Raw genomic sequence first — 72,089 nt, 5'->3', positions numbered from 1 at the left:
TTCCATAGAGTACTCCTACATATGTGCGGTGTCTAGTTTTTATGTAGATTTTTTATTTGCCAAAATCTTTCGAAACAGTTATTGAAATATATGCACTTAAATAGCTGTTCTCTTTCCAATAATAAAACTTGTTTTTTCAAATCTTAAACTGGATTATAACTTTCAATTTAAATTTTTTATTCTGTGAGTTATTTGGACTGATGATTGGTATAAATCTTAAAATTCAACCGAGTTTGGAAACAATATTCAAAATATGATTTTTTGAATTAGGTTTATCAGATGGCATTATGAAATTCGAATTTAAAACTAATACACACTGTGTGTAACACACATATACATCTATTACATTACACGAAACATAAACAAACCAAACTCACAAACACTCCAACACAATAGAAAAACAGATCAGAATTAACTACAAGATCTATAACAACAGTTAATGAAAATAATAGTTATCAAGAAGTGATCGCTAGGAGACAGACATTTCAAAAAAGACACAAAAACAGGTTAGATTTTATTAACCCAGTGTTTAAATTATTATTCATTCTGGTATGTACGCAAAAAACAACAACACAAAATCAAATTAAAACGTCCTAAATTATACAAGTATTTCACTAGCTACTTGCTTTCTCAGTGGGTTATCGATCTCTTTCTTGTTAAAAATGGATAAGATCGATCTATTAGAGGTCGATCCTCAAGCTTCGATTTTAAGGTGAATCGATCCTACGACTGCCCATCTGAATCAATCTTGGGGATTTATCTTTTTCTAAATATCGAATTTATCTAGATAAACAGCTCCCATTCCAGGTGACCACTCAGCATTTTGGCAGTTCTTGTTTTTCAGTTTTTTTCTTTGAAAAGTAATTATTCAAAAATAACTTTCAATCATAAGAAGGAAATGTAAAAATTTAAAACATATGTAAAATAGGCATGTTGTGACGTACGTGAAACGATTTCATTTACTATTTTATCGAAAAATATATTTTTAATATCAAAATGTAATGCTTTAATTTCTGAATCAATTGATATACCATTAAGATTGGTACGCTATCTAGATTATCTTTTATTCACGTTTTACTGCAACATTGCTTGAACAAATTTTTGATGAAATTTGTTAAAAGGTAATCAAAAAAAAAACACAAATTAATACCTTTTCTTCCCTTTTTAATTTTCTATTCAAATCAAATTGTTGCCTTTCTTTGTTTTATACATCTGTTTTCGATTTGTAACTTAATGAAAAAAAATCTTAACATGAATTTTATTAACCCTCTAAACTCGCTTATACACGGAGTTTACTACAATCGTCATAAAAGCCAAGTCTATACTTATTTTAATTTACTTTTTGCGCAAAATGATTCAAAATGTGTTAATCTAGCAATGCATACTAATGGCAACTGTATGACAAACAGTTGTCAAAAGCTACATATAAGAAACCTTCACTGGAAATGGACCTTAAAATAAGAAATATACCACACGTCTTAAGGCGGGGTTCAAATAAAAAAAGACATTAAATCAACAAATATGTTAAATGGTTGCTACCGAAAAAGTGGATACTGGAATTAAGTAGCTCATGTAGCTATGCAATTTTTAGAGAAAAATTTAAAATTGTTTCCTGAACGATAAATCTATTCGTAGGACAAAAGTGGTACGGAATCATAACTAAACTTCTTTAATTGTGGTTAAGAATTTTAACATTAACTAATAGTTACAATGTTTTAAGAAAGATATGAAAGCAAGGCTGTCGGTAGAGTTTCTACGCTTCTGAAAATTGATCTTCCCAATGAAAAACTTGACTATAATTTGTTTAAGAAACGCTCCCACGGAGTGGAAAATATTTAAAATTCAAAGGTATACCAACTAGAAAAAATTCTGAATTTTTATGAAGTTCGAGCATTTTCGTATATTTTTAACGGGTTTTGAGGGGGAGGCGGAGGAGGGGATGAAGGGTTATCACCCCGATTACCACCCCCCATAGGACCGCACCTGGCCCAACCAGACAGCCAGCCAGTCAGGAAAAAGTACCTCAATGCACTTTTCGTGACTTAGTGTATCGCGTTTTGAGCACATTTGTGCCCTTTTAGTGACTTGAGTCCCTTACAACGTTCATATAAATCACTTTTGCAACTTTCAAGTTCATTAATTACTACATGTAGTAATCACTCATGGGAATTGAGCAGTCTCTATAATAAAAAAAATGAGAATTCAGCAAAAGGATTCATATACAACGTACATATTAGTCACTTTTCCAACTTTCATTAATGAGTACATAAAGTTCCATCAAGGGAATTGGGCAGTTTATTCTCTCGGTCAGCCAATATGTGACTCCCAAAGCCTTCATTCAAGTAAATATGTAACTTTTGATTGCTTGGGATGGCTCTTGGAATTTTTTTAAAATTGATCTCTGTTGTGTTTCTGAGCCTACTTGGTTGAATGATTCAACTAAATCAAAGCAATCGAAAGATTCCTTTTAATTCAATCACGGAAAATGAAAAGTTCATATACTAGTATTTCGATAGCAACTTACTACCTTCTTCAGTGAATCGAAAACGTTCACTGAAGAAGGTAGTAAGTTGCTATCTAGATACTGGTATATGAACTTTTCATTTACGGTGGTTGAATTAAAAGGAATCTTTCGATTGCTTTGATTCAGTAAAATTGATCATTTTTCAGAAGTATCGATCTTAGATCACTGATTAACTTATAAACTTACGTGAAAATTAATAACAGTTTTTTTTATTTTATTCAATAAAGCATTCAGGCATGCTTAGCTAAGCTTGATCGATTACTCACATCCACCTTAGATCTTTGAGCCCGGATTGTTGCATACAATTTTTTGAGTTATAAAAAATCGATGTTTCTAAAACTTTTGTTAAATAATCTTATTTTGATAAAAGTTAATACATTTCGAATTCCATGATCGCTCATCGCGAATGGTTGCCTGGGATTAACAGTACATACAGAAGGCCAAAACTGATGCTTTCATTTTGATAATCAATAACGACGCCCGGCCACGTCCTAGTAGTCGATAGATTGTTTGAAAAAGAGAGGAAGGAATGAAAGAACAATGTTGTGCTTTAGGACCGAGGTCACCTCTGCATTCTAGCAACAAATTGTTGTTGGAAATATGGATGAAGGATATGATCAGGAGGTATTTTTGACAAGTGCGGTCATCCAAAGCATGGGTGGCCAACATTTTCAACAGGCGGGCCAAATTTTGCAAATTAAATTTGCTCGCGGGCCAAACAAGTTATTTTTTTAGTATTCAAGGAAAAAAAGCTTCAAAAATTAATAATTTCTGCATATACCTGCCTCAAGTATATTTTCTTCTAAGTAAGAAATTTTTGTTCCATTTTATGTTTTCAAATTCTTTCCAGCGATTTGAAACCTTCAATATTAATTCCATTTATAGCAAATTGCCACCTCTTTCAAAGTTTTTAAGTTTATTGGTTTCCCTGAAAAAAATGTGTAGCTGTTTTGAAATAAAATAAAAAAAAAACAATACATTGAAATGAATTGTCGAACAATAGTACCGTTCATGAGCTCTTGGTATTTATTTATTTACTAAATGTATTTATAAGCACGGTCCTCTTGAACTCTTTCGAGTTGAATCTGAAAATTGACTCCTTTAAATTTGCAAACTGAAAATAATACCATATTTCTTTTTAATAATTTTTTTTGTGAAAAAAAAATTCATTCAAATATGTCGTCCTTCTGACAGATTTGCCAAAATCAAAAAGGATCTGCGTTGAAATCTTGACTAATGTTACCACACTAAGTTATTTAAATTTGGTTTCATTTACTTACTATAAATTTAATTATTTAAGTCAAGCAAAACAAAATACAAAATTTAAATACTTACGTACCACAGTTTCTTTTGAACTCTAAGCAAATGTTGTAAAATTTTAATGGGTATTCGATGTATTTATAACAAATTTTCCTTGACGAATGGCAAAAGAAACTTTTTAAATATAATTTTGATTATGATGTGAATGTGGTTCAGACAATTTTTAAAGTTTGATCTGATTTGTTTTTCTGAGGCTTCCCGGGCTCCCCAAAATTAGAGGTAGAGTCCGCTTGAAAACTCACAACGCTCAAACAACTGGGGAGACCACTTAAAAACCAACAATGGTAGGAAATAATCAAAAACAATCGGAAAAATTGTCGAAAATGTGATGAAAAGTACAAAAAACAGCTAAATTTATTATTTTCGAGAAGTAAGGACTTTAAGAGATAATTAAGACTAATATGGAAGCTCGGGTTTTCGAGATAAATCTTGAATATAGGTAAAAGCTCATTAAATACTTTGTGCAATTTTCAGGCAAACTAAAGAACATTTTAAAGATTTAAAAACCAAGTATCTTCAATGTTAAATTTAAATTTAAATTTAAATTTTACTTTTTTACGCTGAATCCGAAAATAAAATTGAAAAAAAATCTCAGTAGAACAGTTTTTAGTTATGCTCCAAACATGAAATTTTGGAAAATTAAAAACGTACTTGTAATTAGATTCAAAAACCTCGAAATGCGTTACATTAATTTGAAATCTCTTAAAATTAAGAAAATAAAAGTGAAATCTCTTTTTGCATATTGTAGGAGAAAAAATTTGCTATCAATCATCTGAACTTCGTTAAGATGACACATGAGGTACACCGGGGCAAGTGCAAACGGTTTTCACCATAGTTCGACTTTTACATGTCCTAAAAAAATATGTATATGTTCAAAAATTATCAATTATCGTTCGTTGCATTACTACAATAGTTCTCAACAAATTCCCGTTGAAAGTGAAAAATAAAAAAATGTTGATAAAAAGTAACGGTGCTTTTGTGAAAAAAATTCAAAATTTGCACTTGCCCCGTTTATGGGGGCAAGTGCAAACGCAATACTTTTTATAACCTAATTCACAGATGAATCAGTGTATCGGTCCTAAAATGAATTGAATACATGTTCCGGTACGTTTTATCAACTTTTATTAATATATTTGCTGTTTTCTTGCAATATTGATAACTTTTTGGAACTTAATTTTTGGTGACTGGTGTTTTAAGCAAAAGACCATTATTTACTAATGCATTACGAAACATTGAACATCCGCTTCAGATAAAACAATTTGGATACCCCTTCTGACCATTTTAATATAATGCTGAACCATTTAGGTGATGAATTTTCTTAAACGGCTGATGTTACATGGCTTAAAGGTGCGTTTGCACTTACCCCACAGTGTGGGTTAACAAGAGCGAATATTATTTTCACAACTTTCGGGGTGTACTGAAAATTTATCATAAATTTTCTGCTTTCACTTGAATATCGGTCTCAAATACTCACCTTTTAACGAAAATTCGGATTTGAATGCCCTTTTTTGTAGCCAAAATATGCGAAACAAAAACACACTGTTCATGTCTAGTACGTACTTGAATTCGTGTGTGATCAAACAGTGCCGTGTTTTTAGTGAAAAATTTAAAGAAAGTTTAGTTTATCTATGTCAGATTGTTTGTTTGGTTCTTAATAACAATTTCTAGAAGAAGAAATATTTTTTACTTTTTTTGTAACAGAGAAAAGTTGAACGTTTGCACTTGCCCCGGTGTACCTTAAGTATTTACCTTAAATGGCAACTCAAAACGAAGATTTCAAAAGGTTTTTTGCATTTATGAATAGTTTTACGAACTGTGATTTATTTATCATAGTATAAAAAGAATCAAAGATGGTAAATCTCACTCACTCCAAGTCAATATTACCAATACTACATGCCTAATTTCAGAAAGATCTGTCTATAAGGAGGGGTTGCTGGACTCTCAAAAATGAATAGGATTTTATGGTATGTTGCTTGGGAGGAACAAAAAAATACTGTTTTTTTTAATAAAAAATTTTTTTCGTACTGAAAAATAAAATTTGAAACAGAATTTGAAACAGAGAAACTTTCTCTGGGTAAGGTGGAAAACGCGTGCTTTTGGTTTATTAAAAATTACTAAGAAACTTATATTTTTCCTGACTACGTTTATGTGATGTCTCATCAACCTTAAAACTTCTGTTGCTCAAGTCGTATGATTATCAGCTCATAAGAAAATAAAGGCTCAGGGAACTGTATTATTTTTTTGAACACATACTGGAAAAATTGTCTCAACTTTTTGAATCAGTCCATACCGTTTGCTGCATGCTATTATTGCATTGAAAAAAAAATCAACACGAACTTACTTTTGTAATAATTTAACCATTATCATTCTTAAGATTGCTCAAAAAAAAATTTATGAATCTTATTTCGATCAAATATAAATAAAATATTTTTTCTTTTTGATTTTATTTCAGAAACTCCGAGTTTTCGTCTACCTTTTGAATGCTTCAAAAAGAAACAGCAAACATCCTCTGCTAACAAGCAGACGAGCCCGTTTTGTCTGATTAATGAGTAAGCTTACTCCCGCCGGGAAGGGGTTGAAAAATCTATTCATTTGCCAGTCAAATCAGATAACAAACCCTTTTTGTTGATGCGGTTTGTCGGTCGGGTGTTTCCGTTGCTGTGTGGCCATATGGCAGGATGCCATCCGCTAAAATTTGGAGGGATTTATTTCTCTGGCACCAAGGGGTTCGGGTCCAATCCTTTCCGCTCTAATTTTCTACAGTACCTACTAGTACAATTATTGCTGACCGTACGAACCGGAAGCTGGAGTTGCCGTTTCCGGAACAACCATTCGCCTGAGTGCCCTAGTCTAGGGAAAAAGTACCGATTTTTTATTTAAGTTTATTTAATTGGTTTCTAGAATGGGAACAACACTGACCAAAAGGGTGTGGGAAAAAGTTGCCACTTTGCTTTCAGCTTTTTTTCGTTTCCCGGGGCAAAAAGGATAATCAAGAAAGGGGAAGTTTGTAGGCGAGCATTCTGTTAAAGGACTGGGGGAGAAACTCCCGAAGCGTAAAAACATATTAGCACCAGTATAAATCATGTTAAGCAAATGAATAAATCAAAAAGCTAAACGCTTGAAGGCAGGGATTGGTGCTAGAGCTTTAATTTTTTAAACAGATGAGATGTTTTGCTTCAAATTAAACTTCCGAATAAGCTTTTTTTTTCTTTGAACTATTTCAATTCAGAATATTCAATTCTACATTTTGAATACATCCAATCCTATCGATCTGGTGTTTGTACATAGAACATAAATGGTAAGAATTCTTAATTTTTAGAAAATTTGGATCCTTAATTTTTGCACCATTAAAAATCTGAGACTTTCCCCTTTCATTTCAGATCAAAATCTACAGGGTATTGGAAGTATTGGAATTTTTGAAGATTTATTAGCTTTTTCAATGGAAAATTGATACTTATCACTGTTTAAATAATTTTTTAACATTCCATATTCCAATAACATGATATTGTATGAAAGTTCCCTGACTACAACGCTGTCCAAAACATTACAATTAACAAATTATTATTGGAAATTATTTCACGATAAAAAAAAATTTCAGCACTTCTCTTTGCTGATCGTACTTAGAACAGACATAGCATTGAAACAATATAAATATACGCATTTTCACTGATAAAGATCAGGACCCCATAGGTTGGTTTCAACAAAAAATTATTATGATTTTCTAGAAGCATGACCCCCTCCATGAGGGTCCAGAAAATGCAAACGAGGTGTTCTATGCTTATATTTTACAAATGTTCAATCAAATTTTTAAATACGATTGAGTAAGATTATCCAAGAGAAACAACCTTGACTCAGAACTTATAATATAGCCTCAAAAACTAATCTTAAGCTTAGATTCCTGCTACGGTTTTACAAAATCTGCGCAAGTGTTGCTTTAAATTCAATCCCAAATTTTTAATTTTTTATGAGATTAAACTTAATTCGAAAATTCTGGTTGTATATAATTGAAATGCAAATTGTATTTTTGTTCTCAGATTTTGGATTCTGTATCCACTTTTCATTCTTGAATAACTTGATTTACAATTCGGTAAACATCAAACAGTTTTTTCAGTTTTACATTATTGATAGTCTTATCCGGTACCACAGTGTTCGAGTTCACTTTTGGGCTTAAACTCGAGGACATCGGCTCAGGAGAGCATAGAATATATATTTTTTTAAACTGAACCCTTTAAAAAAACTCATTTTATGCTGAAGTCAAATAAGTTTAATCAACCAGACTCTTGAGCAAATCCCAGATTCTTAAAATCAATGAAACTAGTTTCACTATTTTGTTACCTAAGGTTTTATATTTTCATTCGTGATTTTACACATTTAGCTTTACATTTAAAAGAATCTAAGAACTTTTTTAAAAGTTACGATTTAACATGAACAATTACTTTTTTAAAAGAACGTAAAAAGAAATAATCGAACATTAGGGAAAAGTGGGGTATCGTGAGCAACAGGTTTTTTTTTTGCTCCAAAACTTCTTCATTAAGTTATCAAGATAAATTGAAAAAGATAAATGGTATGGTTTTCAACATTCATAACGTATATATTGGCAATAAAATTTATTTTTTATTAAGTTTATTTCACCATTAAAAAATGTATTTTTTTTTTGGGATTTTGAAGAATTGTGAGTCACCAAATCGTACATGACCCAATAACATACAAAGTTTAGGCTAGAGCAAACATTAATACTTTATTTTTTCAACCACAAACCCCTCCCCCCTGCGCTTCCCCAATCGATTTTCTCGAAATAAATATATTTTAAAGTATTTTATTGAAAAATTTGACAAATTTTCCACATCTTGTATTCTTTTTTTGTATTTTCGATCTAAAATAACTCGAACTTTCAATTTTGTGCAATATAGATGTTTTTTTAGTTCTCCACGTTAAAATTATCAAACCACAGCAGTAAAAATGTAAAAACCGAGTTTTTTATATGATTTTGCAAATACTTAGATTAAACCTGAGCAAATCCGGAAAGTTTTGAAGAATATCTGAGCATTCCGGCCAGATTTGACTTATCTCAAATTCTATATTCGATTTATGGGCAAGCCTGGATACATTGAGAAAATCTATAATTATTGATGTTTAAAGAATGAACTATCTACAGGGAAAGATACACGGATACTGATTAATAAAACTACTGAATCCATAGGTTTTTTAAGATTGTGTAGCATTTTTTATCAAAACTTTTGTATATTTTTTTTAAATTTTGCAAAAATCATTTGAAAAATTTGACAGTTGTGTAAATGTACAAATTTCAGAAATTAACTATTCGGTGAGCTGAATATTCCGCCTGACAGTTTTTGATTGGTATTCGGCGCCGGAAATTCGGTACATCTCTTGAAGAAAATTTAATATGCATTCTTAATGCATTTTAAACTTTCGTTTTAACTAGGGTGGTCATTTTATTCTCCATAAGGGTCGTACTGTAACAAAATGGAACATTGATCAAAAGATAATTTAAAGAAATGACGAAATTATTCAAACATTGAAAAATTGCCAAAATTTTAAAAATTTAAAAGACTGTAGTGACTAAAATTATGAAATAATTGATTTTTTTTTAAATTTTCGTCATGTCTTTTAACTTTCTATTCATTAATGAAGTTTTACAGTGCTTTTTTATTATTCTGTTTAAAATTTTATGTTAACGTCCATCTATATATGAAAGGCTTGTAATAAAAACTTGGATAATTCTTGGAAAAGTTTTAAGTAAATAAATTTAGTAAGCATCAATACCAAACTGAATCAATTTGAGGTCTTTTTCGAATTTTTCAAACCTGAGTTCTTGAAAGCTTCGTTTTGGTTAAATTTTCATGCATGATTCCAATTGAGTAAGATTTTCAGGATAGTCTGGAAAGCGTTTACAATTTGTTCCAAAAAAAAAAGATTTCTCTCCCAACTCTGGAACCGAGAGAGATTTTTATGTAAAATTATCTTCAACATAAGACGAACACTGTAAGGTTAATGAATAAAAATTGGTTCATTTGAAGTACAAGAGGGTCAATAACATTTGCTTTACAAGTCTAGCATATGTATGTGGCATAAAATGTCCTCATCCTGATGTTTTGAAATAAAAAAAAATCAATCAGTTTTATATTCAAAGTTTGTAGTGGAACGATGTTTATAAATCGAAAAAATATTGGAATATTTATTCATGATATTCATGTTAAAAATCATGAATGTCGGAAAAAATTCAACTCACATCTTATAACTCTGAGTAGTTCAAATTAAAATAACCTCAAAATGAATTTTTTTTTTAAATATTTTTAATGATTTTTATTGTATTTTTTTAACCATTTCTCCACATTTTATGGTACATTAACACAGTCTGGGTAAGAAACGTGCCTTATTCTAAATTGTTGGTATCAGGTATAAATATGATTGCAAAATAAGCCGATTCCAAAACGAAGATCTCATAATGAAAATTCTCCTTCAACATGGAACAAAAATTTGCATAAAAAACCCTATTTTTAAAAGTGGGAGTCTCCGGTTCAGGAAAAATAAAGCTTATGCTTTAAAAACTTTAAATTACTTTTTTGCTTAATTAGACGAGAATGTACGATCTTCGACAAAGTTGTTCAGCGGAAAATTTTCTTCGAAGAATTTATAAATTGACACTAAAATACAGGCTCAGGACCACATATAGAACAAAAATGATGTTGATTTTTCATTTTGAATCTTGTGTTTAAATTTTCTTATACAAACCTTAAAGTTCAAGTTTACTCATGTAAACGTTACTTAAAAATTCTTCTAAAAAGCATGGACGAGTTTGGAACCAAAACGAAGCTATTGAGACACCAGAGCGTGAGAAATTCAAAAACTACCCCAAATCTACTCAGTCTAATGCTGTATCGATTTTGGTGACATGATTTTATTAAAAAAAACAGACAAAAAGTAAAAAAAAAGATTAATTGAAATATTTACATTTTGATTTAAAGCTTAACTCAAAATCCATTATTTTTGCAGCTTAACTCAAATTCCATCATTTTGCATTTTTGCATGGGGTCTGAAGGTTCTTATGATACATTCCACAAGTGATTTTTTTCTGTTCGCATATAAATAATTCTCAATTTGGTCGATAGATTTGATAATTGAAGTCATATTTACAAAACCAACGGAAAAATTGGAAATCATTTTTTAACATGTTTTATATAACTTTGAAAATAAATTTTTTAGTTGAAAAAAGTGTAAATGTTGAAAACTTAAAAAAAAAAATTTATTTATAAATCCATAAACGATTGATTTGTTTTAAATTTTTTTAAATACGTTTTGAAGCCAACAAATACTGCTTCATTGTGTTCAATAAAAATTAATTAATATCAAATGGAGTCTTTTTTTTTCAGTGTACAACTTTTAATTTTACGAGTAAACTTTGACATTTCATAACAAAAAAATTAAAGATCTGCTTTGAAAATAATGAGACAATTCTGAAACACAAAACTTTTTAGAATTCGGTTGGAATCCAGCTGAGTTACAATTGAACGAATGAATTCACGTTACAAAATTTGACTTTTTGTAAAATTTTTTTAGGGAAATATGCTCTGAGAGCTGCTCTCACACTCCAGATTTTTACAAATCGAATTGAATTTAATTGATTTTTTTTAATTAGTCCGTTATATTCAGTAAAAAACAAAAAATTGAAGTTTAAATTTTTTTCTGAATCGTCAAATAAAGACAGTGAGAAACATTTTAAACGTATGATTCCTCAATATGTTGCTATTCAAGTGCCATCCAAAATAATAAAAATGTTAGAGTAAAATACTGAAAAGTTATGATTGTATCAATTTTAAAAGTTTACATAAAATTTGAAGGCTCTATTTTGAAGTTCAGAATAACTTGAAATTTCGTGACGTGAATTCAGTACACTACCCTGTTCTGTTAAAACTTAAAGAATTTACGTCACAACTTTAAAGAGGCATAATTTTCGTTGTTGTTCAATCGAGAAGCTAAGTGCATCACATTATGGGTAATTGTTTCCTCTTAAATTTATTTCAAGACACCTGTTTCCACAAAAAGAACAGGAAATCAAAGTAGTATGTACTGAAGTCAAAAATGTTCAATTCTAGCGTGAATTCACGTCACAAAAGTAATCGACCATAACACAAACAATCTTTAAATAATCAAATTATATTAATTTTGAAGGAAATCAATTTGCTACCGTTTGCTTCTATTTTTTTCATTTTTGAGGAAATTGAATGATATCATTTCCGAATAGCCCGGAAAAACGATTTCACGTCAGCGTGGAATGTATGTACACATTTTGCTCGTTTAAAAAAACGCCTCTTCCTTGGCTGCACCCAAACTATATGTGACTTCTTGAGTTATGCCAACAAAAATGGTTCATTTGTTTGGAAGCCTCCTGTCCCCTTTACTTTTCACATAAGTAGGTAGATGATAAAACTTAACCAATAAATATAATTTCAAAAGTCTCGTATTTCTGAAAAAAATACACATCATGAGCTCAATTTTCATTAATTGGCAGTATTGAATCGTTATAACGCCAAAATTTTTTAAATCGTATATATATATACACGGTGTCTCTGAGAGAAAACTTTATTATTCGAAAATTAGCATCGCTAATTTTTGCACCATTCAAAAGATGGGACTTTCCCCTTTCATTTGAGCCCAAATTTGAAATGATCCACCGGGGGGTCTAGAACATTTTATTTTTTTTTTGAAGATTTTTTAACCTTTTTAACGGTTTTTTCAAAGACAAAATCATACCTATCACTGTGAAAACGCTCGTCTTACCATTAGCGTAAATCTAACATCACATGTCGATAACATGATTTGATAGGAAATTTCCCTGGCTACAATTTTGTAGAAGATATCAAAGTGATACAAATTTATAGAAAAGAGTTGGAATGCCACAAACAGAGTGATTATTATTTTATTAGAAAAATCTAATAAAGCTTCTCACCACTGATTGAACTGAGGCCAGAAAAAGTATCCAACGAGCTTAGTTATTGATTGTAGTGTGTATAAATGTTCAAAACAGTTCATTTACATGAAAAAATCAATCTTTTACATAAAATTTATCAGGATTATCTGAAGTTATGAGCATTTGTAGGGTTTTATTCTGGAAAAAATGTCTCCCGCCTTTCTTGAAAATTTAGTCATTTATATTTTGAGCTAAGTTTGTGTGAATACTTTATGAACAAACATTTGGGACTAGGAAACAAACTAGACTTACTTCTAACATTCAAGCCCAAATTTTAAATGATGCATCTGGATTTCAAAATCAAACATCTTTGTAGAAAATCTTTCATCCTTTTTCATGATTTCTGAAGGTATTCATACTTTTCACTTTTGATTGATTATAAAACCTTAGACACGGGTATCTTAAGCATGATAAAGTGTCATATATAAAATAAAATAAAAAACAACAACCTACTGCTTATGTTTTATTGCATATATTAGTGTTTTTGGAGGCACTCATGTATGTAAAAATTTGGTCGAATTTAAGTTTTCAAGCAAAAATTCCTGATTGTTCATTTTTGTCAACAGTACACTACAGAACCTTCTGGCTTTTATTGATGTTTTTTCGATAAAAAGGAAAAAGAAGATTACAAAATGAACTCAACATCAACTTTGTTTTCAACAATTTTAAGAGGTTGATTTGATGTAATACTATTATCTGAAAATATTCTCTCAATTCACATCTGAAGTCCTCAGATTTTTTGCCAATTTTCTACTTCGATTCTACTTCTTAGATAAAATAAAAAAATGTGTGTTTTTTTCTGATAGTATGGAACACTGCAAATCTTCGTTTGTGGATTTCTGCATTTTTGGCTTCCCCCTTGAATGTTATTTTCTTACTTCTATGAAAAAGAAAATAGAATTTGAATTTGAAATTCGTTTATTTGAAAGGGAGCCGTGCAGTATTCCGATTAATCACCCTACAAACATCGTGTCATGAACAGTATTTAAAGCAGTGGCTTGAAATGCTTAAATAATTTTTCTACATTTATTTTCTCAGATAAGGCACATATTTAAAATCAAACATTGCTCAATGTATGAAATGAGTAACATAATTTTCAAATCAAGCAGGTGCCATCCTTTTATTACGGCCGGAACAAATTATAAAGGAATTTTTTTTCAGTTGGAGTTGAAACATCAGCGGGGAGCCGGGAGGGTGGTTAGGGGATTTAAAATAAAAATTAATTCAAATTTTCAATACATTGGAAAAAAAAAATTGAACCAAAGCTGGCTTGCAACAAACTTGTATACAATGTACATTGCACAAAATCCAACGACCGAGAAAATTAAGATTTTAAGATAAACATTTGAAAAAAAAAATCCTAAACAATAGGTAATATTACTCCAATCTTCTACAGTTTGGCTTTCGCTTATTCAACAGCTTGAATTTTCGAAGAATGTTTAAAATTTGTGATTAATATACCTTAAACTTTGTTTATTCCCGACTTCGGGATTTTTGAAAAATCGGAGTGACAAAAAAAGGATTTGATATTTGTTCCGCAATAATAAAACCCCAAAAATGCTCATAACTTCAGATAATCCTGATAAATTTTATGTAATAGATTGAATTTGTAATGCAAATAAACCGTTTTGAACATTTATACACTCTACAATCAATAACTAAGCTCGTTGGATACTTTTTCTGGTCTCAGTTCAATCAGTGGTGAGAAGCTTTATTAGATTTTTCAAATGAAATAATAATCACACTGTTCGTGGCATTTTAACTCTTTTCTATAAATTTATATCACTTTGATATCTTCTACAAAGTTGTAGCCAGGAAAATTTCCTATTAAATCATGTTATTGACATGTGATGTTGGATTTACGCTAAAGGTAAGACGAGCGTTTTCACAGTGATTAGTATGATTTTGTCTTTGAAAAAAACCGTTAAAAAGGTTAAAAAATCTTCAAAAAAATAAAATGTTCTAGACCCCCCGGTGGATCATTTCAAATTTGGGCTCAAATGAAAGAGGAAAGTCCCGTCTTTTGAATGGTGCAAAAATTAGCGATGCTAATTTTCGATAAATAAAATCGTTCCATCAGAGACACCGTGATATAGATTTGAACTGAAAGAGTTAGTCATCGCTGACTTAAAAATTATACAAAAATCATAATTTACAAGCAAATGTTTTTCAACTTTAACAAAAATTGTCAGTCAAAACTGACATACAATGCTAGTAGGTAGGCACTTCTTCATGACAAGGTTCTATCCAGGTGCCTTTTGCATGGGCAGAGCCTACACACTCGGCGGCGAATGAGCTTGCTACCGTTGTCCGTCGCCTCATGTTGGCCCTAATCTGTTATAGTCTCGGGAAGAAGCTTTCTGACAGGCGGCAATCATAGTCGCACCCTTACCCTTTTGCTACAGGACTCCTTCCCGAGCAATCGCCTCAAATGCACAATGGTCAAAATTTAGTCTACAATTTATGAAATTTCTAGCAAAATGTAAAATTTAATGATTCATGTCTTCAAACACAACAATTACTTTTTAAACATAATGTGAAGAAAACGAGTTTAAATGTTTTCCAAATTTTCACCACTATGCCGACCAGAGAAAGTCCCTTACAAATCGTTGCCGGATTGATGGAAGGATGCCTTTTTCGCGGAGTTCTGCGGAAGTCAAAGTCTAGGCAATTCTCCACCCTCAACGTTGACGTCGGCTCGATTCCGACCGGTTCGGGCTCGGAGCATCGTCGAAGAAAGCCAAAAGGTGTATGATTTATTCAGGTCGACATAAAGGCTTATGTCGGTTCATAAATTTCCCCCCACGGCGACAAGCTCTCTCGCAAGTCTGCTGACTGAATACCTGATACCGTCATCGTCTGCGATTCCCTCCGATATGCGTCCCAGAAGATGAAACGAACGGAAGAAGGAGGGCGGATCGTTAGCCTTTGGAGTTCCTATGAGACTTCGTTCCGCGTGTAGATTTACTGGCGAGGGAACCCGGGTCAGCCCCAGAGGAAAGAGGAAACGGAACTCCTGGAGCTTCCACTCGTCATCGTCGACGAACGTCAGAGTCAACGCTGCCTGGATGGAGGCAATCAGTTCCCGCCAAATCGAAGTTTTCGCCTCTTCCGCGCCCGGGAGAGTGGGTTGGGTTTGTTTTTCTGCGACAGGTTTGATTGGTGTGCGATTTCCCATTCGACACGCGGAAGCATTTAGGAGGACTGAGCGAGACTTTGCCGGGGTTAGAATTGATGGATTATGGCGGCTTCAGTAGGAATTTGTAATCAGAGGCGCGGGTTTAAATGTGCTTCCGTGAATACGAATCGGAACAATCGAGAATCGCGCACGAAAATGTGTATCAGCACAGAAAAGGGAATAAATTTATCACTGCTAACCCATTGAATAAAAGAATTGTTAAGAACAAGCTTGTAAACAGCGCAATTCCGACGTGATCGAGACTCGAGCTATTGAAGATAGTTGGATTTTCCTAGCTGTAATGAAAGAAGTCAATTGATAAATGTGGAAAATAATTTAAGAAAGATGTTTGAACATATTCCTGTTTCGATTAAGATATCACTTATTTAACCATCATCCGCACTAGGTTTCATTACCCTTATCAGACTTAGGAGTGTCAATTTGACACTCCAAGCTAAAATCGTTATAACTCTTTTCACATCTTACTGATTACAACAAAACTTATATCACTAGAATCCTTGTAATGTCAGTAAAATATGTTTGGAACGTAATATACATCTAAAGCTACTTGTTTTCTTGTCATTCAGCGGGAACTAAAAAAAATCCATAAAATCATGCCTCAGAAAAATTATTGCAGCTCAGCTAAATGCACAAAACAATGATGCGTATCGTGCGTTTTTTTTTTTTGGTTGGAAATATTCTATTTATTGTAGTTCGCGTTTGCTAGTCACGACACGCATTATTATTTCGTCCAATTTGCTTGACTCTCTGCCTAAGCCACCTCCCACCGTAGGACAGCAAACAGCACGTTCTGCAGGACGTGTTCTGCTTGTGGTTCTAGACATTCAGGAATGATTTTACGTTTATAATTTTCATATTTTTGTGAAATCTCACAGCGTTAATTGATGCACCTCATGGGAATGTAAGTTAAATTCCCTTTCCAACGGATATAGTTTCAATTGCTTTAAACGGCGAAAAAGCACTGAAAATCCGGGTGCGACGTAAAGCTGAACTAAAAAAAAAGAGATGAAATTTCAATATGTAAAAAATTTGCGTAAAGTAGTCAACTATGAAAAATTGTAGTTAATTCATTTTTCAATGTTTTTAAAATCTAAGTACAACAAAATGTTAGCATTAGAATAAATTTTGGAACCATTTTTTTTTTGATTTTACCTCCCATCAAACAGTCTTTACTAGCAATCGAATGAAAAGTAGGTTTTTCTGACCACTTTTTTTAACTTTATGTGACCCTTTCATTAAAAAAAAATCTAAAATTTATTTCTTGACTATATTATGAAGACCATAGCTTAAGCTTCCATATGCAAAAGATAGACATTTTTCTGAGTATTTATTGCATGAGCTGCAATAATTTTTCTGATGCATGTTTTTTCGAATTTTTTCCTTTTCCGCTGAATAAAAAAAAAAGGCATACACCGTCTTAGCCGATTTAAGCTTTACAGACTGAATAAATGACGTGGACAACTTAAGATTAACGAAAAAACAAGTAGCTTTAGCTGTATATAATGTTCAAAACATATTTTACTGACATTACAAGGTTTCTCTTATTTTCAAGCGGATTTGTGCCAACGTAAGAACTTAACTACACAATTAACACACGACGTATTACAGGACACGACACTTAACGTTCTTACAAACGGAAAAAAGGATTAAAAATTACCTTTTTTTTTGTTTTTTTTGTCGACCGGTTTCGGGCTCGATGTTGCCCATCTACAGGACGATGTCCGACTGATCACACGAAGAAATTACTGGCAGGATCGTACTACGAGTGTCATAGTATTCGTCGAAGGATGGTTCCTTTTCAAATTTTTCTTTTGGTGAAGGTGAAAAGCGGCGACATAATTGGTGGGTCATCTTCATTCATTAGCAGTTTCTCTGAAGTGCTAATGAACATCGACTCCCATGCGTTCAAATGTGAGGCTTTTCTTACACATTTCTTATAGGTCACTTTTTCCCAGTTAATGGAGTGACCCATTTCCGTTGCGTGGGTAGCTACGCTAGATTCATTGGCCCTGTTGTTGTCTACAGCGTTTCTGTGTTCTTTAAGTCGAACTTTAAATTTACGACGAGTTTGGCCAATGTAAACAGCTGAGCAACTCTCACAGGGAATTTCATAAATTCCGGATCTCTCATCTTGCGGGATCTTATCCTTCAAGGAGACCAACCGATCCTTAAGGTTGTTGCCGTTCTTGTATGCTGTTTTCAGACCATGTTGAGAAAGGATTTTTGCTATCCCATTAGTTAGTTTAGGGTGGAACGGCAGGCTAACTCTATTGGGCTCTTCTTTCTCTGGCCTAAAGGTGGTGGCATCACTTCGGTACTTTTTTCTGGCATGTTTCCGGATTATTTTGAGCACAAATTCGTCGTCAAAACCGTTTAAAAAACCCGCCTCAAGGATTTTATGCTTTTCCTCTTCGAAATCTGCCTTTTCCATTGGGATATTGTACAGGCGGTGCGCCATAGAATGGAAAGCGGCTTGTTTTTGCGCACCAAAGTGGTTGGTATCGGCTGTTATGTATCGGTCGGTTGAGGTTGGTTTCCGATATATGGGTGATGTCAAACTTGAAAGAAAATTTCTTGTTCCGAACCCGAAAGTCGCTTCCCTCTATTGCTTGCCGAAAATCCACAAAAACCCGATATCTATGCGACCCATCTCTTCAAATATTAATACACCAACGGAAAAAATGGCAGCATGGCTAGTCGAAGAAATGAAAAAGTACCCTGTAAAGCATGGCAAGAGTGTAAAAAATTCTGTGGAACTGGTTGAGCGTCTAAAAGGGTTCAAAGTGCGTCGTGGCGAAATATTAGTTTCATTCGACGTCTCCGCACTTTTTCCTAGTGTACCAACCTCGGACGCCCTCAACAGCTTACGGGGGCACTTGGAACGTCGCCGGGTGTCTCCCAACGAAATAGAAGCGTACCTTGCAGTTGCAGAAGTATGCATGAAGCAGAATTTCTTCATTTTCCGGGGTAAGTTTTTTAAACAAACCTTTGGCCTTAGCATGGGCAGCAAATTATCCCCACTATTGGCTGAAGTTTTCATGAGCGACTTGGAAGCAGATTTGGAGAAAAGAGAAAGACTTTTCCCACGTGTCTGGTGGCGCTACGTCGATGACATCCTTGCCTCGGTAAAGGAGCGTTCTCTCACGCAGACTTCAGAGCTTCCAAACTCCAAACACAGTTCGATAAAATTTACTGTAGAGAAAGAAATTGATGGAAAACTCCCTTTCCTTGACCTTTTAATCTCAAGGAAAGAGGACAACACCATAAAATTCGGAATATATCGGAAACCAACCTCAACCGACCGATATATAAAAGCCGATTCCAACCACTTTGGTGCGCAAAAACAAGCCGCTTTCCATTCTATGGCGCACCGCCTGTACAATATCCCAATGGAAAAGGCAGAATTCGAAGAGGAAAAGCATAAAATCCTTGAGGCGGGTTTTTTAAACGGTTTTGACGACGAATTTGTCCTCAAAATTCCCCGGAAACATGCCAGAAAAAAAGTACCGAAGTGATGCCACCACCTTTAGGCCAGAGAAAGAAGAGCCCTATAGAGTTAGCCTGCCGTTCCACCCTAAACTAACTAATGGGATAGCAAAAATCCTTTCTCAACATGGTCTGAAAACAGCATACAAGAGCGGCAACACCCTTAAGGATCGGTTGGTCTCCTTGAAGGATAAGATCCCGCAAGATGAGAGATCCGGAATTTATGAAATTCCCTGTGAGAGTTGCTCAGCTGTTTACATTGGCCAAACTCGTCGTAAATTTAAAGTTCGACTTAAAGAACACAGAAACGCTGTAGACAACAACAGGGCCAATGAATCTAGCGTAGCTACCCACGCAACGGAAATGGGTCACTCCATTAACTGGGAAAAAGTGACCTATAAGAAATGTGTAAGAAAAGCCTCACATTTGAACGCATGGGAGTCGATGTTCATTAGCACTTCAGAGAAACTGCTAATGAATGAAGATGACCCACCAATTATGTCGCCGCTTTTCACCTTCACCAAAAGAAAAAATTAAAAAGGAACCATCCTTCGACGAATACTATGACACTCGTAGTACGATCCTGCCAGTAATTTCTTCGTGTGATCAGTCGGACATCGTCCTGTAGATGGGCAACATCGAGCCCGAAACCGGTCGACAAAAAAAAACAAAAAAAAAGGTAATTTTGAATCCTTTTTTCCGTTTGTAAGAACGTTAAGTGTCGTGTCCTGTAATACGTCGTGTGTTAATTGTGTACAAGGTTTCTAGTGATAGAAATTTCATATGAAATTCATAATAATTCTAACGACGCCTGCGTCTCAGAGCCCGTTCAGGATTGGCAGAATCTTGGATATCATCATCATCATCATCATCATCATCATCGTCGTCATCGCTACCCTTGAAGTCGCTCTCGTCTCCCACCATACGCTGACGGGCACCATACTCGCGAATCTTTCGTTATCTTTGGTGGTTGATAACCACAGCATGTGATCGTACATCATATCTTGAGTGTTGTGTTCTAGTAACCCCACACAGAAAAAAATATTTTCTGTAAAATTACAGTAAATATCCTGTAACAAAAAGGAGCAGGACATTTACCGCAATTTTACAGGACGGAATAAAATAACGTGTTGTATGTTTTTAAAGTGACTAAATTTTTTACAGGCTTCTTTAAAATTACAGGACTAATAATTTGGAAAAAGATTCCTATTGGAATTTGTTTTGTTTATTTTTTTCTTATTCAATGTTGATTTTTCTTTTCTAAATAAACACAATCTTTTTGTGATACCTATTATTTATTATTATTTAACCGCATTCTGTGGATTTTCCTCTTACATACTACAGGATTACGCTTGGGTGGGATCCAACTTTGAATAGAACTCATCTCCATACAGGTGGACAACTAAAATCCGCTTGAATTTAACCAGGTCAGTTGTCGGTGGTCAGTCTTTTTCCAACGTGCAAATAATTCTATGCATCAAACCGAGTGTAGAAAACGTATGAGAAAGACTCTTGAAAATGCCAACCGTAAACCACTTTTCCGATTCATCTTTCATCAGGTTTATTTTGAGCTGGAGAAAAAAGTTTAAAAGTTAACAGCCTATTATGAACGTTAATTAAAAAAAAAGGTCACCTTTTAACCAATTGATCTAACTGCTGTTTTCGGAATAATTGTCACTTTCGCTTTGCTGATTTCTGTGGTTTCCTGGATAGTTGATACTACAGTTGCGACTAATGTGTTTCTTTTGCTATCGTGGAAAATGTTGGCCTAGGGTGGATGGACGGGCGATTGCAAGGGAAAATCTTCAATTGCTTGCAATTTGCATCAAAATATATAGGTGGTTGATAACTCAACGTGTACTATGTTGTGCTCATCATATCGAATATTACAGATGAGGCTGACCCAGATGCTTCCGCGAAAGCTTCTTGGTGACCTCCAGCGAAGTTGTTGGAGTGTGAAATGAAATTATCTGATTTCACTATTCAGGTCGATGCTGATCCGCTGTCAATTAGATGAGAACTAGATTGTAATAGGAAATTAAGAAATTTACAGACAAAACACATACCAGTATGGCCCACCTTGTGAAGCTGATGATTGATTGTTGAAATGATGATGATGGTGTTGGTAGTTATAATTCGGCATAACAGAAGAGCTCGTTCAAGCAAGACCGGCATCTCTAGCTGCATCATTCTGGATTCACCAGTTACACAATCCAGTTTGCTGTAGTTAAACTTTAGTATTTTGTCAATGAAAAAACCAAACGATTTTCACAAACTGGATTCCAGTTCGTTTGCCTAAGGAAATAGCAAAAATCAGGGCTAGTTCAACTAAGAATGAGTTTGCATATGATGCATATAATGGTTATGCGATATAAATGGAACTGAACCCATACTTTCGGTGGTGTGTTGAGAAGAAAATACAGATAGCGGAATCATGGACGTGTTTGGAGGTATCGCAATCACTTCTCAACACCCGAAAATGAAGAGCAGCAATATTTTTAGGTCCAGTTCAACTGTGTCCATATTCTCCGCCAGTACTAAATCCTCGATCGTACTGGGTAAAGCTAAAATTGATTAACATTTTGAAATTCAATTAATAGAACAAAATTGAGGCTAGAAGCTACTTACTCACGGTCAACTTTAAAAGCACTTCTTCACTACCGTACGCCTTGATATAAAGGGAGCATTGGAATTCCTCCCGGTTAACTTAGAGAGGGAATCCCAACCGATGCGGTTCCAGTGCTTCTGGGAGTCGACAATCGAGGACCGGATAACGTCACACCGCATGCTCCTATGCCCGAGGGCAAACTCCAGAGGCCCACGGACGAAGCCAGCGAAATAAGTATTGTTTGGCCTTTGTCGGACATCGCGTTTAGTTAGTTTAGTCCCGGGTAATACATGATACTTCCGCTTAGCTATTTGTACACGTCACGAATGCTAAACAATAATAGGAATAATATCTGATTATTTCTGGACAAGGGTGGAGTATGAACTTGTTATGACTTGGCTCGCAGCGAATATTTTACTTACGCTAAGTTCATCCAGGCCAGAAAACGAGGAAAAGGGAGCGCTCAGGAGTATTCTGTCGAATTTAGTTGGCCACTTATTATTGATGTTGTCGTTTTTGATGGCTTGCGCTTGCGGAGCAAGACTATTTTTGCTAGTAGCTGTTTTTTTTGTCAAGATGACGGCTGTGTAACGTATTATCGCTACGCATACGCGTAGCTTATCCACCGGATGTCATTCCGGTTTATCTCCAAAGCACTTCCACTTAACGGAACAAATAGTTGCAAACACAGAGGATTTTTTTGTTTTGATTAACAATCTGATAAATTTCACAGACCTGTAATTTGAAACTAACCTGCACATAATCTGCTCACTTAAAAATAATGGACTGTGACCTGTAAAACTATGGCAAATGTCATGCTCCTTTTTGTTACAGGACATTTGCTTTAATTACAAATGACTTTTCATTTGATTTTAAACAAATCAGCTTAAAATTACACGTTCTTTTGATTACAGGATGTTTTATTTTACAGGTAACCATTTTCAATGACACGTAATTGTCATTATTTTTTTCTGTGCAGGAAAGCATCCTCTATTAGCTAACAAAGCTTTTTCTCGATGGCTCCGAGAATTAGCCAGACTTCGATTGGCAGCACTCGTGTAAAATGCGGTATAAATCAAGAAGTGGTTGAATCACTGGCAACTAACCATCGCTTGAATCACCTCCTTCGCAGCATTTGGAACAGCTTCCAAATATTGAAGACAAGCTCGCCCATGCTAACCGCAGCGCAGCTCTAAAGCACGACTTTCTGCTTCATCGTGATTTGTCCTGTTGCTCTAACGCTTTGGGCGGTCCTAAAAGCCGGAAGGCAACGTTTAGAAACAAATGTTAAATCTAGATGTGAGTTACTGAAGTTGCTGGAAACTTCCGTCTCGCCCGAAATACTTCTCCAAAATTGAAAAAAAAAAACCATACTGCAACCTTGGATGATCTCACGCGTGCTGACTACAGCGCAGCTCAATATCTCGAGGGTAACCCTCTCGCCAAGCAGCTTTTCCCATCCTTCGATACGATGCTAACCGCAGCGTTTCTCGTGACGGCATCGAGAGTAACTTTCTCGAAATCCGACTTCTCGGCCTCGAACTGCGCCCTCTGGCTGACCTGGAGCATCTGGCGAGCCTCTGTGCTGGTGATCCTCTGCGCTGGTGGTCCTCTGCGCTTGAATCAACTCACAACTGCTGACCACAGTGAACGAGAGTAGCCCTCTCGGCTATTAGCACCACCCAATTAAACCGGGTTGTTGCTCCAGCTGGACGTGTTCATATCTGCGCAGTCCGGTTGCGGATCCTGAGGCTCCTCACGGACGTCAAACGTGAGCTTACGCTTGCTAAACACAGTGTGGCTCGTGACGGCACCGAGAGTAACCCTATCAGTCCACGAGTCCCTCCGGACTTGACCTTTGGTGGAACCACCTAGCTGGCCTGGGACATCTCGGTGGCTGGTCTCTGCGCTGGCGGTCCTCCATCAGCTGGCTGGCCCTCTGCGGTGATCCTCTGGCTGGTGGCTGGCCCCTTGACCCGAGCTGATCCTTCTGTCAGTCTATTACCCAAGTAACAATTTTAGCTTTATTATGGTCAGCAAAATGTCGTTTGGACCATAGCATTAATCTTCATAAAAAGCACACTCTATAACACCACCTGGACTCTAATAAAGCCAAAATTAGGCTATTTGGCCCTATCCTAGGAACGTCATCATGACCAATTATTGTTGGTCATCAATATTGGTCACCAAAGCTTTTAAAAAGCTATTATAAAACATGCTAGGAATTTTTGTTTTTTTTTTCGATTCTGTGAGTTCTCGGAGTTTTATTTTTATTTTTTCCAGCAACCATAATGGTTGATGAATGATGATTGCATTATTGAGATATGATCTGGAAAAATGAATAACCAAAATATCAATGTTTTAACCATATTATGAGCCTTTTTTGTACTGCCAGTCAAGATTTTAGGTAAAATGTGTATGAAATAGTATCTTAAAATAAATGCGCCTCGTCAAATCTGATGGTCAATCATGATGGAATTGATGGAAAATGGGCCTGAAAAATATTTTCCAATGCTTGCATTGTGAATCCATCAACATGGCGTCATATTTGTGCCCTTCGATTTTGCAGCCAACATGGCGTTAGCCTATTTACGGTTTAATGATAGCACCAGAAAAAGCTAAAATTCTGACATTTCACCTTGTTATTGAAAACGATTACACGCTCGGTATGGTGCTACTATCTGGTATACCAATAATGGTTAGAATTGTTTTGAAATTGAACAAATTTCTAAATTAATTATAAGCAAGTTACTTAAATTTGTACCATTTTTACCATCTCGTACTCGTACTTTATGCCACACACTTAAGTTAAGTGAAATCAGAAATTATCTAGTATATTTTATTCTTCGATTTCCTTCAGTGCAAGAGCTTCGACATTTGCGCTTCTTCCATCTTTGCTTATACCCCACTGCTGCCAGGTTTTTAGATACAGATAGATCATTGTACTTCCAGTAAAAATCCGTATCTTCGAATCGAACGTTAAATCATCTGTATTTTACAGGCTTTCAAACAACGAGTGCCATTCAAAATGGTTAAATTTCAATTCAAAATACAGAATTATCAGTCAGTTTCTTTTTTCGCAAGGAAAATATCACGTCAATTCAATTATGATCTGCCAAGTAAAAAAAAATCATCATACTATAACTGTAAAAAAATAGATTCGAACGAGTTTTTCTAATATGAATTGTTGCAATTTAAATATTCAGTACACTTGGCATCACTGCAAACCGCTGTCAAGGCATTGCAATAAAAAGAAACAGAAACGCCGTTGCTCGCCTGATTAATTTTATAAACATCACTCGAATTACTGAAAAAATTTAAACACCGGATTTACGAACCAACAGATCCTGTTTCGGACCAGCTTTGGTTGCAACACTTGACTAGGAAGCAGAATACTTCTACCAGGATTACGAGGCGCTCTTATCGGTCTCTGTAGGTGAGAGCTTTTGGAAAATATATTATGTTTTACAATTTATGAAAGTGTTCATTCAATTATTCCAGCGTTGGATGTTTTCGAAAACCATTGGCAAATTTTTCGCCAGTCAAGCAGAGCATTGGATTCCAAACGGTCGTCGTTCGGTGCAGATTGTCAAGAAAAGGATGCAGATTGGGCGATCAGGAAGTCTCCAGGATAAAAAAAAAAGTTCACAGAAAACGTCCTCCAGCACGGATGCTGTATGTTTAATATTGTGTAATAATGAAATAATTACGAAGACGCAGATATAGTGGGCAATATTTGTGTGGATAGATGCATGAGTAATAAATATGATAAATAAAGAAGTTTTTTTTAAGAAATTGATGAAATTATGAGTCCTAACCTTAATTTTTGAGTGATACCTGAAATTATATCAATGAAGATGATTTTTAAGTTTTTGATAAAGATGAGATTTTAATTGCAATGTTTGACAACCATTAAATAACTGAAGATTTGTATAGTTTATTTTACTGTTCTGGGAAAACGATTGCAGCAGTATCTTTCTTTATTCCAACTAAAGCAATATAGCTAGTCCGACGTTGCAGCTTTTTTAAAGTGTTGGGAAAAATCGATGACATCCACATTTTACCCGATTTCACAAGACTGCTTAATATATGATTGGATTTACAATAAATGAAAAGGAATAAAATATATATAATACATGAAAGTATCCCTGTTCATATTTATTCGTTGAATTTTTTTTTCAATATTCTGTGAAGACATCTAAAGCAATAAGACTTAAACATACGAATGATATTGAACACCAAATGAATTGATTATTCCTATTTCAAAAAGTTTACATTAATTTAAATGACATTTTGGCCTAATTGGGAACAATCAAAACGAGCTTTCAAAACGTTGTATTCTATTGTAAAAAGCTAATTGAATAAAAATTATCACCATTAAACATATTTTTCAATAATTCTTTAAGTTCATTGCTTGATTAACTTAAAATTTGATTCCAGTTGCAGTAAAATGTAATTTGTTTGCCAGTATTATTCCTTCACCAATATTATTTCGTTACCATTTTTTGGTCTTTCATCAAACTCAAAAACAGCTTCCAAAACCTCTCAAAAATGTGTAAAATTGGGCGATCTAAACTAAAAGATGTAGAAACTAACTTGAACGTGTCCTGTTTTGACGTCTTGATCGAGAACTGGCAAAACAGGCACTGAGTGCTACTATAGAACATGTTGAAAAAAGCTTGAGGCCGAATGAAAAGTATAAGTTTAATCGAAGTTTTATTAAAGCATACTGGACTATTTTAGAACATCACAAATACGGTGTTTAATTAAAGCTTTATTAGCACTTTCAGAACTCTAATAATATCCCTAATTTTAAGCATTTCTTAGTGCTCCAATAAAACAGTGATAAAACCAGCTGCACAGAAAAATGCTTTCAAAAAACCATAATAAAACTTAAGAATGCTAGTTGGCTAAATCTGTGGTACTTGGGTATCGTCTGAAGCTGAGATAGGAGCCCTTTGCCATGCAGTCTAGGAAGGTTTGTGATTAACAAACTTCCTTGGTAAATTAGTTGTGGTTAGCACTTCTTTCACGTAAAGGGAGGACAACATTCCTTGCATCCAGTATCTGCAATATGCGCGGATCCATCAGCGGATGAAGCATCTGCACGTGAAGTATGCATTCATCAGGGAGATCTTGAGAAGCGTCAACTTTCTCTGAGACACATCTCTACTGAGGATCAGCCAGCTGATGCGTTCACGAAGGCGTTATCAAGGGCAAGGCACGCGAAGCTGTTCAGCATTTTCAATTTACGAATTGAGGGAAGCTGTTGAAACTTATGGTTTCCTCCGGCATTCGGAACAGCAGATGACGACTTCTGCTGCCACGAGCAGATCCAAAACATTGTTGCTGATTATTATAATTTTCAATTTATATGTTTTGTTTTTGAATTTCACCTTCTCATCGAAATTCTATATTTAATTATGTTGAAAACGCAGGTTTCAGTGGTGGAATAGAGTTATCTTTATTCACGTTTCGTCTGTTAGGTCATTAGAATACAACTATATTATTTAGCGATAGCTAATTGTCACTTTCCACTTCTTATAATCCCTAACCGGGAAAGTACTCATTTCTCAATGAGTACTTTGGTATTCCTACCCAGAATATCTGGCAACACTGTTGTGTTACCACAAACCTATGTTGAGTTGTTTGGCTTCACAGTGTGATGATGTAAACATTTGTACCGTGTTTACCATTATCAGCTGTCATCATCAATCATCAACGCTATTGTTTCAATTGCGAATTGACTCAAAGCATGCGGAACCAAAACAAACTGTTTTGGTTTCGCCGACGGAGCGGCAGATTTCCCCTGCCGAAACAAATCAACAAATTATTATTATCATACTTGGCCTTCCCATCGAAGTGAAATACATTCAACTTAGAACTTCACCTTCTCATCGGAATAAAAAAAAATTTTCGTTTTCGTTTTTTAAGTACATGGATCTATTTTTTTTTTTTCTCTGGGTAACTCCGCCATCGCAGGTATCATTTATTTTTGTATACAATAAATCATTCAATGGAGATAGGTGCATTCTCATCGAAGTCCTTGTTTTTTTAATAATCCTTTAAATTTCAAGTTTCTCTTATTCCTTTACAGCATTTACTTTTTTTATTTTTATTTTCACCTTCATCCATAATAATTTCACTCTACTAGAGATTACTAAGCTAGTCCGAGGGAGTTACGACGACGTCAATGTCGTATCCTTCGAATTAATCTTCCGGGCAACACGGATTTATTCCTAAACTCGCGTCCGTTACCGCCAAAATTCGCTTATAGATTGACTCTGAACGTTTTATCATTTTTTCTTCGTTCCTTCAAAACGATACTTACATTCTTTTTTTTTAAAAGACATACACCGTCTTAGCCGATTTAGGCTCTACAGACTGAATAAATGACGTGGACAACTTAAGATTAGCATTTAACACCCAGTACCGAGATGGGAATCGAACCCATGCCATCAGTGGACCAGCGCTTACCGTGTAACCACGCTGACCACTCGACCACCGAGACGTAGCGTGCCAAGAATACTCATTTCAAAGGAAATCTCACTCAAACCAAACTTAGTGCATTGATTTTGAGATATTTAATTTATTATCCATCTGTAATCTACAAATATAACCTATTTAGATTTTTTCTAAACCATCGATGAAAACAGTGCAAAGCTTCTACTTCATTGTTATAAGCGAGATTCTCTTCATTCGAAAAAAGATCTAGAGAACTATCATAGACATAAGACATAAGACAGATATTTGGGTTTAGGAACGCACGTTTAGTCACAAATTTTTCATAAAAAAAACACAGGGGTGCGTTTAGTCCACAAGTTTTGCGAAAAGTTTGTCAAAAACTATGAAGCACATTAAATTATCATGTCTTGTTAAGACACGTTAATCATTCATCATTCTGAAACTGTGAGTCAGCACAGTATTCCAAACATCGGAAATTTTTCATCTTTATCAATAAAAAATATCCGTTTAAATAAAAGTTTTATTATTTGAAAGCAACAGATCTTCATGAACCCCATCAAATTTTATATGGTACTAGCTGATCCCGTACGAACTTCGTTTCGTTTTTAATCTTTAAAGCTTATAATTATGGTTTTGGTTGGTAATTAGGACGCAACACCCGTGTACGAATTTTTGTCTTTTTCGGATGCATAACAACGAAATTATGTTTAAAATATTTTAAAGTTAATATTAACAACCCCTTTTCTGTCGTCTGATTTAAAATTTTAATTCATAAATCTATTGCCCATTTTGTAAAACATTCGTGAAAGAATTTTTGTCTGGATCTTATGCATAATAAAACAATTATTGTAAAAACATTAAAAAGTAAATGTGGACGAACCCTTTTTCTGTCGTCTAATAGAAAGTTTGTTATCAGGAATCGATTCCTCGTCCTGCAAAACTCTCGTGTTTTAATTTTTGCCTCGATATGATGCTTTACAACGTAATTATTGCAAAAAGAAATCGAAAATATTAAGACGAACCCTTTTACCGATTCCTTGTCAAAATTTGACACGTGAAATCAATTACATGTGCTGTAAAACTCCCATGTGCAAATTTTCATAATAATCCGATGTATAATCAAGACAATGGGGCTTATTCTGAGAGTCACGTGACGTGATGTGCAAAATTTCACATCGTTGTGCCTACTCCAGAAACCACTTTAGGCTAGAAGTTTCAGCTCAAATGTCCTGTGATCGATTTTTCATACTGACGTTTCTTCTCTGAAACATTTCCTAGAGTCAGGATAAAGAAGTGAAATTTTGTGAGTCACGTCACTCGACTCGCAGAATAACCTTCAATGTAGCAAAAACAGTGAACAGATAATATGGACGACCATTTTTGCCGACACCTGACTCGAGATTTGAAACCTGAAACTATTGAGCGTCTCGCAAAACTTCTGTGTGGAAATTTTCATCTCAATCCAATGCACAATAACATGAATACCGCATAAACATTGAACAGTTTATATGGACGACCCCCTTCGCACACCTCTTAATTAAAATTCGACTCCTGAAATCAATTACTCGTTCCTTGAAACTCCCACCTACCAAGTTTCCATCTTAATCCAATGTATTTAAGTATTAGTTTCGCAAAAAACAGTGATAATATGGACGACCCCTTTGGCGGACCTTTGACTCTGAATTTGAATCCTGGAATCGATTGATCATTCCTCAAATTACTCTGATACAAATTTTCATCAAAAACAAATCTATAATAACGCATATATCGCAAAAACATTGAACAGTTGATATGGACGACCCCTTTTGCCGACCCCTTCTACAAAAAGTGATAACTGGAATCTATTGTCCGTTCCTTAAAATCCCCGTCTGCAAATTTTCATCAAATTACAATGCATAATAACGCCAATATCGTAAAAACATTAAAAAGTTTATATGGACGACCCCTTTTGCCGACCCCTGACCCTGAATTTAATACCTAAAATCGATTGCTCGTCCCTCAAAACACTCATGTGCAAATTTTCATATCAATCCAACGCACAAAAACGTCAATAAAATACAAACACTGAATAGTTCATATGGACGACCCTTTTTGCCGACCCCTAATCCAAAATTCAATACCTGGAATCGATTTCTAATCTCTCAAAACCCTTATGTGTAAATTTTCATCCCAATCCGACGAAAAATAACGTCAATATCGCGAAATTAATATTTGTCTTGTATGGACGACCCCCTTCAGAAGGGGTCATCCGAAAATCTAAAAACATTTTTCATCATTCCTGGTCCTAATGAGCATCCATGCCAAATTGCAGCTCTCTAGCTCTTAAGACGGCTGAGTCTATAGAGGACAAACAAACAAACAAACAAACAAACAAACAAACCCACAGAAATTGCTTTATATATATATATAGATTTATCATTGCATTTTATTCGTTTTCAAAAACTTATTATCGTATGCGTTTTTGTCTCTTATAGGTATTTTTATGTTTCTATGTGCTCTGCATTGCAAACTTAGAAATTTAGCTTTGTCTTAATCCAAAGTTACATATTACACTAAACTGAATTTAATAAACATCAAATTCAATTAAGTATAACATGTTTCGTTGAAATCAGTTGAAACTAAATTCCCAAATTTGCAATGAAGTACGTAACCTTCAATTCCTTGAAAAAAAAAGTTCAATTGAGAACCGTTCCAAATTGATTTAACTCAATGGTAAATTCCATTAGAGAAATTGAAACCAGCCAGACTGCGATCTTTCTTCCTTTCTGTAACTTTTATTGTGCTCCTGGCATTCGTTTCCAACCGGACCGAATCGGAAGCGGCCAAGTTTTTGGTACGATGATATCGAGGCGCCAAACATCATCACATGACGCTCTCAAGTCGGTGAATTGTGTCCGGTCAAACTCTTTCGAAGGAAGGAGTAAATGGATGGGTTGAAAACTACTACTCGCTGTGTCCAACGGAACTAATTTCGCTTGTAATCAGTGTTTTGCCAATAATTAATTTATCAAACCAAGCATAACAGACACGCTCAACACGAGGAGGAAGTTAGGAGTTTCCCAAATTAGTTGATGTTAAGCCTTTGGATACTAATTACTTACGCTTGAGTTGGTACATATTAAAGCATTTAAGATGATAAACGAGCAACTTGCGTAAACATTTTTGAGAACCACTGGACCAAGTATCACAAAGTAATGCAATGTAAGGAGCTGACCGGTGAAGATTTTGATTTACCACCAGTTGTGATGGTTGCGGTATGAGATAGTTATCGGCTTCGAGTAGGTATGAAGCAAGGAGCGAGACCCCAGAAACCATCCTCTGGTTGAGGTTCAACCGACTGGACGTCGTCGTCGTCCAGCTCGAGGAAGCCCTCCGTCTGTCCGTCGGTCCGTCCAGCTATGATTGAAATGTTCATTCATTCATTCATCCATTCCGTTCTCTATCAACGGCAACGATCCGTCATCGTTTGGAACGGACAGGCAATCAATCTAATCCTAGATAGAAGATGACACATCCTGCTGCGGGCCAGGGCAAGCAAGATACCAAGCTGTAGCTCGTAGAATGATGGACTGGTCTCAAACGTGCGTTTATCAATCGTGTGCCAATCGTTAGCATACAGAGTGAAGCTTCATTGTAATATGGGTATATTGGGAAATAATTTCTATGATCATGCGAAGAGTTTATTGGAGTTTAGCTTCAGATATGCAGTTTTGTGTAGAAGTTTACGGGAAAATACTAGGTATTATACATATTCTAAATAAAAGCAATTTCAAAATTAAACACCTGTATTGACGATTTCTGTCATAACAAAAAAAATGTTTAAATTGAATAGAATTCAAAAATACATAAAAAAAACTTATTTTCTAATTATTGAATTTTAAACAGACCTGCAACGAAAACTAATTAATTAAGTTCTTGGCTCAGCTAGTGAGCTGTAAGTTATTAAAAACAGAGAGTTCATTGTTATTTGCCCTTGGAAAGATCACTCGAATTTTCAAAATGGATTCATTTGAATAGGATTAACTGGTTGAAAAATGACTTGATCAGGAAACATTTAAAAATCTGATTAAAAGCACAAAAGAGGAATTTTTTACTTTATCAATATTGAATGCAACTATTTTTTTTAAAAAGAATACTAGATGCCGCGGTGTGCTTTGTTACTCCTTTTATCCTTCATTTTTGAAAATAATTTGAGTTTTGATCGATTTTTACATAATTAAATTACAATTTTTACATGATTCAGAAGCAACCTCTGTAGAGTTGCTATTTGAGTCTCATATCGCATCACAAAGATATATAATTCTAATATTTGAAATGATTTTTTTAAATTTTAACCCTCATCCGTCCCAGAAATTTTTACCCGTTACAGTCCCTGGAGTGTCAACTAATACCAACATATTTCTCTTGTTTTCCATCCGATTTTCACAAACTTGTAATTACAACACTATGATTGGTATAGATTGGCTTTCTGGTGAGTAAAAATTGATAGCGGAAAACTTGCGCAAAGCAGTATTTTAGTGCAAGAAAATCTGAAAAAGTAACGATTTGTCTCTATTATGTGTTGTGAGCCTACTGGATTGAATAATTCTACTGAATCAAAGCAATCGATAGCAACTTAATATCTTCTTCAGTGAGCGTTTTCGATTGAAATTGACAAAAAGTTAAAAAAAAAATGGCAATCTTTCAAAATTCGTCAAAAATTCTGTGTTTCGTATTTTGACAATCAAAAAATGCAAATAGGTGCTTAATTACGTCAACTTTTTAACCCATTTTTTTAATTTATCTAGTGGAAATTAAACAATTTGGATGGTTCATTGGTTGAAAAGAACGGTTTTGTCACAACATTTTACATTTTTTGTGGCCATGAAAAAAATGTATACTTATGTGCAACATAATGCTTCTAACTTCACCTTTTTGGGACATTAAGTAATTTTTTTTTTGAATTCGTTATGTGATCTACGGTCTTTTCCCGAGGCATGTTTTTTTCGTATTGTTTTTTTCTTAGGCTTTGAACAACAAAAAGTTCGAGCCCAAGAGTAAACATCGATCACAGTTGTACCGGATAAGTTTTTCAATGACTTTGTCCGCCAAATTCATCGTTAATATAAGTCGTGAATGACATAAAGATATTGAAACGACTATTAAAAAAAAGCTTAAGTGTTTTAGGTGAATAATGTTTGAAAACATATTTTAGTTACACTACGAGGTTTCCAAAACTATACATTTATTAAAGGTCGGTTGAGAAACAAGAGAGATATTGCGATTTTAAGCAAATTGACACTCAAGGATTGCGATTTTTTTTTTCATGGGCTTTCAGGGTTCGTCCATAAAAAGAAAGATTGATGCAAAATTGAAGATTTCAAGAATTCATTTTGGTTCCTGGAAGAAAATGTTTAATTTGCATGCACCCGAATAAAATTAGGCGCCAAACTTCCAATAGCGTCATATTGATGCACAAGATCGGATGAAGGTTAATGCGAAGCTTGATCTAAAACTTTATAGGGTAAGAACACTATATATTGAACATCATCTTTGGGATTCAGCGAATTTTCAGTATTTTAACGATATCTTTTCAGGCCGATCTTATTCAAGCAAGATATGTTTGAAAGAGTTTTGAGTCACTTAAAATCGAACTTAACAAAAATATTCAAACTGAAACGAGTTAGGTTGGAAAAACTAAGAAAAAATAGCTGTTTTTGAACACCTGTATCTTTCTAGTTCGGTTGAGTTCGGTTCTTTTTTTGGTTGCATTCGAATCAGGCAGGTTTCAACGTTATTAAAACAAGGAGTTTATAACGTTAAGTTGTTTATTTTGAAGCTTTAAAAATGATTAAAGTTAGTTATTTTAAAGGAATCTAGAGTACAAATTCCAAGTTTATTTAAACTGACAATTAGCAACCGTTTTAATTTTGGTGAAACTTTAGCCAAATCATTCTCTCGCTCGCATGGGCTTGTGATATAGCTCAGTTGGCAAGTCGAACTAGAAAGATACAGGTGTTCAAAAACAGCTATGTTTTCTTAGTTTTTCCGATCTAACTCGTTTCAGTTTGAATATTTTCATTAAGTGTGTTCCACAAAATTGTTCGATTTTAAGTGACTCAAAACTCTTTCAAACATATCTTGCTTGAATAAGCTCGGCCTGAAAATATATCGTTAAAATACTGAAAATTTTGATAAACGAATATTTTTTTATTTTGAACGCTTCTAACTTTTTTGGGTTAGCTTCTACAATGTTGACGTCTTCAACAAAATTGCTACATTTTTTACAATCTAAAAACTTGTCCAAGACTTAAGTGCTCTAAAATGAAAAATTAAAAAAATAATTTTTCTGTCTCACTGGTAGGTGATTTAATCATTTTTATCAAAAGCTCATTTTAAAGTTCTTTAAATGTAGGTAAAATGTCCCGAAGACACTATGGGTCTAAAAGACTCCGTTTTGGCGAAAACAATTTTGATCACCTTTTTACATCGTTTTCCCCTGTGTGAGTGTTTCAATTATTGAACACGTTAACATTGGAAATCATTGTATACATTTAGGGGTATTTTAATCAATAGAATACCTTGCAGGGGCAATTTGAGTTGAGCTAGCAACCAAGAAACAGTTTACATTTCCAATGTTTGTTCAATAATTGGTACATGCATTTCTTTTCGAAAAATGTATGGCACGTTCAATAATTGAAACATTGGCGTTTTCGGTGATCCAATGATTGAACACTTTTGTTCGTAAAATTTTAAGAAAATACAGATAATAAAGGTTGCCACTCTTCCAGAAATTATTTAACGAAGACTTGTTGGGAAAAAGTCAGGATATTACTACCGAGATTTATTTGAATTTTATCCAAATTTTCACCCAACCGAAAAAGGGCTGTTTTCTTCATCCAGTCAAAAAATCATGTCTAAATTTGAACAAATACTAAAGTTTCGCAGATTGTGGCTTTTAGAATCCAAAATTCTTGCTAAAAATTCGAACCGAGGTAAAAAATGCTTCAACAGTTACACTACGATTTTTATTTGATTTTTCTACCGTTAATAATCGTTTTAATTGGTTTATGTTTGACTAGTGTTCAATATCTGGTACCTGTTCAATAACTAGTGCTTCTACCCTATTTCAATTACTGTTAAAAAACTGAAATCTCAAATTTTCCTAAATTTGCTCCTTATGCTAAAATTCATGTTAAGCTGGAATTTCTTTTCTTTTTTCAGGAAAAAGGCCTCCAAATCGACTCAAAATTGAACTCTAATACTCTTATTATCATACCCTCTGATATATTTAAAAAGTGACAAATTTTTCTATAAAATTTTTACTTGAAAAATGCATACATAAAGAAAAGTAAAAAAAAAAGTTATTCTAAGAGGATCTCATTATTATTAGCTCTTTTAAATTGAACGTTTCTCATTTAAAATCATTGTTTTCGTAAATAATTATTCGGTTTGTTTCAAGCTTTAAAAAATAAATAATTGATCTCGAAACCTTCATTTGAAAGAAAAATTTGTTTGGGGTTTAATATAAATAATCTTAATCAACAAACTTGTCACATTTATTTCCACCTGAATAATCTTGAACCTGAAGATCAAATACAAATTATTTTATCAACAATTAATTATTATTAAAAATTTATTTCATTATTAAAATCCTGTGAAAAAATAAATAAACTAAAAGAGGTCAGATCTTATTTAATAATAGTGGTTTATGAACCACAAAGGGCATTTAATAACAGCATCTTTAACCAAAAATCCCTTGTTTGAATTTTGAATGTTTGATTTTCGATACGAATTTTTCTTCAATTTTTTTATTCGTAGTTCAACTAGTGAATCTGAATAAAAATTTCGAATGATGAAGCTCTTTTATCCTAGATTTTAATTCTGGACCACCATTATGGAACTTTTTAAAGTTTCAATTCTGCTTGAGAATTTTTTGTGAAAATTTCAAAGCAAAATCGTTAAAATGGTTTGTTATTTCAAATATTTTCTTTCAACATTCCAGAATGATGAGTTTCAAACATGGGAATAGTTCCGGACGCAAAATACGAATAAAGTAATAACATTCGGGCAAAATCCAACAACTTGGTAACGTTAGTGAGTTTTATGTAACTGAAAATTTGATATTCGGGAATCTTAGTTAGAGTCCCAGGGTTTCAGCTCAATCGAATTTTATTAAGGGGTGCATCAAAGCGCTGAAAGGTTTAGTTTTTTAACCTTCAAAAATCACCAAAGAAGAATCAAAGGAAATTTTAAATTTGATTCAAGACTACTTGGAAATACAGAAAACGTCGAAATCTTGTGTTTTTCCGTAAAAATATTTTTGTCAAAAATCGACTATATAATTTAAAAATATTAAACATAAGTCCTGCCTTAGCAAATCTGGAAAATCTAAATTTTAATTTTGATGCCGCATGACTAAGAAGTTCATTGAACGGCGTGATCTGGAATTATTTCAAAATCCAATATTTGGCAAAAGTTAAGTATCTGGAACTTAACCGTTTTTCGGAAAATAGACTTAGTTGCAATTAGTCGATTTTTGTCCAAAAATATTTTTCCGAGATAAAGATTGAGCTGACAATTTCTGTCAATTTAAATAAATAAGATAACAACTATTTCTGACATCGTTCAAGAAAAGCTTTTCGTATTTGTTATTGTTGATTTTTTCTTATTCAATAATTTTGTTGGAGGCTGCAAAACGCTATGAACCATGCTCTGAGCAATATCAAAGATTTTTTTGCTTAGAATCTACTCTAATTTATTCAATATTTTTTTATTTTACAGGATTTGAATTAATCAAAAAAAAAAATTATAATACGTATTTTCAGAATTTAAAATTACACGTGGTCTTCGAAAAAAATGACTATTGAGTTGAAGAATTCAATGATATTCAATAGATTTTTCAACCTAGCAACAATGATATGTTGATCAATGAAAACAACATAACATAACATAACATAACATAACATAACATAACATAACATAACATATCATAGTTCTAATTTCTCTGAATGATGTATTAGACTGAGTCGATTTCTAAAACCCTGGGGTCTTAAAAGCTTCCATGATTTTTTACAAAATTTTCAAGTAACGTTTACATGAGTAAATCTTTTGATAAGACCCGAATGAACACTAAGCGTTTAAAAGGTCATTAATAAAATAAAAAAAAAAAATTTATTTTTGGATGAAAAACTTTGTCGAAACCCGCAGCTTCTTATCTTATCAGACAAAAAAGTTATTTGTAGTTCAGTAGGGGTATGTTTTTTGGCTTTGAAAATAAATCGATTCAACTGACGTCACTGCTTGTGGTTAGCGAGATATTGCATGACCTCTTACATGGCCGTAGGAACGGGGGGGGGGGGGGGGGGGGGGTTTAAGGGGTTACACCCCCCCCATGAGTGTCCAAAGCAAGCGAGCTATTCTACTCTACACTCCAAATTTCAAATTCATAATAAAATTATGATACCTAGTAGAGCAAAGATATTCAAGAGTAAAACGCCCTTAACTATCTGGACGAAAAACTAACACAAAAACCTTAAAAACCCATTTCAAGTTCAAAATTCTGCTATAGTTTTTCAAAATTTTCTTACTTGTTCATAGAATAAGGTTGTCCGATTTTTTCCCGCACGTATCCTTGCCGGACAAATGTTTTATATAAAAATCTGGCAAAATCCGTGTATTTGATTTAAAAACTGTTGACCAAATACAGGCAAAACCGGGCAATTTTGGTCAAAACCTAGGAATTGTTCATCAAAAATCTAAAAAATTTTGAAACTTGCTGCCAAAATTTTGGGCGGATTAAAAAAATAACAACACTATTTGATTTTTTAAAAGTTTGATTTAAAAATGGGAATGAGAACAAATCCGGGCAAAATCCGGGCTATTCCAATGAAATCTGGGCAACCGGGTCGGACCGGACTTTTCCCAAATTCAATATTAAATATTCGAGCCAATCTGGTTAAAACCAGGCAATTTGGCAACTATTTCATAGAAATTCGGGTGTGAATATTAAATTTTAAATTAAACCCTGGTTCTGATTCAATATTCCTATAACCAAAATTGTATTCCTACATATTTTCGTATTTCTTATTTTGTATCAATTTTAGGATTCTTGATTTTCAGTTCGAATAATCATGAGAAACTAGGAATGAAAAGCTGCTTTGAAATCCTTGTTCGAATTCGGTTTTGCATTTCATATGAAATTTGAATCATGTTTTTCGAAGATCAAATGCATTTTCAATAAAAAGTTTTCCGAATATGAAAAAAGAAGAAATTTGTTTTATATTCTAATTCAAAGTTCTTAATTTTTTTTCTAACACAAAATTTCAACATTAAAAGCTTCTAAGTGGCGATGCAAAATTGAAAACCAGATTTAGATTCATCATTCGAAATTCATATTTTAAATCAGATTAATAAAACAAATTAAAATAAATAATTGAAAAAAATTAATTTAGATTAAAGCAGCACTTCATAATTCGAATAATAGATTCATGAATGAGGGCTCTAAGTTTTGGCTCATGAAATTCTGATCTGGAATTAAGATTCGGAAATTGTATTTTTTGTACATTTTGGAAATCGTCTAGAAATTCGGAAACAGATTCAAAGTTCAATTTTTTTATTCAGGTTTAAATTCATATTTAAAATTCAGAAAAAGATTTAGCTTGAAAAACTATTCAACATAAAATTGTTGTCAATTAAATTTCCAGACTTCGGAGTTTTTAATCAGAATGAGTATGTGATGAAAACTTGCTTACAGAAATGATCCTCCCAAGTAACAATTTTAGCTTTATTATGGTCAGCAAAATATCGTTTGGACTATCGCATTAATCTTCATAAAAAGCTAAAGCGCATTCTATAACATCACCTGGACTCTAATAAAGCCAAAATCAGGCTATTTGGCCCTACCCTAGAAACGTCATCAAGACATATAATTGTTGGTCATAAATTTTGGTCACCAAAGCTTTTAAAAAGCTATTATAAAACATGTTAGAATTTTTTGTTTTTTTTCGGTTCTGTCAGTTCTCGGAGTTTTTTTTTAATTTTTTCCAGCAACCATAATGGTTGATGAATGATGATTGCATTATTCAGATATGATTTGGTAAAATTAATAGCTAAAAATCCAATGTTTTAACCATATATTGAGCTTCTTTTCTACTGCCAGTCAAGATTTTAGGTAAAATGTATATGAAATAGTATCTTAAAATAAATGCGCCTCGTCAAATCTGATGGTCAATCATGATGGAATTCATGGAAAAAGGCCTGGAAAAATATTTTTCAATGCTTGCATTGTGAATCCATCAACATGGCGTCATTTTGTGCCCTTCGATTTTGCATCCAACATGGCGTGAGTCAATTCATAGTTTTATTATGGTTTAATGATGACCCCAAAAAAAGCTACGATTTGACGTTTCTCTCGCAAGCCAACCAATTACACGCTTAGGATGAGTTCCTCATTTCTGAGTTGTTAATCATTAGTACAGTAAATGAGGAGAGACTTTTTTAATAAATAGGGATTGGTTGTGAATGACCCGTGGAATAAATCATGAGTTGAAGTCAAATTTCGTTGTCTGACGCCATCTTGAAATCCAAGATGGCGGCTTCTGCTGAACTTTAAAATGTTGTAAATGACTTTAAATCGCATGAAACCCCAACAATATGGGTATTGAGTGAAAGGGCTCAACGAGTAGAAGTCGAATTTCGCTTTGAGACGCCATTTTGAAATTCAAGATGGCGGCATCCGCTCATCTTTTAATGCTGTAAATGACAAAAAGTCGCATTAAACCACCTCTATACGGGTATTAGGTGAACGGGCTAAACTAGAAGAAGTCGATTTTGTTTCTTTCCGACGCCATCTTGAAATCCAAGATGGTGGGTTCCGATAAACTTTGAAATGCTGGTAATCACTGGAAATCGCATGAAAGACCCACAATATTGGTATTTGGAGAAAGGGCTAAACTAGAAGTCGTATTTTGCTATCGGACGTCATCTTGAAATCCAAGATGGCGGCTTCCACTAAACTTTTAAATGCTGTTAATCACTGAAAATCACATGAAACTCCCACAATATGGATATAAATTGAAAAGGATCAACGAGTAGAATACGAATTTCGATATCAGGCGTCATCTTGAAATCCAAGATGGCGGCTTCCACTGAACATTAAAATGATTGAAATCACTGAAAGTCACTTGAAATTCCCACAATATGGTCATTGGCTAAAATGGATTAACCAGTTTAAGAGGAATTTCTCTATCAGACGCCATCTTGAAATCCAAGATGGTGACTTTCGCTGAACCTTAAAATGCAGGATTAACTAAAAATTGCATGAAACCCCCACAATATGGGTATTGGCTAAAGGGCTTAACTAGAAAAGTAAAATTTCGCAATCAAGTGCATCTCAAAATCCAAGATGGCGGCTTCCATCATGATCAAATAGCATGAAGCTCCTACAATATGAGTATTGGGTTAAAGGGCCAAACGAGTAGAAGTCGAAGTTTGCTATCAAACGCCATCTTGAATTGGGGTATTGGGTGAAAGGGCAACACTTAAAGCATTTCAGAGAAACGCGAAATAAGATATTCGACTTCTATCGTTTAGCCTTATTATCGAATACAATATATTTTGGGGGTTTCAAACCTTTTTCATTCATTTACAGTATTTTTGAGTTCTGCTGAAGCCACCATCTTGGATTTCAATATAGCGCCAAAAAGCAAAAATTAACTTCTTATAGCTTATCCCAATTCAAAAATATCCATATTTTGAAGGTTTCATGCGATATTCAATGATTTATAGCATTTTAAAAGTTTATCGTAAGCCGCCATCTTGGATTTCAAGATGGCGTCAGATAGCGAAATTCGACTTCTACTCGTATAGCCCTTTTACCCAATACCAATATTGTTTGGGTTTCATATCATTTTAAGTCATTTCCTACATTTCAAAGTGCAGTGGAAGCCGCCATCTTGGATTTTAAGATGGCGTCAGACAACGAAATTTTACTTCTACCGGTTGATCTCTTTCAACTTATACCCATATTGTAAGGGTTTTATGCAATTTCCAGTCATATACAGTATTTTCAAGTTGAGTGGTAGCCGCCATCTTGGAATTTAAGATGGCGACGGACAACGAAATTCGACTTCTACTCGGTTATTACTTTCTCCGAATAACAATATTAAAAAGGTTTCATGATATTTTCAGTTATTTACAACTTTGAAAATAAAAGCGGAAGCCGCCATCTTGTATTAATGATGGCGTCAAGCAACAAATTTTGTTCCTCCTATTTGAACCCTTTCACTCAATACTCATATTGTAGAGTTTCATTCCACTTCCGGTAATTCGAAGTTTTCATAGATTTTTATAATTTTTTATTATTTCAACTCAAAATCAACACATAGAACTTATCAAAAATGTGTAAAAATGGGAATTCCTATTCAAATATGTGCTATCTAACCTGAGCGTGTCCTGTTTTGACGTCTTGATCGAGAACTGTCACTAAGTTTTATGGCGGTTTAATAATCAGGCACTGAGTGCTATTATAGAACATGCAAAAAAAAGCTTGGAGCAAACTTCTAAGTTTGTGTTTTATTATAGTTTAAACGTAGCATTCCTAACTCTTTCTAAATAACTAAAACAGTATGTTTAATGGAAGATTTATGAGAGTTTTCAAAACTATCTGAAAACAGATGATCGATTCAAGAATATAAGCATTTTGCATGACCATAATAAAACCGTCATAAAACGAGCTGCACAAAAAAAGCCATAATAAAACCATAATAAAACATCGAAATGCTAGTTGGCTGAATCTGTGTTACTTGAGCTGTGAAGCACAGTACGCACAATTCAGCTGAAAAGCACAAATATTAAATAGAATTAGAGTTAAATTTCTAAGTTTTGTGGTTCTACGGAGACGATAGAACACAAACTTTTTCCCCGCTCTCGTGCGCGGCAAAGCTTTGGACTGTTGCAACATCACGATCAGCCTATTGGAGGGCGGCACTTATCTAGTGACGATTCACTAAGACCTGCACTGGAGGGAATAAATAGAAATTCACACACATCCATTCTTCTAGCAAGTTATACTGATTTTTTTGTGAATTGTTCAGACGTAGTGGTAAATATCAATGAATTAGAATTTTCTCTTACAAGTGAATTTTAAGAAAATGTACATAACTTTTAAAGACAAATAAACAAAATACTCAAATAAAAATCATGCGAAATATACCAAATTATATTTAAAAAAATCTTCCACAGGATTTTTAGTATGGAATTGATTCTTTATGAAAGTTGTTTCCTGTTTAAGAAACAAGTACCTGATCTTCAACTTAAAAAACTGCACAAAATTCTTCATTTTCTCTATGTATTGTTTAACATTATCAATATTGCAGCTTTTTTTTTAAAAAAAATTCCAAACTTAAATCATAAATTTCGTTCAAGTTTGCAGCTAGCAAATTTGATCCGTATTTTTTTTTCTCTTACTGGTTATTTGAGAAAATTGTATTTATTTTCATCAAAGGTTCGAATCTTGGAATTTGCACAAGAGTTTAGAAGATTTGCTTGTTTGATTTCAGTATTGAAAAATCTGAAGACTACCCTAAATAGAACTTATTTTATGCTCAAATCAAATAACTTTGATCAACAAGACTTTTAAATAAATTTAAAAATTTTATCCATCGATGAAAGCCAATTTCCTATTTTGTTTTTAGAGGTTTATCAAAAAAAAAAAAAAAATAAGACCACTTTTCTTAAGTTACTTTTTTGAAAGTTTTGACACTTTCCCATCCTTGTGGCATTCGTGTCTTCTCTTAAGTTACGATTTCATACGTCAACTATTAATGAGTTCTTAAAAATGAATAATGATATAGTTACAAACATAATTTGTTTAATTTTTTTTTATTCGTGTGTTGTTAGGCAAAAAATCATAGGTAAACATTAGTCACCAAACCACCCCCCCCCCCCCCCACGAGTCGGTTCTTCCTGACCCTGGCCCTGACCTCTTATCAGGCAGTAATTTGATGGACACAATTAGTGATGTCAGTTAAATCGATTGATTTTCAATGCCAAAGTACATACCCCTTTTCAACTGCTAACAACTTTTTTGTCTGATCATTTACGAAGTTACAGTCTTCAACAAAGTTGTTCAGCGAAAAAATTCATTATGAGAATGTATATATTTGCAAAAAACCCATCGCAAGACTCGGTTCCACAGAAGTAACAAAAATGATGTTGAATTAGAAAAATTCCCATGCAAACATAAAAGTTTCAAATAACTTATGTGAACGTAACTTAAAAATTATACAAAATTCGTTGACGAGTTTTGAACGAAAACGAGGATTCTAAAACGCCAGGGTTTGAGAAACTAAAAAAACTCCGAATTGACTTAGCCTAATGTGGCAATACACTTGAAAAGAAGACCCTTATTTTCACAAACTGTTACGGAATAACAATGTTTAATATTTTTGAATTGATTTGAGGTTGGTGGTTGATTTTTTACAGCACGCAATAATAAAGCTTTCGGATGACTGAAGAATAAAAAATAAGGTTTTCATTATTTAAAATATTTCTTTTATTTTATCTTTCTTGCTAAAAGTTCTGACCGGGAAAATCAGACCTTCTATCCATTTGCCATGACCACCGTTATTGTGTTTCATGCCCTTTTTCCTCGTTGCCGAGGTTTTAACTTCCATTCAGATCAATTTGCAGTCCTACACTATCTTTGTGTTCGTGAATTAATGATATTGTATCTTTTTGGTAGTTTGATGAGAATACCTTATAACGAGCATTTTAGCTTGTGTAACGGATGCAACGTTTTTAAATTTGCGCTTCTACAATATTGCACACTACCTCTATTCTCGATATCCATTGGTTTCGGCTGGTGTGGTTGAAGTTCCATTTTGTCCCACTAAACACAGTCTTGTTGCTAGTCCTATTACAAGCAAATTTCGAAAAAAAAAGTTGAACCAAAAAGAAGCACTCGTTTCTCACTAACCCATTCTTATGTTGGAAAGAGTCTCGCTGTGATGATTCCTAGGAAAGGATTTTTCTCCTTTGAAAAGTGTTCACTGTCCGGTTGCAAAGCTTGACTGCAAAAATGGGAAAGATAGAGCGCCTAGTCATCGTTTGTTATTATTCTGAGTATTTTCATTTCCCTATGCTTTATCATCTTTAGTCTCTTAATTATTCCGGCAGCGCTATACAACAGGTTGCGTATTCTGTCATTATTTTGCTATACTTAAGTCCTCTAGAGGATTTGCGCGTTTTTATAATGTGTTTTCCTCCTTTCTACCACGTAATCAGATATGCTTTCATTCAAGAGTTTTTGTTTTTTTCTTTGCTTTCCGCTTTTCTTTTTTTTGCTAATGGTTTTTTGTTTATCTTGTTGCTTTCTGCGAAAAATGGATTATTTGTACAGGTTTTGCTGAATCGATTAGCGTTGTCTTCGGTTTGAAATAGGTTGTAAGTATTTTTTGTGAGCATTTTGACTTCCAATTGCAAATTAGCGGAAACTCAATAGATATACGTTTTTGATTATGTCCAAGCTAACTTTCAATTAACCGATATATTTCAACTAAGTGAGGGTATAGGAATGTTTGGGTAAGATATGTGTATGTTCATATGCTTGTGTGGGGTCTTTAGTCAAAGCTACAACTTTATAACTATTTACAAAAGCTTTAGATGCCGTTCATTTATGTACAACGGATAACTTGGAGGTGTTGTTCAACATTTTAATTTCGTAACTTGCTTCTGTCCATTCACCTTCTTATCTTTAAGTCTACAGAATAGTCCAAATTAATCACCATTTAACTTAGTTGCTCCAACTTTCAGAAGCCACTGTCTGCCTGTCTGGCTGCCCGTCTGTACACATTTAGCGATGGCTAACTTTAATTGAATAAGCTATTTACAACCGTACTAAACTTTCCCGACTTTTTTCTGCCTCCAGCTGCCAACGACAGTTGTCTCTCTCTCCCGTGCTAGATACTTTTTATTTTCACTTATTTTCTCCAGATATTTTGCAGATTCAATCTGGGCTAGATGCTGTTGAACTTGATGACTTATTTCTATCCATCTTTTTGCCAGGTTCTGTCGTGTGCCTTGTCAGTTGCAGGTCATTTGTCCGGCAGAAAGATTCCGAATGGCAGCTCCGTGCAGATCTTATGCTTCCTTTAATTAATGAATGAGTTGCTGAAGTCGCCTGGAAAAGACAGAACAAAAACATACAAATTCAATGATTGAAGCAATCAAGTTTGTTGATGTATTATTTTGAGAGGAATTTAATTTGATTTTGGACAGCATTAGACATGGTTTAGGCTTATTTAAACGTTGAACGTGAAACATTAAATATGGACTATGGAACAAAAATCTATTCTAAATTCATGGAAAATAACCATTAAACAATCATGCAAACTAGCAAATGTTACGCTAACATTCATCTACTGATACGCTTGGATCATATTAAATGAGTCTCCATTCTCCACTTGCAATGGTCTCGGTAGTGTTGGTGTGTGTGCGTGGGAGTGTGGTTTGAAAAATTACATTAGAAACCGGTGGCATCCTGTCGTCCTTTTTGGTGCCGTCTCATTGCTCCATCATGGGAATGTGGCAATGGAGAATGGATGAATGGTTAGAATGGAACATCACTGAAATGGAACTCAGCTTGGAGCATCACCAGCAAGCAAGCAAGCAAGCAAGCCACCGCGCTTCTATCAAATTAAACACCAGGGTATTGTGCGCAAAGTGTGGTAAAGTCTTCATCGTCATTCAGGAGGCGAATCGCTGATGCTGCTGATGCTACTGAAGAGTCGTAACTGTTGACGTTTTTGTCCCGGCGTACAGTAGCGGACGATGAGATAGGTTTTGCCAAAAAAAAAGCGTCAATGTAAATAAATTATTCATTTTCAGTAGATTGCGCTTGTTTATTTCTATTTCAATGGACAAGACAAGTTTAAATCACCTTCTATTCAGCTTCCAGCGGCCTTTTAATTCAGCTACCAAAAATCATAAAAAGTGCAAAAATTTCTTCTCAATTTCAACTTCACCCTGCATATCACCTTCTTCTGATTATTTACTATATGTTCATTACATGGTGCCGCCGTAATGCCACGCATCGGATCCCAAACTTGACAAATTGCGGTTTGCCAATTGTTGCTAGTTGTTCAATTTGTGATGCTTACAGGGTTCAACACGCACGAGTGTGTCGAAAGAGAAAGGGAAAGTTTACGCAACTCTTTTGTTTTTCGTTCACGGGCACATTTGATTACTCAAAATTCTCACGAGAAATAATATATAATTCGTTTATTTGAAACGGCTCGGACCTATTTGAAAGGGTGCGAATTTTCGTGCGCCTATTCGAGAGCACAAGCGGTTCGGGAATTGCGTTTGCGTTTCTCTATCTGTGTGTGTGTATAGATCACCGAGCATCTACCGAGAGGACACGCCGGCTTTAGCACACGGAGTGTGGGCCGTGTTTTTCGTGTTTGAGTGCCGATGGAGAAATCTGTGCGAATAATTTAATCAATAGAATCGGTAAAAAAAGATGTAGCGCTCAAAGGGCTTGGGTAGAGGGTTATTACAATCAATGTAATGAATTTTAGAATACTTAAAAGTAAAAGTTACCAGGTATAATAACTATCATATTTTTACCATTAGCAAGTGAAATTTCGCAAAAATACCAATCAAAGAGCTTTACGCCAGGATTTTTAAAATGAATCTTGGAATATTCTAACAGTTTGGTCTTTTTCGCGAAATTTAACTTAACGCCGCCCGGTGATAAAAATAGATTTCGGATAGTGCATCTCTTCGATGAGAACGAGTGGAAAAAATTGAGCAAACGTGTTTTGTTTCGAGCGAGAGTGCGGCAACGACCAGAACGCAAACGACAAAGTGTTTCGCTCGAGAGAAATGGTTGGCGTGTGCTGCGCGTAGCTAAACGAGTGCGTTTTGTTGAACCCTGGTGATGACGAACGTGATAAAGTTTCAATATTTCAATCCATGTAACATCGTCATCAGGAACTGATATATTTATTGTGTGTTAACCAAACTTCAAAATGGACAGAATCTTACCTTAAATGTGTCTTATTTCTTGTCAGGTTTAATTCGCCTGATCGGGTTAAACTGTCATTTGTGTCTGATACAATATTTTGTTATTAATTTGTGATTTTAGTGTTTTGTAGTGCTGTCTGACTTATTGTATAAAAATCCGTACTTCCTCCAAATTTCTTGATTGAATTTCCGCAGCATTGATTTTTTACGGTCACTACTTTTCACTTTTAGTTTTGCTATGATTTGTTACAACTTCTTTGTGCTATTGTTTTCTGAATGTTGTTGGATTTGTGTTTCTGTTTTGATGGTTTTATAATTTTGGTTTATTTTTCGCATGTGTTGAATTGTTCTGAAAAATGTTTGCGTATGATGTATGGATGTTTTCGGTGTCCTATTTTAGGTTTATTGCATGTTTTGTTGTTTTAATGTGGCAACTCTCCAGGATCAGCAGTTTGTTTTCGCTGTCACATCTGTCGATGATATCACCGAAAACATGCATACATCATACGCAAACATTTTTAGAACAATTCAACACTTAAGAAAGTAAACCAAAATCATAAAACTATCAACACAAATCCAACAACATTCAGAAAACAATAGTACAAACTAGTTATAACACATCAAAGCTAAACAAAAAGTTAAAAGTACTGCCTGTGGGAAATCGATGCTACAGAAATTAAACCAAGAAAATAGAAGGAAGTAAGGATTTTTACTCAGCAAGTCAGAGAGCACTACAAAACACTAAAATCACAAATAATCACAAAATAATGTATCGGACACAAATGACAGCTTTACCCGATCAGTCGAATCAAACCTGACAAGAAATACGACACATTTTAGGTAAGAATCAGCCAATTTTGTGTAGACTTTTTGAAATTTGGTTAACACACAATAAACATTTCAGTCCCTGATAGCGATCCTATATGGATTGATATTTGAACAGACTGAAAGCCAAAAAAATAATCTTAAATTTAAGTAACAGTCGATAAAGTCAACGGAAAGAACTCTCAAAATTCAGAACTTTCAATATTATAAAACGATATGAACATTCAGAAAAGGAGAAAAGTTTGTATTTCAAAGCAATCATTGCAATGTTTACTATCTTTAGCCAGAAATATCGCTTTTGAATGAGCTCACACTGTAGGAAATTTTTGTTTCGTTTTTATAGTTTTTACCTCAGCGAGATGAGAGTTCCTGCCGCTCCTGCCTGAAAAGCCCTCCTTCCTTACCAACACCTCCACCGAAAGTCCACCGTCTGCCTGATTAAAAAACTGACAACCTCTACACCCAAATTTCACTTCCAGAATCGCCAACATATCTCTGTTGAAGAAAATCCCTCCTCCTAACGAATACATCAGCTTCCACTTCGGAAAATCCTAAAGCTCACACGAAAAACCAAAAAATAAAAATCACTTGGAAAAATTTCCACCTTTTTTCAGACCTGTTTAAAAATGTTACTTTAAAAATATTTTAAATGCAACTATCTTTCTATAAAATATACAAAAACCAAAAATATGTTGTTTCGTTCCTCACATAAAAAAATACTGACAAATAATGAACCAGTTATGGATGGAATTGTTATTGAAAATGTTAATAACTTTTAGTACTTATGAATTTACATGAATGAAACACTTTCTTGAAGTTGTCACACAGAGAACCTAGTAAAAAAAAATCTCCTCTTTGCGATATTTTGTGGAAATTAAGAAACTTAGTGCCCCAACATGTTCTTTTAAAGTTTTATTATGCATTTATTCAGTCTCATCTAAACTCTCTTATTTTAATATGTGGAAGAGCCTCCTTGTCACATCTTCAAGAACTTTAGACCCTACAGAATAGATTTTTGAAAAACATCTTCAGACTCCCCCAGATTTATCCTACCCAACAGCTATACTGTCTGGAAACACATAGCATTCTTCCAATAACTGAACTCTGTAATTTGCAAACCGTTCTATATGTACGTTCATGATAATATACACTCGAGTAGCAATAACCAAATCCTTAATTTTACTACAGGATTAGGAACCCACAATACTTGTCAAAATAATTACTTGCAACGAAAATGATCCATGACATCTCTAGGGCAAAAAAGAATTTCTTTTAAAGGAGCTACAATATACAACGCCTTACCTACTGAAATAAAGACCATCAATAACCGTTCCATGTTTAAAGACAAAGTAGTACAGTTATTAAAATATAATTATAATGTAATAATATAATATAATATAATATAATATAATATAATATAATATAATATAATATAATATAATATAATATAATATAATATAATATAATATAATATAATATAATATAATATAATATAATATAATATAATATAATATAATATAATATAATATAATATAATATAATATAATATAATATAATATAACATAATATAATATAATATAATATAATATAATATAATATAATATGATATAATATAATATAATATAATTTAATAATATAATAAATCGTTAAAAAAGTCGATCAACTACTAGTTTTTTAAAATATAATTTTGTTTGTTTTGTAGCATCGTTGTTTTTTTGTTGTTGTAATTTTCCCTATTAATAAGTTAACTTGTAAATCCAGTAACTTATTTGATAAGTTTACCATATTAAAAAAAAGGAATGGATCTCTTTAAAGAAAATTTTCTTCTATTGAGATCCTTATCGTAATTTTGTTGAATTAAGACATATATTTCCTCGCACTAAACAATGAATTTTTGTGTTCTCAGCATGATTAAAGTTTTGTTCGCGTTGAAGTTTCTTTGATTTGCTGCCAGACGTGCTGAAAACAGCAGCGTCCATTACCAGAGTCTCAATTGAACCTTTTGAAGTGGGAAAGTGTGGTGGGCCGCTACAAATTAATAAAAAAATGTATTTAAAAACAAATTTGTGAATGTGCTAAAAAACTATTCTTTTGATAATTTTGATAAGACAGCTACACCTCTAAATCAGACTCTATGTACACCAATAAAGAACTTTCTAGGTGGTGGAATTTTTGGTATTAGATTCTATGCCGGACCGGCATTAAAAGTTTTCTCTTAACTGGCATTGTCCACCCAGGGTACCCGCATTGCATTTTTCTGAAAGCAACCAAATAAAACATAGGCCTATATCCTATCACAAGACAAAGCAGAATGCAAGAATTAGCCAGCAGAGATATTGCCGAATGATGTACCGAGCGCTGTGTGAGTATGTAAAGTGGCATTAAAAAAAAACATTTTTTGTTTTCAACCCCCGGCAAACAACCACCAGCCAAGCTGCCCGACAGTACCTAGATAGATTCCCATTTCCACACTATTCCTCTCCCTTTCTTATTCCTTCCCCATCAAAGACAAAGGAGGATTTAAAAACAACGGCCAAACGGCAGACGGCCAAACGGCAGACGGCCTATACAGTGCGTGTTTTGGTAATCAGCGGTGGTAGAGAGAATATGACAATGAACCGACTGAGATGGTGCAATGAATAAGATCTACGACTGGCAACTCGAGATGTGGTGTTGCAGTGTGTTCGATTCTCACTTTTTTTGGATGAATTATCCCATACAAAAATCCCATGAAAAATCCCATAAAATGTTTTTGCAAGAGCCTGCAACGATAAACAATCCATGTGGAGCACATCTCTCAGATTTAAGCTTTTTTCCTCAGATTTAAGCTTTCATCTCTTATGCTCTTAAGGCAAAAAATGCTCAAATCTGAGGGAAAAAAGCTTAAAAACGAGATTCACCAACAATTAGTTAAAACATGTTAGTCATACGATACATAGACAAAACCTGTATCGTTGCTGGGTCGTGTGTTTTCTTGTATCGCTTGAATGTAGTGGTGCATCATTTTGCATATCATCTTTGGTACAGAACATTGTCCATAGCATTTTGTGCTCAGAGATTTGCTAGGGTGAGTGCTCCTACTTTGGACCTAGAGCCTACTTTAGTCCTAAAATACCGAAAATTTTGAATAATTCATTTTTCTTCCATAGAATAAAGATGCTGCTATGTGCACAATGAACTATTATTCTTCCTGAATCTTTCCATACCGCTTTTTGCCATAAAAAGTGTTTCTGATAAAATTTTCAACGTTTTTAAAAATGTGCCTCCTATTCGCTGATAAATTAGAGAGCTCAATTAGTGGGGCGCGTTTTAAGAAATGAGAAGGAATAAGGAAAAATCATGTTTTTTTAGTGTCCAAGCCAAAGTTTAAAGGGTTATTTCTTTCACTGTGGAGAATATGAACCAGACTACCTATTTTTCCTAAAATAAATGAAAATCAATGGAAAACCAGGAAAATTTGTAAACGGTCCAAATATAGGAGTCTTTGACTTTGATGTTCCATTTTTAGACCTAACATTACAAAAACTTTGTATGAATACCATACAAATCAACAAAGGTGAAATTTTTGATTGGGGCATAATTCCCAACCAATATTGAACATTTCTAACATTTTTTGTTAGCTTTACGCAAATAAACTACAAGTTAGTTAACATAAAAAAGTTTCAGCTATTGTCCTGCTGATAGACCTGACGGGGAGTAAAAGTTTTTAAAATATTCATAACAGAAATTTAAGTTTTTTCAATCGTTAAAAAGCTGTAATACTTTTTATGATAATATTTGATTAAAGATTACACTTCTAATGAATTTGTTTATATATTTTCGAAAAATAATGCTTTATATAAGAATTTTAGGTATAGGTCCAATTAAAGGTACCAGTACAGTACCAAAATAGGAACAGTAGGTTCAAAGATGGAAATTTTGATCATCAATATCTTTGTAAATCTTTCAATAATGGCAAAACCTATGTTGAAAATTCTCATTAAAACTTGTAGATAAGATCATCAACTATCAATAAATCTCTTAAAAGATATTAATCTGCCGTTTGTTTGCGAAAAATACATGATTATTTAAAAACCATCGCTTAAAGGGTCCAAAGTAGGGCAACTAACCCTAATTACCGCCAAGATGTTCACAATCGATCAAATTCCCTACCAGAGGTGTCAGGTGGATTTGTCATAACTCAGGATACCGCGTTAAAAAAATCAGGATTTTTCAGGACACCACTAAATTGATGAAAATAGCATGCAGTTCTGCTTAGATTGCATAACTAAAGGCGAAATACAGGTGCTCAAGACGCCTCAAATTATGCAACTAACGCGAGAAGAGCCTTGGCTGGCCTGAAGTTAATATCGAAAAACACTATCTTAATATTATTTGAATCAAAGATTATCATCGATAAAACAAGTTTAAGGTTTTATAAAAGATTTTTTCGATTTTCTCACCATTTACGAATAAATTAAGTTAAAATTTAGATATTTTTTGAAAATCAGGACTTATCAGGACATTTTAAAGGCCATTTTTCAAAAATCAGGACAATTCAAGCGTTTTTGAAAAATCAAGACGGCCTCTCAAAAATCAGGACAAATCCTGAAAAATCAGGACACCTGACACCCCTGTTCCCTACCACCAATTGCTCAAGTAGGGTCAGCAGAAGCCTTCTTCAGCAAAAAAAACCTCAAAAATTTTTCAACTTTTTACGTGGCATGGTTAAGAGCTGTTTTTTCGCGTTTGGAACTTTATATGTATGTATGTTGGTAATCCACCATGGGTGCACGGATTCACCGCAGTTTCTGCCTAAGTATGTGCTAACACGCATTCTTAGATTATTAAGTTCGACAAATCTCCAATGCAGCGCGCCACCATACCCGGACCCCATGGCTTCGTATGAACTGTTATGTATGAATGTATTCTGTTGATGTAGGTATATTGTGGAAGAACGAGTCAATCAGGTGGGCTAGTTTACTTACAGGTATTCCGGTATCCGTGTATATACCTGGCCAGCTGGCAACTGATTGAACATTCCTATTATATAGTCCGTTATAGAATGTATCACATCTTACCTGTCGGCCACTTATGGGATTCGAACCCAAAAGTTTTTCTTGCCGATACCGGGAATCGAACCCAGTACGCCTGGCATTCCAATACCAGACTCGCGCCAGCCTATCCGCTAGATCGCATCGGCGCTCACAATTTTTAGCGTTTGGAACTTTAGGATAAAAAATACCAGCCTTCCAAACTCACAGGTCTATGGACAGATCACATCTCATGTAATCCATCTTGTAGGAATAGCTTACAATGTGGTGACCTGAAAATGACACTGATAGGTTCTTAGGGGATAGGGTCTGACTGCAGGCATGTATTGAGGTCGTTGGAGGAAATTTCGTTCCAATTTTGATTATTTTCAATTGTTGTTGGCGAGGTTGCGATTCTGATTCATTATTTCAAGTACGGAAAGTTTTTTGTAACCCTTTAGAGGTTCTTCTCTTAACTGATCTCGCTTATCAAAGTTTGACCTTATATAAGAAATTTCGAAAAAGCAACTGCAACCTTCCATGTTTCAAAGTTGACTCAGTTGAAAACGCATTATAAAGCTTCCAATAACGACCGTAACTGTAAGGAAGTCCATATACCTCCTTTCGTATTTGCTCAATGGTGTCAGAGAGAGCTGGTAAAATTTTCGTTTGTTACTGGAGTTGTGTGCCCCGGAACGAGCCATTTTACAAAATGAACGTATATTCGTAAGCGTCGCCTTCGTCAGTCAGTCAGCTTTGCACCCTCCCAAATGACACAATGATGAGGCCAGCAGCATCGGAAGATGTTTGGATCCTCTGATGATGATTGTGCACTGTGCGATTGCATTTTGTGGTGAAACTGATGCTGCGTTCGTTGATGAAGTCGTCCTCGTCAACGGTTTTTGGGGGAGCAGAACTACACTGAAATTGGTAAGAGGGTTAGTGTTCACAGAGAAAGAGCGATATGCATGGTGCTCTTTTGGCGTTTTCGACATCATTCTGTGAAGAAGGAAACCGATGAAACTTCATATAAACTATCATTTTATTGTGTGCGCTCTGCCCTTTTGACGGCAGCTCAGGGATTGTGGGGAGCAATGAAGGAACAGCAACATCCTCTCTTGGTACCTACAACTTTATGCATCCTGACCTCGTTTCAAACCTCGTCGCCGTCGTTGCCGTCAATGGAAGAGATGCGCTTGATTGAGACGATTAGGGAAAAATTATTGCATACTGTTGCAGAATGACACTGGTGGGATCAGAGCGACTCGTACGTTAGCTCCGGATGACCTATAACGAAAGGACGATGATGGGACGACAACTGTCCATTACCGGGAACGTACACTCACAAATATACAAATTCTAGTGAAGAACGGATCATTTGCGGACGTCACTTTCCGATGGGGGGCTTTGGTCCATCCATGAAGTAGTCAATAATGGACTTGGGACCAGCTAATGACACATACTGCTGACCACTGGTCATGAATCAAAACTCACGCATTAGCAGAGATTGATCGGAACACAGCTTTAGGAAGAATGGTTCTTTACAAGGATTGACGACTAGTTTATCATAGCAGAAATGATGTTACCCTGTGATTTATTACAACCTGTCTCCTGTAAAGGCAATGTGTTGTACACAAATATTTTGTTGACTTTTGATAACAAATTATTATGCCTTTTTTAAAGAATCAAGAAGATATTTAGAAATCGAGTGTTCTTGCTATGGAAACAACTATTTTTATGTCACTTAGCATACGTGTTCAGAACTTCTAACAGTATTCGCTAATTTGAGTGCAAATTAAACAATAAAGACCCATTTAAGATTCAACAACCGTCTCGCACTTATTCCAACATACCATTACTCCAAAGCTCCAACAAAAGCCCGATAATGATTTTCATTTCCCGCCCAATTAACGCCGGCCATTGTTATAAATCAGCCGTCAGAAGCTAATGGCACACTTTCGTCGAAAGTCTCAATCTCAGCAAATCTCACAACAACCTAGACAATTAACCACGCACCTTGCACAGTACAATTAACTCCACTTTCCCAAGGAGAAATCGACAAAGAGTTGTTACCAGCATATGTGACTCTAAGAAGCTTTTACCCAGAACCCACACTCTAACACACGGATTCACAACCTCACGCCACAACCATAGGAAAAGGGACAAGCTATGAGCCCATTGAAGGGAGAATCGTTCACGTCCTACCAACCAGCTACAGCAATTAGCGTCAGGTTCCGTTGCACTTGCTCCTAGCTTCCCTTTCAGCTTCCGTTTCAGGGGAAATGCACTTTCCTGGGAAGCTACAGCATGGCGACGTTCCAGATCCAGAAGGATGCAGCAAGATGATAATAATTGCGCCAAGGAAAGTCACGACCAAATGAAACCTGCTTCTGGTTCTGGTTTTGCTCTCCGGTTGGGACTGTGATTCCCGAGGCTGAGCTATAGGGTTTTCAAATCACGCTTTCATTTTTTTTTCTAAAAAGTTTTCTCATAAAATCAACTTTCAAAGTCTGGTTAAGGCCAACAATCACTTAAAATTCTTAAATTGATAGAAATCTTCTGTGAATCTTAAATGGAATCTATTTATAGCAGGGGTGAGCAACCTTTTGCAGCAACGGGCCAAATTGAATTTGAAATATTTTTGGCGGGCCGCATTCATAATATTTGCTAATAGTTAGCAGAGTTCGACGTCATTCTGTATAATGTCAAATTTTTGACGATAAATTGGGAAAATAAAACGAATTCATGTTTATACAGAAAACAGAAATTTTACACCGTTTTTTATTTTAAATACAAGGTAAATGATATAATCAAAATTAAACAAGAACCAGCATAACTAAATCTTGATCATTTTTTAATAATTTAATTTCAATCAATTTGAACATTTTCACTAATCTTTCTTACAAACAAAAACATCGTATGTTACCTTCTTTTTTAATTAGAAACGAAAATTCTAAGCTTTTTTAAACCACAGAGAGACCTTCAACTTTTTTGGTTCGAAAAGGTTTGAGTCCTTTTCTAGGAGAAACCCTTTTTTGTTCGAACTGATGCTACTATTTGCCATCACTTCTTTTTAAACTGGAAGTATGGAGCTAAATCACTTAAAAATATATATCTTTCCAGCGCTCGACGTTGAATTGTAATTAAATTTGTATGCTTAAAATCCTTTTTCTGTACCTCTTTTCGAAAAGTTTTTTCACAATTCAAAATGTTTCCTTCATTGAACAGATTTTTTTTTTTAAACGATGAAAAAGTGTTCCATAAATGTAAGATCACAACATTGCTGCATTTTGAGCGAGGTTATTAAAATCACATTTCATCATTTTACAGTTTTTTAAACAAACTTCGTCAAAGTTACAGTTTACATTCATGATTCTAGAATTTTTACTGATTTTATGGATTTTCATGAATTTAATTAAGATTTTCTCACTACCGCACATAAAAATGCCTGTGATCATCTTTAGCCTCGAGATTTTTGGATAGCTCTCCCGATATCGGTTGGCTTTCGATTATAAATGTTAGTTTAATAATTCGAAAGGTGTAATCTGAACAAAAAAATACTTCAATATTACGTTTTGCCAATAAGTAAGATTGCATCTCTGCCTTTACTAGAACATAATAAATGCCTAAAATTCCTGAAAAAGTTAACAATCTGAATCGTTTTTGAACGACTGTAACTGTAAACAAGTGAAGTGCATGTTTCTATAGTGACTGACTTATCATTTGAATTGGTATGGACCAGTAGACTGAGTCGATTTGGGGTCATTTTTGATTTTCTCAAACCCTCAAAACATGATTTCCTACAGAACTTTTAAGTAACGTTTACACGTGTAAATTTGAACTTTTAGGTTTGTATGGGAAAAATGAATATTTTGCTTATAGTTTTTTTGCCAATTTATAAATTTCCTGAAGAACATTTTCCGCTGAACAACTTTGTCCAGGACCGCAACTTTGTATTTTATAAGACAAAAAAAAAGTAATTATGTCTTTTGGTTTTGGCATTGAAAAATAATAAATTGAATTGACATAACTGCTGGATGCCAGCGAAGTATTGCATGAAAAATATTCAATTTTCCCATACAAACCTAAAAGTCCAAATTTACTCATGTAAACGTTACCTAAAAATTCTCCTAAAAATCATTAATAAGATTTGCATCAAGACGAAGCTTTTTAGACCCCAAATCAACTCAGTCAAATGGACCAGTATTTAATGATGATTTACAATCTATCTTAAAAAAAAGGTATTAAAAATTCAATTTGAGAAAAACAGGTTTCGAGGGCCGCATGCGGCCCGCGGGCCATGCGTTGCTCATCCCTGATTTATAGTAATTCAAGACACTATTCCAAAATTTACCTTTAGAATAAATTTGAAGCTTCAATCTTATTACTTCGTTTTCAAATTTTGGTATTTAAATTTTTATTCAAGATGGCCACAAATTTGCAAGCACCATTGAGTTTATTTCTAAACTTTAACAATTCTGATGGATGTTGAACTGGAATGGCCCTTCTGAATATTGAAAAAGTTTTTGACAGTGTCTGACCAAAAAGTTTGAATGTTTAATAAGCTCAATCCGAATTCATGTTCGAGCTCTGGGAGGTTTTCCTTTAGCGCTGGTGGCTCGCAGAGCAGTTTAGGTACTTGGGCCAATTTTATACAACTTTTTTTCATCTGGTCTGCCTTGTGTTCCAGAAGGATTTTCTGACATCGCTTTTCTTGCAGCCCAAGGTTCAAATAGATATGGGTGGTACACAGTAAGTTGCAACAAAATTCAAAATTTTATTTAATTGCTTAAACATGTGCAAAATTTCACCAAACGCTTCCCAAACTCAACTCGTTTTATTTCCTCACTAGCCAAGATCTCAATTCCTTAAACCCAATGTGAATCATTCAGTTAATTTGAATGGCGTTTCGTTAAGAAGTGGTGTCTGATCATGTTAAATATTTGGGATTTTCCAAAAAATGATTACCCAGACAACCAGAAGTCGTATTTTATTTTACAGATTATATCGTATAGAATGTTATTTAAACTCATTTTCGTATATTTGAACCTACAATGTGCGGCCCATGCATATTATTTATAGTATTCAAATGATTGTATAACGACAAGAAGAGAGACTCGTATTTATGTACTTAAATATGAACTCGACCTTTGTGTATGACAATTCGCAAAAAAATCCGTGAAACGACCGATATACGATGATCAGCCGTAAATGACAGATTTTGTCGTGCTATGAATAAAATATTTCGAAATTAAGATTCATTCAATCGAATATAACTGCATTGATCCGTAATAATGTGCATGCAATCCAATACCTATGCAAATTAAATCGTATGCCTGATTTTCGTAAAACTTATTTGCTGGCAATCGTAAAATCATACAAATAAGTTCAATAAAATCGTTTATGATAATGAGACATCGATGTACGAAATCGTATTTAAGGAAGCTTCAAAATGTTGGTCTATGTGTAGATCATCAATGACGTGTTCTACGATTTAAAAAATTTTAGTTATAGAAATTTTCGATTTTTTTTTGTTTTAATTCCTTTGAATTTATTTATTCCAGATAGCGTCGAGGAACCATCATGAGCTGCAGATAGTATCGTTAAGGGATCAAGTCCAGGTACTACAATAACTTCATGAAAGATGAAAAAATTCAGAAATCAGGAAAATAATAAATTGTACGATATAAACTTGAATTTGACAGCAAGAAACGCATTTCCTTGAAATAATCTTATTTTTATTCAACTGACGGAAAATGAGACCCCTGCACTCAAGTCGCAGAAGACGAGCCAATAAGTCGACAAACTTTCCATATTTTTATGAAAAATGTCGTATATAAAGATATTCCCAATCGCATATTTAGCCAAGACCTACAAGATAACAACCTCAATCTAAATAATGGTTTAAATTGTCATAGTATCTTCCAAAAAGAATCAGGATAGTCTTAAATGATTCGCATTACAAATCGTACAAATTGTAATTCAATACAATCCAAATCAAGGAAATGTGTGCTTATGTATCTATAAGGCCTCCAAAATGAAACGTATATACTGGTTTTGCTGCATTATATACGATTTGTTTACACGTATATTTGCACGTATAGCAGCTTCTACCTTGATACAGCACCAAAAATTTTCAAAGGATTGTGGATATAGAATCAATCAAAGAGACGATCGAAAAAAAAAATTAACTTCAGAAGCAAATTAAACTAGTATTCCATTAAAGCGATTAATTCTTTAAAATATTTTAGATATGATTTAAGAATAGATCGATACCTCCAGGCAAAAAAAATTACATTTTTTCGAGGTGTAAGGAACTTAAGAAATGGATATGGCTAATTTTGGGGCGCTGATTAAAACTGTGCAAGTTGTTTTTTTTTCCTGGTAGCACTGTACTTGCTTTCGAAATTTTGGAAAATGATTAAAAATTAATTTAATCAATTTGTGCACTCTTCGGATAAAACTGTAGAAGATTGCAAAGATCTTGAATTTAAAGATTTTAATTCTATGATCTTCTTCCCCTAAGATCGCGAGTAGTTTTGACCTCGGAGTCAAAAGTTATAAATGTTTCGAATTGTTAATTTTTCCCATTTTCTAAAAATACGGCAATTTTCACGATTTTTTTGAATTTCGAACCTAATATCAATCTTAAATATTTGTAAAGCTATAAGTCCAATCGTTTTGCAGTCTTGATTAAAGTTCTTAAATGAACTATAATTTTTATTATAAAATGAACCGAGTGAATTTTAGGAATTATGTTCGTCAAGTTATGTCGTAAGACGGAATACTATGTAAATAAATTATTATTATAAAATACTGCAAGACTTCCTTCAGCGGTGTCAGAGATAGTGGCTTTGTTATCTAATTAAATTTCTAAGAACTGTTGAATTTTTTGACTGTATCCTGAAATCTGAATTTTTGATCAAAAGTGCGATAATGAATAGATTAAAATTAGTTTTTGTTTTTCATGTAGGTTTGTTGATTTATCGGTTATAAATGATCGATTTTACTCAAAATCGATCAATTTCAAAATTTTAACACGCGAAAACAAGAATTGATAAACAAAATTTCACAAATGACCGTATTTCAGGACGCCAAAATCTTCCAAAAACAGTTATTACAATAAAGGCACAATAAAAATACGCCAAAAGTGTGTTTCCTAATGTAGTTTTTTTTACCTTACAGAATATTTACCTACACATAAAATATTGAATTGCCATAATTGAGCTGAACACTTAATTAACTGTCATAATTTGACTTGGTCGCTAAGTACTTATATAGACATCTTAAAAAAAAACCCCTTCATTGTAACCAATGAACACGCGTCTAAAATAGGGTCTGCTATAATTGGACAAGTCAATGCCTATGCTTCTGCATCGTTGTTACCCAAATAATATAGATTAATTCAACTAGCATTTAATGTTTTTTTTTACGGTTTTATTATGGTCATGAAAAATGTTTAGATTGGTGATTCAATTATTTTTTTTAACTTTTTAAGATGTATAGAAAGTCTTCTGAATGCTCTATTAAAACTCCAACAAAACATAAACTTAGATTTTTTTTCGTTTGTTTTATAATGGCACGCAGTGTTTGATTAAAAAAGCGTAATAAAATTAAGTGGTAGTTCTCGATCAAAAAGGACACGTACGGGCTAGATTGTGCAAATTTGAATTGGTATTCCTATTTTCATGTATTTTTATAATTCATGTGTTTTATTTTTGAGTAAAATTAAAAAAAAATATGTAAAACTCGTTGAAATAGGTACTTAGAATTACCGGAAGTGGTATAAATATCTCCTCAATATAAGTATTGAGCGAAAGGGCCCACCTAATAGGAAAAAAATTTGCTTGACGCCATCATTGATCCAAGATGGTGACTTCTGCTTTTTTCAAAGATTTAAATGACTGAAAATCTCATGAACATCTCATGATAATGGGCAAAAAGTTAAACGAGTAGAAGTTGCTTTTCGTTGTCTGACGCCATCTTGAAATCCAGCCCCCACAATATGGGTATAGGGTAAAAGGACTAAACGAGAAGTAGTCAAATTTCGCTTTCTGACGCAGTCTTGAAATAAAAAATGGTGGCTTCCTTTTAACGTGAAAATAATATCAGTAACAGAAAATCGCATGAAATTTTAATGAGATTTTCGACCATTTACAGAATTTTAAAGATGGCGGAAGTCACTATCTATATGATATGACTTCTACTCGTTTAGCTCTTCATACCATATTGTGGTGGTTTCATGTGATTTTAAGTCGTTTACAGCATTTTGAAGTTTATGGAGTGGCGCCATCTTGGATTTCAAGATGGCTTCAGAGTGAAAAATTTGGTTTCATCTTATTAAGTCCTTTAACCCAATGCCCATGTGGGAGTTAAATGCGATATTCAGTGATAAACAACGTTTTTAACTTAAACGGAAGCCGCCATCTTTTAAATCAACAAGACGTCAGATATAACAACTCGACTTTTTCTAGTTTTACTCTTTCACCCAATTCCCATATTGTGGGGGTCTCCTGCGATTTTAAGTCTGTATAACATTTAAAAGTTAAGCGGAAGCCGTTTTTTTGGATTTAAAGATGGCGCCAGACAATGAAATTCGACTTCTGCGCATGATATCATTTCACTTGACATTTACAACCAATCCCTTATTCATTTCATTAGTCTGTCCTCATTTACTGTACTATTGGTTAAGGGGGGTAGGGTCTAGCACTTTCAAAAAATCGATTTTTTTTTATTTTTTTATTTTCTTATTGTAAAACATTTCAAGAATGTTGTGTCAAATTTTCAAGTCGATTGAAGCAAAACTGTTGAAATTATAGGCCTTTATCTCCTCCTATCTAATACTGCAAGAAAGAAAGAGCAGAAACTTCAAACGCGTTTTTCTCGAAAGCATATTTTTAAGGTCTGTGGACATCGTCATTTGAAAACTACTTATCCGATTCTTTTCAAATTTGGAACAAGTTTTCTAGATATAAAATACCAGACCCCAACGTTTTTTCCTTTTTTTTAACTTTGGGGAGATTTTACAGATAAAAAATGGCGGAGTTTTTCGTGAAAAATCGTAGTTTTTACTTCAAACAGCCACAAAAATTTAATAATTTTTTTTAAGTAAAATAAAAACGTTGGGGTCCAGAAAAACATCTATTTAAAATATTTTGCTCTGATTTTTTGACTTCAGATGATTCTGTGCTGAGATACAGTGTCCACCGCAAATCCTGTTTTCTAAAAGGCATCCTCGAAAGTGCTCCGTCACCGGTTCATTTTTCAATATTTTTCTACAAAAAAATTACCAAATGTTCTTTTAACAATGCTTTGTATAATGCAAAAAATTTGAATACATTTGTTCGAACGATAGCTCTAGAAAAAAATCGTGAAAATGGTGTTTTTTTTTACACGTTAAACCCTACCCCCCCTTAACAACTCAGAAATGAGGAACTCATCTTACGCGTTGGGTGGCTCGCGAGATAAACGTCAAATTTAAGCTATTTAAATGACTCTCATAAAACCGTTTTAAATCTAATTATCCATTAAAATAACCATAATACAATTATTGAGCATTAAATTGAATAACGCCAAGTTGGGTGCAAAATCGATGAGCACAAAACGACGCCATGGATGGATTCACAATGTCAAGTATTTGAAAATATTTTTCCAGGCTTATTTTCAATCCAATATACATTATACAAAAAAAAATCTTGACTAGCTGTAAAAGAGATGCTCATAATAAGGTTAAAATATAGCTTTTTATTGTTTATTTTACCAGTTCGTATCTCAATAATGCAATCATCATTCATTAACCATCATGATTCCTGGAAAAATAAAAAAAAATAAGGCTGGAACAAAAAACAGTTTCTTCTTTTTTTTCTTCGAAAAAAAAAACAAAACATGTTTTATTAAAGCTTTCAAAATCAAAATTTTACGTTTTTTTTTTCAAGGGAGTTTAACAACCAGGGTCATTTTTCCCTATAAAAATTTTACTGCATAATGATTTAATCAAAGAATAAAAAAAAACATGATGAAGTTTCTCGCCAGATTTTAGCTTCATTAGAGTTCTGGTGACGTACAGAATACGCTTTAGCTTTTTGTGAATAATAATGCTATAGCTCTAACGAAGTTGTGCTGACCATAATAAGGCTAAAATTGTTATTTGGGCTCCTATACATAATCAAGCTTGTAGAGTAATCATTCAGCCGATAAATTTGAGTAAAATATCCAAGATTTATTTTTTTCAAAACATCCTGGAAAACTTCAGTAATTTAAGTTTACCAAAACATACAAATATTCAAATCTGTTCCACAATAATTTACTTTTTCTAAATGTGATTTGTTTCTGATGAGAACTCAAATTCATATTTAAAATTAAATTCTGAATTTTTCTCAGTTTGATAGTTTTTTTTGGTGAAGCGTAATGCAAAAAACAAAGAACAATTTTGAATGTGTAGTAAACAACATTATGAAACATTAAAATGTGTATATACAATCCACAAATCCTAAAATCTTGAAAATGATGCCATTCAAAACAGCAACGTCGGTAACAGAAACAAAATTAATACAACAATTAATACAACTCGATGTATGGAAAAATTTCATTCATCGAATTTCAAAAACCAACCTTATATGGAAACTTTGTAGATTGGCCAGGAAAACTAACCTGTGCAAAATTTCAGCTTATTCGGATTTGATTCAGGTGTGCTTCAATGGGCTCGATATTTTTACCCTAATAATTCGCCGAAAGAAACAGGGGAAATCAAAATTAAAATTTTTTAGTCGATAACGTCGCGATCTGATTTTAATTTGGAAAAAAAATCGGCAAAAATCAACTTTTTGGGATCTGTTTTTTGAGAAAGCGGTAGATTTCTATGGAAATTTCTAGAATTAACCTGTAAACAACTCAGAAATAAAATAATATCAACATCAAAACCACACAGACCACATCTTCAAAAATAAACTGTTTTTTTTATTGTTTTGCAGATTTCTTCGACAAATTCAAATTATCAACGATTGTCAGATCAGTATAATTGATTCTCAATTAGAGGAAACGCCCTAAAAATGACAATTTCATCTACCCTCCAGTTCAAAATCTAAGCATTATCATGTGGTGATTTAAAACTTTTATAAGATAAAGTAAAGAACCCTTTACAATTCCTTGCTTGTCAAATTCAAGAAACAATAACCAAGATTAATAAATTAATAAAAATAATCAAACTGCAATATTCAAGAGTCATATGTTGTATGTTGAAAATATAGAGTCAACAGTAAGAGTCAAAATCAAAATCAGGAGTCATGCACCACGAAGCTAAGAGTCAAGAATTTAGAGTCAAAAATTGAAGTTCGAAAATTAAGATTCCAGGGCCTGGATTCAAAAATCAAAAGTCAAAAGTCCTATTTTTTAAGGTATTCAATAACTTTGAATTCTTTTTTGAAACTTTGAATAACCTTTGAGTTCAGCCACACTGGGTGAATTAAAGTAAAGTCATCAATTACTTTCTTAAACATTGTGAATGCTGTATTTTTTCAATTTGATTAACTTAGTCACCCGATTGTATTCAACAACCTACACCACACGTTCATAAGTTCGTTTGTTCATAAACCAGCTTCTCAGAGTCGACCAGTTCGTTGACTCGGACCGGGGATGTCTCGATAGAGGAATGCAGGATGAATGAACGGGCTCATTCTTGTGAAGTCAGCTGGCCGAGCCCACGGGCAGGTGAAGTTTAGTGGGTGCACTTATAGCTCATTTCCTTCAGGCTTCCCCTTCTTGCTGCTTTTACTCCCTATTTGCGGAAACGGAACAAAGATCGGACCGTGCCCGGAACTAGAAGGACCAGCTAGTAAATGTAGGTCCACGTTACACACAGACACCCAGAGCACGTGTGACTTGTTTGTTGCATCCTTTCGACTACTTTCAAGTTTTGAGTTTCTACCTTTTACAATTTGCTCTCAAACAAAAGTTACTTTCGGGGTTGAACCGGAATGCACAATGAACATACCAGCTAAATTAGGTGCTAAAGATGGGAGGGTTAAAAAACTTTTCGCTCGAAACGGGAAACGTGAGCAGCAGGTTTTTATTTTCATTTTTTAGTGTCTGAAGGATTCCAACATAATATACATTCGGGAAAACACTTTTAATGTCAACTTTTTTTTCAAGTATTAACTTTAGTACTTTTTACTATTTATTCCAGCTAACTATAGAATTAAGCATAAATCTGTTTTTGATTGGTAATATTCATCTGTATGTTTTTCAAGAATTTCATAAATTTGATACATTTGCATCAAATATTTTGACCTTCCTTGCTCTTCAATCATTACACAGCACCTGGTTAAATATTCTTCATGGATTGAAAACAGAAGCAAATTATTTTTATTTTATCTCATTTTCTTATTTCACTATATCTTTTTAAAAAAAATAAGCGTGTTAATTCAAGTTAGAACGATACATAAACCCTTAGATGAACCAGTAGCAATTTCGTAAGACGGAAAAAGGGATCTTTTTAAAGTTAAAGGAGACTTGATCCTTTATTCAGGGAACTCTTGGTCTTGGCAAGAAAAAAAAACAAGCAAAATTTAAAGATTAAAGGTATTTTGACTATATTTGGACTTATTAAGTAGTTCTAGTTTCACAGTTTATATGTGTCAGGCAAAAGAACTCTTAACATTTGTTTACTATCCTATAGTCATTGCAGAAACAGTCATGCGCCACCATCAGTATTTCACTGGAACATTATTATTCATCATTTCTGAAAAAGCCAGTTTGTTTTATTTACACGTTTCAGCGTTTATAAGCATTTGTGGATTTTCTAAGTTTTCTGTGCAACGAAAATTTGTTGAAACCCTAAAAGGGATGAAAAACGGGTAGTAAGGAACTGGGATAGGTACCATTGCTGAAGTGAAATTTTTTTCATTTTTGTCATTTTGGTCATTTTTGTCATTTTTGTCATTTTTGTCATTTTTGTCATTTTTGTCATTTTTGTCATTTTTGTCATTTTTGTCATTTTTGTCATTTTTGTCATTTTTGTCATTTTTGTCATTTTTGTCATTTTTGTCATTTTTGTAAATTTAGGCATTTTTGTCATTTTTGTAATTTTTGTTAATTTGGCTATTTTGGTAATTTCTGTAATTTTCGTAATTTTAGTATTTTTTGTAATTTGTGTAATTTTTGTAATTTTTTTAATTTTTGTAATTTTTGTCACTTTTGTCATTTTTGTCGTTTTTATCATTTTTATCATTTTTGTCAAATTTGTCATTTTTGTCTTTTTTGTCTTTTTTGTCATTTCTGTCAGTTTTGTCAGTTTTGTCATTTTTGACATTTTTGTCATTTTTGTCATTTTTGTCATTTTTGTCATTTTTGTCATTTTTGTCATTTTTGTCATTTTTGTCATTTTTGTCATTTTTGTCATTTTTGTCATTTTTGTCATTTTTGTCATTTTTGTTATTTTTGTCATTTTTGTCATTTTTGTCATTTTTGTCATTTTTGTCATTTTTGTCATTTTTGTCATTTTTGTCATTTTTGTCATTTTTGTCATTTTTGTCATTTTTGTCATTTTTGTCATTTTTGTCATTTTTGTCATTTTTGTCATTTTTGTCATTTTTGTCATTTTTGTCATTTTTGTCATTTTTGTCATTTTTGTAATTTTTGTAATTTTTGTAATTTTTGTCATTTTTGTCACTTTTGTCATTTTTGTCATTTTTGTCATTTTTGTCATTTTTGTCATTTTTGTCATTTTTGTCATTTTTGTCATTTTTGTCATTTTTGTCATTTTTGTCATTTTTGTCATTTTTGTCATTTTTGTCATTTTTGTCATTTTTGTCATTTTTGTCATTTTTGTCATTTTTGTCATTTTTGTCATTTTTGTCATTTTTGTCATTTTTGTCATTTTTGTCATTTTTGTCATTTTTGTCATTTTTGTCATTTTTGTCTTTTTGTCATTTTTGTCATTTTTGTCATTTTTGTCATTTTTGTCATTTTTGTCATTTTTGTCATTTTTGTCATTTTTGTCATTTTTGTCATTTTTGTCATTTTTGTCATTTTTGTCATTTTTGTCATTTTTGTCATTTTTGTCATTTCTGTCATTTTTGTCATTTTTGTAATTTTTGTCATTTTTGTCATTTTTGTCATTTTTGTCATTTTTGTCATTTTTGTCATTTTTGTCATTTTTGTCATTTTTGTCATTTTTGTCATTTTTGTCATTTTTGTCATTTTTGTCATTTTTGTCATTATTGTCATTTTTGTCATTTTTGTCATTTTTGTCATTTTTGTCATTTTTGTCATTTTTGTCATTTTTGTCATTTTTGTCATTTTTGTCATTTTTGTCATTTTTGTCATTTTTGTCATTTTTGTCATTTTTGTCATTTTTGTCATTTTTGTCATTTTTGTCATTTTTGTCATTTTTGTCATTTTTGTCATTTTTGTCGTTTTTGTCATTTTTGTCATTTTTGTCATTTTTGTCATTTTTGTCATTTTTGTCATTTTTGTCATTTTTGTCATTTTTGTCATTTTTGTCATTTTTGTCATTTTTGTCATTTTTGTCATTTTTGTCATTTTTGTCATTTTTGTCATTTTTGTCATTTTTGTCATTTTTGTCATTTTTGTCATTTTTGTCATTTTTGTCATTTTTGTCATTTTTGTCATTTTTGGTTTTTTTGTCATTTTTGCCATTTTTGACAATTTTGGATTTTTTGTCATTTTTGTCATTTTTGTCATTTTTGTCATTTTTGTCATTTTTGTCATTTTTGTCATTTTTGTCATTTTTGTCATTTTTGTCATTTTTGTCATTTTTGTCATTTTTGTCATTTTTGTCATTTTTGTCATTTTTGTCATTTTTGTCATTTTTGTCATTTTTGTCATTTTTGTCATTTTTGTCATTTTTGTCATTTTTGTCATTTTTGTCATTTTTGTCATTTTTGTCATTTTTGTCATTTTTGTCATTTTTGTCATTTTTGTCATTTTTGTCATTTTTGTCATTTTTGTCATTTTTGTCATTTTTGTCATTTTTGTCATTTTTGTCATTTTTGTCATTTTTGGTTTTTTTGTCATTTTTGTCATTTTTGACAATTTTGGATTTTATGTCATTATTGTCATTTTTGTCATTTTTGTCATTTTTTCATTTTTGTAATTTTTGTAATTTTTGTAATTTTTGTAATTTTTGTAATTTTTGTAATTTTTGTAATTTTTGTAATTTTTTGTAATTTTTGTAATTTTTGTAATTTTTGTAATTTTTGTAATTTTTGTAATTTTTGTCATTTTTGTCATTTTTGTCATTTTTGTCATTTTTGTCATTTTTGTCATTTTTGTCATTTTTGTCATTTTTGTCATTTTTGTCATTTTTGTCATTTTTGTCATTTTTGTCATTTTTGTCATTTTTGTCATTTTTGTCATTTTTGTCATTTTTGTCATTTTTGTCATTTTTGTCATTTTTGTCATTTTTGTCATTTTTGTCATTTTTGTCATTTTTGTCATTTTTGTCATTTTTGTCATTTTTGTCATTTTTGTCATTTTTGTCATTTTTGTCATTTTTGTCATTTTTGTCATTTTTGTCATTTTTGTCATTTTTGTCATTTTTGTCATTTTTGTCATTTTTGTCATTTTTGTCATTTTTGTCATTTTTGTCATTTTTGTCATTTTTGTCATTTTTGTCATTTTTGTCATTTTTGTCATTTTTGTCATTTTTGTCATTTTTGTCATTTTTGTCATTTTTGTCATTTTTGTCATTTTTGTCATTTTTGTCATTTTTGTCATTTTTGTCATTTTGTCATTTTTGTCATTTTTGTCATTTTTGTCATTTTTGTCATTTTTGTCATTTTTGTCATTTTTGTCATTTTTGTCATTTTTGTCATTTTTGTCATTTTTGTCATTTTTGTCATTTTTGTCATTTTTGTCATTTTTGTCATTTTTGTCATTTTTGTCATTATTGTCATTATTGTCATTTTTGTCATTTTTGTCATTTTTGTCATTTTTGTCATTTTTGTCATTTTTGTCATTTTTGTCATTTTTGTCATTTTTGTCATTTTTGTCATTTTTGTCATTTTTGTCATTTTTGTCATTTTTGTCATTTTTGTCATTTTTGTCATTTTTGTCATTTTTGTCATTTTTGTCATTTTTGTCATTTTTGTCATTTTTGTCATTTTTGTCATTTTTGTCATTTTTGTCATTTTTGTCATTTTTGTCATTTTTGTCATTTTTGTCATTTTTGTCATTTTTGTCATTTTTGTCATTTTTGTCATTTTTGTCATTTTTGTCATTTTTGTCATTTTTGTCATTTTTGTCATTTTTGTCATTTTTGTCATTTTTGTCATTTTTGTCATTTTTGTCATTTTTGTCATTTTTGTCATTTTTGTCATTTTTGTCATTTTTGTCATTTTTGTCATTTTTGTCATTTTTGTCATTTTTGTCATTTTTGTCATTTTTGTCATTTTTGTCATTTTTGTCATTTTTGTCATTTTTGTCATTTTTGTCATTTTTGTCATTTTTGTCATTTTTGTCATTTTTGTCATTTTTGTCATTTTTGTCATTTTTGTCATTTTTGTCATTTTTGTCATTTTTGTCATTTTTGTCATTTTTGTCATTTTTGTCATTTTTGTCAATTTTGGCATATTTGTCATTTTTTTTTTTGTCATTTTTGTCATTTTTGTCACTTTGTTTTGTCATTTTTGTCATTTTTGTCATTTTTGTCATTTTTGTCATTTTTGTCATTTTTGTCATTTTTGTCATTTTTTGTCATTTTTGTCATTATTGTCATTTTTGTCATTTTTGTCATTTTTGTCATTTTTGTCATTTTTGTCATTTTTGTCATTTTTGTCATTTTTGTCATTTTTGTCATTTTTGTCATTTTTGTCATTTTTGTCATTTTTGTCATTTTTGTCATTTTTGTCATTTTTGTCATTTTTGTCATTTTTGTCATTTTTGTCATTTTTGTCATTTTTGTCATTTTTGTCATTTTTGTCATTTTTGTCATTTTTGTCATTTTTGTCATTTTTGTCATTTTTGTCATTTTTGTCATTTTTTGTCATTTTTGTCATTTTTGTCATTTTTGTCATTTTTGTCATTTTTGTCATTTTTGTCATTTTTGTCATTTTTGTCATTTTTGTCATTTTTGTCATTTTTGTCATTTTTGTCATTTTTGTCATTTTTGTCATTTTTGTCATTTTTGTCATTTTTGTCATTTTTGTCATTTTTGTCATTTTTGTCATTTTTGTCATTTTTGTCATTTTTGTCATTTTTGTCATTTTTGTCATTTTTGTCATTTTTGTCATTTTTGTCATTTTTGTCATTTTTGTCATTTTTGTCATTTTTGTCATTTTTGTCATTTTTGTCATTTTTGTCATTTTTGTCATTTTTGTCATTTTTGTCATTTTTGTCATTTTTGTCATTTTTGTCATTTTTGTCATTTTTGTCATTTTTGTCATTTTTGTCATTTTTGTCATTTTTGTCATTTTTGTCATTTTTGTCATTTTGTCATTTTTGTCATTTTTGTCATTTTTGTCATTTTTGTCATTTTTGTCATTTTTGTCATTTTTGTCATTTTTGTCATTTTTGTCATTTTTGTCATTTTTGTCATTTTTGTCATTTTTGTCATTTTTGTCATTTTTGTCATTTTTGTCATTTTTGTCATTTTTGTCATTTTTGTCATTTTTGTCATTTTTGTCATTTTTGTCATTTTTGTCATTTTTGTCATTTTTGTCATTTTTGTCATTTTTGTCATTTTTGTCATTTTTGTCATTTTTGTCATTTTTGTCACTTTTGTCACTTTTGTCATTTTTGTCATTTTTGTCATTTTTGTCATTTTTGTCATTTTTGTCATTTTTGTCATTTTTGTCATTTTTGTCATTTTTGTCATTTTTGTCATTTTTGTCATTTTTGTCATTTTTGTCATTTTTGTCATTTTTGTCATTTTTGTCATTTTTGTCATTTTTGTCATTTTTGTCATTTTTGTCATTTTTGTCATTTTTGTCATTTTTGTCATTTTTGTCATTTTTGTCATTTTTGTCATTTTTGTCATTTTTGTCATTTTTGTCATTTTTGTCATTTTTGTCATTTTTGTCATTTTTGTCATTTTTGTCATTTTTGTCATTTTTGTCATTTTTGTCATTTTTGTCATTTTTGTCATTTTTGTCATTTTTGTCATTTTTGTCATTTTTGTCATTTTTGTCATTTTTGTCATTTTTGTCATTTTTGTCATTTTTGTCATTTTTGTCATTTTTGTCATTTTTGTCATTTTTGTCATTTTTGTCATTTTTGTCATTTTTGTCATTTTTGTCATTTTTGTCATTTTTGTCATTTTTGTCATTTTTGTCATTTTTGTCATTTTTGTCATTTTTGTCATTTTTGTCATTTTTGTCATTTTTGTCATTTTTGTCATTTTTGTCATTTTTGTCATTTTTGTCATTTTTGTCATTTTTGTCATTTTTGTCATTTTTGTCATTTTTGTCATTTTTGTCATTTTTGTCATTTTTGTCATTTTTGTCATTTTTGTTATTTTTGTCATTTTTGTCATTTTTGTCATTTTTGTCATTTTTGTCATTTTTGTCATTTTTGTCATTTTTGTCATTTTTGTCATTTTTGTCATTTTTGTCATTTTTGTCATTTTTGTCATTTTTGTCATTTTTGTCATTTTTGTCATTTTTGTCATTTTTGTCATTTTTGTCATTTTTGTCATT

The 72,089-nt window shown here is 33.1% G+C and overlaps 1 protein-coding gene across 1 annotated transcript; it reads right to left on the bottom strand.

Moving 5' to 3' along the window:
- Nucleotides 1–17,830: 17,830 nt before the first annotated feature.
- On the bottom strand, nt 17,831–18,463 carry LOC129741684 (uncharacterized). The gene has a single exon (XM_055733433.1). It carries the CDS (start codon nt 18,461–18,463, stop codon nt 17,831–17,833), a length of 633 nt encoding a protein of 210 aa, XP_055589408.1.
- Between the last annotated feature and the right edge of the window lie 53,626 nt (nt 18,464–72,089).

The sequence above is a fragment of the Uranotaenia lowii genome, chromosome 2, assembly GCF_029784155.1.
Source record: "Uranotaenia lowii strain MFRU-FL chromosome 2, ASM2978415v1, whole genome shotgun sequence".
Taxonomy (NCBI): domain Eukaryota; kingdom Metazoa; phylum Arthropoda; class Insecta; order Diptera; family Culicidae; genus Uranotaenia; species Uranotaenia lowii.
Note: the sequence above shows the minus strand (reverse complement) of the source record. Positions and strands in the feature narration are given on the sequence as shown.

Excerpts from the sequence above, each read along its gene's own strand:
- LOC129741684 (XM_055733433.1), bottom strand. The coding sequence starts at position 18,463 with ATGGAAAAGGCAGATTTCGAAGAGGAAAAGCATAAAATCCTTGAGGCG.